Source organism: Callorhinchus milii, unplaced genomic scaffold (genome assembly GCF_018977255.1).
Source record: "Callorhinchus milii isolate IMCB2004 unplaced genomic scaffold, IMCB_Cmil_1.0 Scaffold13, whole genome shotgun sequence".
Classification (NCBI taxonomy): Eukaryota; Metazoa; Chordata; class Chondrichthyes; order Chimaeriformes; family Callorhinchidae; genus Callorhinchus; species Callorhinchus milii.
In genome coordinates this window covers 1,652,894-1,713,841 of record NW_024704754.1, presented here as the reverse complement: position 1 = coordinate 1,713,841, position 60,948 = coordinate 1,652,894, and the positions used below count along the sequence as shown (strand labels likewise).

The window sequence follows — 60,948 nt, the reverse complement described above, 5'->3', positions numbered from 1 at the left end:
GTCTTCTACAAATTCAGCAACCGGTTTGAGAAAGAAAAAAACACACACGAAGTATACACACCCACATTGGCCCCACATTGTACAGTGATCCATCCACTTTTGATTGATTTCAGCAGGAGCGGATACTAGGACTCTTCTTCCCATCTGTTCAGAGATTGAACGTCGAAAACACAAGGCCTGGAAAACTAAAAGCCGTAGTTCACAGAGGCTGATGATCACACGGACTTTCTGAACCATGTCTCGGAAATATTACAACTGATTTTTAATGACTTTTCGCCTTCTGCTTCCTCCTTTTAAAGTGCCATCGCGTCAGCTATTGTTTTTTTTAAAAAATCGTTCACGTATTCCATTTAGCCAATTGGACTAGATCACATCATATCTCTTGATTAGAAAATAAATAGCCAAAGAGTAGGACGGGTAGCTGTCAGGTGAGGTATGATTTGTAATCACGTACGGATGGATTCTTGTGTGTTTCACCTGCAAGGCACTAGTAAATAGTTTCATTATTTCAGCATGAAAAGTACTGGCGCACTGTAAGAGCGTCCAACTTCATCATGAACAAACACCTGCCTTGTACCCAATTCATTCCTGAGATTAACCTTTCAAAAATACCGGAAAGAATATAAAAAAAACCCTGGATTTTTTGATAGGTACAAAAACATCCCCTAAAAAAACACCCTTGATAAGAATGAAGGAAAACATTTCAATCGCCGGGAATCACCAGTTACTACAAGTCCTTCCTCTTGTTGAATTTTTCCAGCACTGTTGCATTTGTATTTTCGAACACCCACTGCTGATTAGCGGATGACGGGTGGCAGATATTCATAAAGATCTTTTTATCAGTTCCACTGGAGTCTAGGCAGCTGTTAGTGACTTGATGGTAGAGAGTCTTATCCTAGAAAAGATAATAACTAGATTAGAAGGCAATAGACAAATCGGTTCAGTATATAATAACACGACGACACAACAACGACAACTTGCATTTATACAGTGGCCTTTTACATGGGGTAATGTCGCAGTTGCTTAACGATGGTGTAGCTCGACGCGGAGCTGGGGAGAAAGGACGCTCAGACGGCCAGAGCCAGCCGGGCGAAGGAATTGGGTTGAGGAGTACAGTGCGAGCAAAGAGATATGTAGGGTCATGGCAAAGGAATTGGGAGAGATACAAGCCATGACCCTACATATCTCTTTGTTTCTGGAGGACTTCAGCTGTTTTTCACGTTTTTCGAAATTTGATCTGGTCGAAATCTGTCCTTAGACTGGCCAAAAAGCAACAGCGTCTAGACACTGAACTCAAAGTTACAATTCCATTCTTGACCTGGATTTGCAGACAGATTTGGAGGGGATCTCGATGACCAATGGTAGAAGCGATTAAGTCTGATCTTGCCTTGGCATCTCGTACCTTTTTATATTGCCATAGCTGGTTGCCCCTCATTCCGTGGCAGTCGTACAGTGAGAGCGGACTGTTGTTGGAAACGGCATCAAAACAAAATTTTCGAGTGTGCAAAGGATCTCCAGGGCGTATATCTTCTCTCCAGCCCAACGTGAATACCTGAGAAACAGAGGTAGCAAAGCTAAAGCAACAATCCGCACGTCACAAGGAATTTCCAGGCAAATAATACATATTTTACATATATATATATGTATAACAATCCTTGCATTTGATACAGCGCCTCATCGCGTCTTCAAGACGAGTCAAAGCGCTTCACAGAATATACAGTAAAGTGAATTGACTATATTTTGTGGGCGAAACTGCCCAAATTGTCTGCCCCTAATTCTTTGCATGTTCCCAAGTGTGATTGACCTCTGGAAGGTTTGGGGGTGGGGGTTGGGGTGGGGGGGGGTGGGAATGAAAAGAAAACCATGCTGAAATAGGAGAATCAGCAGAGACCGTATTAGCTGCTGCACCATAAATCAGTTGAACAAACCCAACTTACTGAGCAACATCGCAGCCACCAGATGGCAGTGGTACATTTGGCATTTCTTCTGCTCGGTGCAGTCTACACATTATACTACGGTTTTCATTTTCTTGTGAAAGCCACAGCCCCGACAGTTCCCAAGGTTTTACTGGAAGTGGGACAAACGAGGCCCCTTTTCACGGCCGCTCGCTAAATTCAAAAGTCCACACGTTAACAGGCTGCCCCCAACAGCCACTCACTCATTCGATGTGAGAACGTACTGGTTCTTGGTTTACGAACTGAAATGGAAAGGAGGCTTTCGGTTTACTCACTTGTTCGTGGGACCAGGCACCATCCGCCCCATCTTTGACACACACTTCCAATCTCAGAGGTGTGCCTGAGGACCCATGTTTACTGTCTATGCACAGACCTGCCCCAACATTGCGGATCTAGGGGAGGGGGAAAAGGTACGTGAATTAAATCGTCTTAACAATGAAAGACGGACTTTCAAGCTGAAGATGATGATAATAATAATAAACCTTACATTTGATATAACGTCTTCGAGACGTCTCAAAGCGCTTCACAGGGTATACTGTAAAGTGTAGTGACTGTATGTTTTGTGGGCAAAGCGCAGCAGCCAATTGCGCACAGCAGCGTCCCCACAGACAGTCGCGGATTGAGTGACCAATTTATTATTATTATTTTTTTTAAGGAATTATTACCCTTATTATTAAGATGGATTGTTCTTTTAATTATAGAGCATTATAAAGACAAAGTTGTGAGTCGACCAACTCCTCTGAATTGCTTTCACCCGTCAGCGTGCTGTTAATTGGCTAAATGCTTGCGCTGCACTGTTGCCTTCACAGCGTTAAGACTTATTGGATTGCACAGTTCTAGACTGAGAGGGCACAAGTGGTGCACGTACAACATCTTACAAACTTACCGTCGACGTTTAAACGAAGAGGATGCTTCAGCCACTTGGAACTGCCTATAACCACCAAAAACGCAACAGAACGTCCTTTACCTGGACATCTCCGGAAGTCCGCATATCACAACAAATGTCCTCAAACTCACCTCTCCCCAGGCACCCGCTGGTGGTTCCACTGGTGGATAGTACTTGGGTAGATCCCATGCAACTTCAGTCATGAACCACTTGAAGTTTTTGCAGTTCAGAGAATTCCTCAGTTCTTTCTGCAGAGTTACATCCCCGGCTGAGATGTGTCTGTACTCTGGCCTCCGCTGATAGAGATACTCGGCATACTCATCCATCCACACCTCGGCCACTCGCTTCAAATTCTGAAACACAAATGCGGTTCGTCTGAATAAAACAAAACCCAAACGTAACTATGGCACGACCTGCATTTTTAAAAGTCAATTTATCTGACAAACACATCGGTGCACACGAGGAACGCTGGCCCAGTTAGACATGCTAGTCCCAGTGTCTTTAAGGATTGAAACCGCACTATGGACACGGGATCTGTTTTACGGGATTCTGATCAACGTTTAAAATATCGCTAAGAATTCACTGTAAGAAGGAACTATATATGCCCTGCATTTGATACAGATATTGTGTCATCGAAACTGTCTCAACGCGCTTTGAAGTATTTTTGTGCCAGACTGCAGTGACTATGCATTTGTAGATGAATGAGGCAACCAATTTGTGGTTGACGCAGCAGTGTCCCGCAAACAGCAGCGTAGTGAACGAGCAACTTAATCTGTGGCACTGTTGGTCGGGACACCAGGAGAAACTCCCTTGTCTTTTTGAATCGTACCGTGGGATCTTTAGTGTCCAAGTAAAACAGGCAGGATTTCACGTTAGCTGAAGGAAGGGACATCTGACAATGCAATGCTCACCCCAAGACTCAGGTTAAATGGCATTTTGCACAGCGGAACAGTACTGTCTGGATGTCCAGAGCTCTTAATGAATGCATTGAACATATTGGGGGCTCAATACAAGAGACAGACAATGTCACGTATCAGCCAAACCAAATTACTTTTGTATTAGCACCTCTTAAATGTCAGGAGGTGTATTTTGATGACTGCGAAATACACCACTCAGCACCCCCGTCCATAGCGACTGACAGAGAGTGAAATCTATAGCTTTCAGTGTCAAAATCTTCCCAATTGCAGCTAACATCTTGGACATTGAGGTCACTCGCCCTCGTCTAGGTCCATTCCACTTCTGAGCTGCTCTCTGCTCACCTCCCTACTACACACCAAAACCGTTGTCCATTTTTCATTACCGGCAGTTTAACTGAAATGTCTCGCTGGAAAGGGCATGACATAAATCAATTTGAAAGCGACCAGCTGAGGAGCTCAATTTCCCTGTTGGCTCGAGTTGGCTTGTATGCTCGTTGGCAACTTGTACGCGATATTGGCAGTTGAAGCAATTTGGCAAAATTTAATTCTGCCAGGCACAATTCAGTCCCATGTAAATGCTACAATCTGTTCTCAGTCCAGAATTGTAACGGGGAAATTGAGGTCACCTCCAATCTGGAACCAGTCAAGCCCACACACTCCCATAATTGGAATTGGATCGTGTGGCGAGCAAGTTCCCCAGGGCCAGATGTCAGTATAAACCTGAGGCCTACTCGTCGCTGATGCACCTTGTTCGAAGAATTAAGTTGGGTGAGTGAGGCTTGTGGATACATATGGGATCTGATGTGTGCTAAAACAGGCAGCATCAGTGGGGAAAACTTTGCTCCAACTGTGTTGGAAGTTTGCGGCTTTAGAGGCAGCAAGAGCTTGACAATCTGGTGATCCAACACAGAGGGTAGGAAAGGCGATGGTGGGACATATGAATAATTGCACACTTGGTGCCGCTTACCGTCAAACCTCACACTTAAATTAGGGCCAGCTCTCTCTATTCAAGTCAAATCAAATCCATATTCCCTAATTCGAATTGATTTCCTTCACTCTGTAAAAAAGATCGTCTCCTCAAAATACACCGTTCCTTTTCATAATTTTTCGCATAATCTAACCGACAACTGTGTTTAAATAAAGGAAATGCGGTATTAAGGGAAACCAACGGCATTCACTAAAATATATTTTCGTACACTTCTTTTTAGGGGATGGCGGGTGGCGGTGGGGTGGTGTCGAGGAAGAGATTTGATGCACAACCCACATTCAGTTTTTGTCAATATGATTAAGACTTGACATTGAACCTCAACGTTTAGAGTTTTATAGCATAAATATATCTCACCCTCTCTCGTTTCGTGTAGCTTCAGGAGAACTCATACTCCTGGTTCAAAGCAAAACGATTTTCCGAGTGTTAATTGCAAACTGACCAGATACAACAACAACAACTTGTACTTATATAGCACCCTCCATACAGGGTAGCGTCTCAGAGCGCTTAACAGTGGCGGAGCCTGACTCCGAGCCGGGGGGGTTGGGTGGCCGTAAGCACGGTCTAAGAGGAAAGTTTTCAGGCGGGACTTGAAAGAGGGGTGAGAGGCGCAAGGCGGAGGGATTGAGGGAGAGTGATTCAGAGTTAAACCATGTGACTGTTACTGTACAGAAGCTCTTTAAAGGCGTGGATTTTCTTCAGAGGGGAAAAAAAAAGGCAGGTTTAGTTACTGCAACAAGAGGGAAGCAACATGGAAGTCTAAGCAGAAAAACACTTACTCTGGGCAAGCCAAGACCATTTGGAACCTTGTAGGGTACATATTTCCTGTAGATATGTCCGACCCTGGAGCAAGGAATGTCTTCCATCCGTCCACCACACATCCAGACCTGCCGTCCCATTCAGAGACATGGAAATGAAGAACAATGTGATTTTGAAATAGCTGAGGTGAAACCTATCAGCACTTTAAGATGTAGCACAATGATAGTATAATCCTTGCATTTAATACAGCTCCTCATCATGTCCTTGAGACGTCTCAAAGCGCTTCACAGGATACATTGGAAAGTGAAATGACTGTATTTTTTTTGTGGGCGAAACACAACAGTCAATTGCGCACAGCAGTGTCCCCACAAACAGTCGTGGGTCGAGTGACCAATTTTTTTCTTTTCTTTCTTTTTGAAGGAAGGGATTATTACCCACAGAAAAGGGAATCCACCAATCGACTAACAATTTACTGCTATGTAAATAGAGGCGTGTGGAATGAGGAAACTTGCCCAAGGTATCGCCCTGCCCGGGAATTGAACCCGGATCCTCACACTTGCGAGGCGAGTGCTCTAACCACTGAGCTACAGGACTCCACTGTATGCTTAAGATCCATAGTATTTCTGGAGTTCTGGGCAAGTTATTTTGAGTTCCTCAAGTTGGAGGTGGATACAATAATTTCCCTGGAGGTAGGAACTGTTTAGGGGTTAAAATGATACGATTACACTGCTGGGCATCAGTGCTGGATTATTACTTACCCTATAGGCAATACAATACAGATACAAAACTCCCCAGTGTTATTCTGCAACAGGGAAAAAGGCAGTAAATCATTTTTTTCTTCTAAAATGAACGCTTGCAAGCTATGGGACTAGGCTTTAAAACACAGTTAAAAAATATATTTTTGGAAAAGAAGTGTTAGAAAAGTTAGAAAAGTGCCTCAGAGAGAATTGTTCAAGAGGTTATCTCAATGACAGACAAGTAAAACCAGAAATAACAGCAGGATTTCTGCAATTTTTACTGTGGGGATACATTCATTTATTAACAAATATCATCCAGGACTTCTATAATAATCATATTTCATCCACAAAATATACATTCAATTCACTTTAGTGTACTTCCTGTGAAGCGCTTTGAGACGTCTCGAAGACGTGATAAGGCGCTGTATCAAATGTAAAGATTATTATTATTATTACTTGCATTTGATATGGTGCCTCATCACATCGTTGAAGCGTCTTAAAGTGAAGACTTTTACTCTGAAGTGTAGCGAGCGTGTTTGTACGTGAATGCGTTCAGCCTACCATTCAATCCCAAATTGTAGCATACAGTACAATGGAGTGTTCATTACTAATGATAAGAGATGGTTGTCTGTGAGTTATGAGGCAAGACTGGAACTCAGCAGATCAGGTCACACTTTAAATCAAATGTGGCAAGAAACAAATGGTCACTGGAATTAAAAACTGGCACAAACACACTTTAATTGAACGGAGCCAGTGGTCCGGGAAGAAGAAAAAAAAGAATGATTTTCATTAAGAGCAAGAGTTTTCCAATTAAGAAGCATTAAAGTGTTAGCCTGGCTCAATTGGTAGTACTCTCTTCTCCACGTTATGCACAAATTGGCGCTATCGAGAAGAGGCTGCGCTGGAATAATCCTAAATATTATGGGTCCAACACCCCGTGTTTGGTAAGTCAGCCGTCGGGCTGTGGTAAGACAAGCTGAGATGTCGGAACCCTCTTGTACTTTGTTAAGAATGTTCTGGTTGGTTTCCGCAGGACCTCTGCGTGCTGGTTACCTTGAAAGATATTTCGTACTGTTCTCCTCCCCAGATTTCTAAACCCGTGTCGTAACCGCCCAACTCCCAGAACCACTTTCTGTCCACGGCGAACAATCCTCCCGCCATCACAGGGGATCTGAAAAGAAAGGAGGGTGAGGGCATTTTAGTTGCAAGTTAAGGCGTTGTGCTGAATAAATGGAAGACACAAAATGGGGATTGAATGCAGTTCGGTGAGAAAACCTGAGATTGATTGTCTCAATCGATTGGATTTGGTAGTTTCACTATAGCCATAATTTCCCAAATGCCAGTTAAGAAATCATGGATGAAGTGCCCTTCTCCCAGTTTTGAAAGGTACAGGCCAAACCATTTATTATTATTAATAATAATAAAAATGCAAGGAAATTATTACAATATTAATAATAACAATACTTGCGCTGTATATATGTGTATATAGATAGCGTCTTATGCCATCGCAATGTTTGAAAGCGCTACACAGGATTTACTGTGAAGTGCTGTAATTGTTTGCTGGCAAAAGTGCAGGCGATTTGCGCACAGCAATGTCCCACAAACAGCCATGAAGTGAATGACCAATTTTATCTGGAGGATGATAGGCCTGGAAATCTGTCCCCGAACTCCACCCCCCCCCCCCCCATCCAACAGGCAGACAGGAGGGACCTTGGTTTATTTCAACAACAACAACAAGCATTTATATACAGCGCCCTTCACGTGGGGTAACGCCCTGGAGCGCTTTCATCTAAAGGCCGGCACCTTCAACAACCCAGTGCTCTCCCATTACTGCACTGAAGTGTCAGCCTCGACTGTGAGTTCAAAGTCCCAATGTGGGGCTTTAACTCACTTCCACTTTTGATTCAGAGGGTACCACCTGAGCCAGGCTGCTAATGAGATAATCCAATACATTCAACTCCTCCTCCAAAAGCACTGAAATTCACCAACTCTTCTGCTGTTCGCTAAACAACCCTGGAATTATCAAGAGCTACTGTTTCAAGAGCTACGTCAATGGAACTGTGGAAAACTGAGGCAAGACAGAAGTTAAAATACAAAACCCACAATCCACTAGACTTTGCAGTGTGAAAGCACTTTGAGATGTTCTCCCGGAATGAAAGTCACTGCATCAAATGCAAGGATTATTAAAAGTGCAATTTGATTGCGTTCAATGTACATTCTACAAGTGTTTAATGGGCAGTGAGCACTCCACTGGGAATATTATTCTCTCAGTCCAATCAATCATTTTTATTCCTCTGCACGTTAAATATCTCATAGGAAGAAGTACCTTTTACTTGTTTAATGTCTGTGTTTGAAACGGGAGATACATTACTTACTGTTCCTGAGCTATCCTGACTCTTGGATTGAAAGTATAAATGGTCAAACTATGTAGATACAAACACAATAATCACGGTTGATATAGCATCTCTCACACATCGGGAGGACGTCTCAAAGCTCTTCACGTTATATACTGCAAAGCTGTATTTTGTAGGTGACCCGCGGGAAAAGGCAGCAAAAGTCCCACAAACAGCCATGAAGTGAATGACCGATTTCACGTGGCCATCATTGGCCGGGACACCGGGGGAAACTGCCTTCTTCAAATAGTGCCGTAGAATTTTTAACATCCACCTGAGAACTAAGTGCTCCGGGACCCTACCCCGTGTGATGGGCGCTATGTAAGTGCAAGTTGTTGTTGTTGTTGTTGTACACCCTGGCCAATATGCTGAGACCCGACAATCGAAACGTGGATAGGAATAGGATAGGATAGGAAATAGGAGCCGTGGATCCCATTAGGCAGCCATGACAAACCACTGGGTATTGGTTCCAGTGACTGAGCTGAGTTGCTTTTAAGTGGATCACATTTTTGGGCCCCATTCAATGCTTTAAGAGTTGAGTCATTTAGGTTTTCTTTGATCGTCATTAAACAACATCTTCATCTCCCCCCCACACCCCCCACCAGGTGCTGAAATCGAACGATTATGGTTTCGCATATCGGACGCCTAATAATAATAATCCTTGCATTTGATACAGCGCCTTATCACGCCTTCGAGACGTGTCAAAGCAAGTCACGGAATACACCGTAGAGTGCGGTGACTGACTGTATGCTTTGTGGGAGAAGCGCGCTTACTCGAAAGGCTCGCTCGGGTCACTTTTCGTCAGCTCTGCTGGAATCGGAATACGTTTGTAGTACATTTCCCAGTCAAATGCTCCTCGCATAGCGTCACCAGCCTGCGTCTCATATCCAAAATGCTCGTTGTCAATCACATCAATCATCGGGCAGACGATAGTCTTGCGGCTCTGAGCAATCCTGTCTGAAAGACGACAGCAAATGACGGATTTTAAAACAAAAAAGTTTGGGTGGAGGTTTGAGGAGAAAGAAAAATATTCTGAAACGAACCTCTTCTGAGAGACAATAATTATCCTTGCATTGGATATAACGCCTTATCACGTCTTCGAGACGTCTCAAAGGATGTCCCTGCCAGCCTCACCCTTATGTTCCAATCAAAGAAGATTTTCGGTTCTCACCAAGTAACGGAGGAAGCCAATTCACGTTCGCCTCGCAATGAGAGTCCAGGAAGGTTATAACGTCTGCCGTTGCGAACGAAGCCCCCAGTAGCCGTGTTCGAATTAAACCTTCCCTCTTCTTCGTGCGCAAAATCCGGACCTTTGGGAATCGGGCCATGTATTCCTCCAACTGCTTCTTCAAATGTTCTAATGGGAGAGAAAAAAGAACAAGTGTTAGTAATGATAAAATAATTTGATATAGCGCTTTTCACATCAGGAGGATGTCTCAAAGTCCAGCGCTTCACCAGATTTACTGCAAATTGTAATGACTGTGTATTTATTTGTCGGGCAATTTGAGCACAGCGACGTCCCACAAACAGCCGTGAAAGTGAACAGTCAATTTTTGAGGGGATTGTTGGCCCCAACACCGGAAGAAACTCCCTTCTCTTTTTAACTTGTTCATTGGCATCTTTTAACGTTCAGCTAAACGAGCAGCCAGATCCTCGGTTTAACGTCTCATCTGAAGAACGGTACCTCTGGCAATGAAGCGTTTCTTCAGCACTGTACTGGAGTATCAGCCCAGCTATGATTTTCCTGCTCCATCTCAATAACCATGTCATATAATGTGGTTTATATGAAACCATCTGTGGTTTCACTTTGTGACCTGAGCAGCTCACACTTATCTAGTTTCTTCACATAATTCATCTATCACTGCAGTTGAGCCTCACATTGCTCCACCACTAGGCCTCTTACCTTGTGTGGTTAAAGCAATTAATATTGCTGACATTTCAGAAACATACTTTCAGTCAGATGTATTCGGATTGCTTAAAATAGACAACACGTTTTTTCTGGCACTCCAAACAGTGCGACACATCTTTAATCTTAAGGTAATAACCCTAAACTCTATTGTACGAATTCAGAACGGCTCGGTTACTGAGACAGAATGCCTCAGAGATTCCTTCTGCAGTTCATCATTTATCAATCCGCGTTGTGTTTGTCAACCGTGGGCAAAAAAAACAGACAGATATTAATTGACATCCCGAAAGTTAAAGATTGCTGCATTTATTTATTTTTTGGTAGGTTTCACAGTGTTCAATAACTCATCTATCAAGTAAATATAAATCAGTTCAGCTAATTGAGTCAGTAAATCATCTTTGTAATATACCTGTGACCTTAAAACTTTGGAATGGAAAAATAGATATGAAACTCCCTTTGCTATTTAAATGCCGCACTTTTCCTTTAAAGGTATGCGGTCCAATTTCTGAGCATTACATGTAGCAAGCTGCCGCGGAACGAATAGCTGGCCAGTAAAAGATATTAACACTTCACTCCCAAAATGCATATGGTAATGTTGGGGTACCCTCTGCCAACAACACAGCAACTCGGAACAAGAATATCCCTTACAAGAAATCTCATACAGCAGTATCTCCTGATCTTAACTCCAACAACGCTGACTCGCTGAAAAAAGACCAAATAATCCCTCCCAAAACAAAACAAGAATAAATTGGTCATTTTCAATCCACGACTGTTTGTGCGGACGCTGCTGTGCGCAATTGGCTGCCGCGTTTCGCCCACAAATATACGGTCAATTCACTTTACAGTCTATTCTATGAAGCGCTTTGAGATGTCGAGAAGATATGAAAAGCGTTATATTAAATGCAAGGATTATTATTATGACAGACAAATACAGAGTCGTCAACTATACTTGGCTGATGCATCTGTAAAGGTGAGCTGTAATAATGAGTGGTTGCTTTTCACTATACGGTGAGAATTTGATGGATTTATTTTTAATGACCTCCTGATAATGGTCAAACTCACTTCTCCCAGGAGAATCTCTTGGAAAATAGCAGTGGGCCACCCAGTCAATAATAGAGAATAAGTGCTTCTCATCAAACATACCTCCCCTACAATCTGCCTCCTTTTAATAGCCGTACCTTGGAATGAAAGGTTTCCATTTCCTGACTGAGAGAGCAAGGATTTAAAATAAACTTAATCAGCTTAATTGTAGCCCGGCATTTCTCAAATTGCTGCACTGACATAAAACTAAGCACTTAAACTGGGTTCTGACCCAAGGCGTTCCATAACTCCCGATACTAACCATTACAGGGCTACATTCTAGTAATTAATGTTCCTTAAAGCCGCATTGTAAAATTGATGTATTTTTGTGCATCTCAAAGGCAGATTGCTGAGTGAGGAGAGGGGACTATGGTTCTTGGGTTCAACTGTACAGCTTGCATGTAATATTTCCAAGCGTGTTCTCCAACCCTATTTTGCAGGATCTGGAATGTAAAAGTCGTGGCTGGACCAGGCACTCAATTCTACTCAACCCAATCATTGGAAAATCAAGCCTTGGGGGAGTGAGGGGGGAGCAGGGAGGCAAAAAGAAATTGGTTGACACCTGTCATACATGTTGATCTTTCTAACACATACAACACGCGGGACAGAGTGAATCACAAGACAATAACATAGTGAGCACTTGAGATGCCTTCATAAAGTTTGAGAGTGAAGGTTTAATAAAGGGAAGGCAACCGAAGGGAATAGGGAAATGGGATCAGGGTGGATGGATGAGTTGTGTTTTGGTGCTGTACAATCTCTATAATTCCATGTAAATTCATTAGCGCACTCCCAAGTTATGTTCTTGCCTTGAAATAAAATCTAAACTTTCCTATTTAATATTATACACAAGGCAGAATTTGTAGCATTTCTTTACCTCTGTTGCCACACATTCCACCATCTAATCTTTGATTCAAACACAAGAGACAAAGTATCATCTAATAATAATAATAATCCTTGTATTTGATATAACGCCCTGTCACATCTTCGAGGCGTCTCAAAGCGCTTCACAAGAATAGAGGCGACTGTTAAAAATCACGTCAGCTTTCAAAAGGGTCTGAAAAGACAATAAGAGGGAAATCTGGCACAATGGAAATAGCGCTCACAAATATTACACAGAAACGGAATTTAAAAATTAAAAATCAAGGTTTTCCATCGCTGCACAGAAGAGAAAACATAGCAACTGAACAAAGATCCCAAAAACATGGGAATGTAAAAATGCCAACGCAATCCAACGAGAACTGAATTGAAAAGCGAGACTTTGTTCCTTCACTTTGTTCTCATTGAGGAGTTAGGAGCACAAAGGTCGGTCGGTCGGTACTGGGAACATTTGCTGCCGTTTGGCGTTATTCGTGTTTATAATAACTAAGAATTTATTATCCACGCTTTGATTGTTTAAACAATTTGCCTCCAGCTTCCTTAAGGTCTCCACCACATTTATAACACTTGGTACGTTCCCAATCCAAACAGAAATTTAATTATTCAGGTGAACATATTGTGCAAAGGCCAGAGCTGCAGAATCAACAGAGCCGAGCTTTGGATCTGTTCTCAGCGACGAAACCAATAGAGAGCTGCAGGAGAGAAGAACCTTTATACCGATGTGTTCAGTGAATGCTGCCCTTCTGCATGTCTTCCCCCCCATCCTGTCCATCACACCATTCAGCCGTTCTGTCCCCGCTCTCTGGAACTCCACTGGAGTCACTCCAATTCACGCTCTGCCCTTGTTCAAAGGCAGGTCTCAAAATGTACCTCTTTGACTGTGGTTTCAGTCATCTTTTCCCTCCTCACCCCCACCCCACCCCACCCTCCACCCCCAGCTCTCCCACCCAAGCTTGGGTGCACTTCCTAGTATTTTTACGTCCTGAAAAGTGCCGTATGAACACATAGTCCTTTCGGGAGCCCTGTAGCTTAGTGGTTAGAGCACTCGACTCGCAAGCGAGCCTGATTGAAACCACCGCTTTGAAGCTGAGTGCAACTAACACGTGTAAGGAGCTGGTGTCCGGATCAATTATTGAGAAACCTCTGTATTACCTGTATTTCAATTCTCCAATTTAGCAACAATTGGCTGAAATTGGCCATTCGGCCCAACTAGTCAGTGCCACTATCAAACAACAAATCAGCCTCCTCACAACCCTCTATTCTCTTCTCCCTCATGAATGTTAAACACTGAAGCACTGCACTTCTAACTGAAAGGAACGGAATGAGGAACAAACAAGAGGGGTAACAAATGGGGATAATTAGAAATATGAAATAATAATAATCCTTGCAATTGATATAGTGCGTCGTCGAGACGTCTCAAAGTGTTTTGCAGTTTATACTGTAAAGTGAATTGACTATATTTTGTGGGTGAAATAATTATACACAGTCATAATGGTTTACAGTGAACTCTGAAATGCTTTGTGGTGTCCTCCCGACTTGAAAGGCACTATATCAAATGTAAGGATTATTATTATCCACAGCTGTCCACCTGGAAGGAATTATAAAAGCTGAGAGCTAACTAAATGAAAGGTACCTTCACACACAGTGCTGTAAAGAATATGGTACGTACAGCTCCAGAAACGCAGAGAGGTAGAATCGACTGAGGTGTTAGGCAGGGAGATAGTTCACTACCTGGCGAACCCTCGGCAGAGAGACAGATCACTACCTTAGTGGTTAGAGAACTCGACTCGCAAGCGAGAGGACCTGGGTTCAATCCCGGGCAGGGCGAAACATTGGGCAAGTTTCCTGACTCCACCCACCTCTGTGCGGAGTGGAAGGTTGGATTGGAAGGTCATTTTCCGGGGGTAATAATCCCTTCAAAAATAAATAAAATAATAATAATTTGGTCACTCAATCCACGACTGTTTGTGGGGACACTGCTCTGCACAATTGGCTGCCGCGTTTCGCCCACAAAATGCACAGTCAATTCACTTTACGGTGTATCCTGTGAAAGGCTTTGAAGCGTCTCGAAGACGTGATGAGGCTCTGTATCAAATGCAACGATTATTATAAAATGCAAATAGAAGGATAATGAAGTCCAGCCACACACTGTTTAAAAAAAAAGTACTAAGATGTATTTAAAGCATTAACCGAGGAAGTATAAAATCCAACGTATTGGACATGAATGAGAAGGGCAGAAAAATCAATCACTCTGGAAGACTATAAAATCAGCCCCGGTCTACACACCTAAAAACATTATTCAAATAGGTTCAGCACTCTGTGGTTCTCTCAACACCACATCAGATTATTAAAAAAATATATATCCTTGTGTTCGATGCATTGCCTTAGCACCTGGGCAAAACATTGCAAAGCGCTTCACGGGATTTTCTATAAAGTGGTTGCGACTGTGTATTTGCAGGCTGTGTGTTTGGTGGAGAATCAGAGAGCTGCGCGTGTGTGTGTGTGAGTAGGAATATGGAAGCTATCCAACTGAGAAATGACGTAATCGATAAACAAGTGCTTAAATGTTCCATTAACCAGGAGACTTCTTTCACGCACTATAAATCACAGCACTGCTAAATGTACGACTGGTCTATTTCCCCCATGAATGATGAGATTGCGGCCCCTTGTTAAGCATTCTCTCCAATAAACCATCTTGGATATTAATACAGCATTTCCCCACCTTCCTCTCATTTTTCAGAGTCTTGGCTCCAAGGCTCGATTTTCCCAGACCATAGAAATAACAAACTCGGAGAAAATGGCACTGGTACGGCAAAGTTCAACGAATTCCACCTTCACCCTAAAGACAGTATCTCCAGCAATCATAGGCACCAAGGGAATGTTATTGTAACACAAACACTAACACTTGTACGAGGCACGGTTAATGGGATCTGTTGTTCCAGGGCTCACAATTACATTAGCAGTCTTCCTCTTTCTCTTCCATCTTCAACTCCCCTTCCTCACCTCTCTCTCTCTCTCTCCCCATCTGTCAGCAACGTCCCACAAACAGCCACGGAGTGAGTGACCAATTTTTATTTTATTTGCGGGTTTGCCGACCAGGATACCAGGAGAAACTCCCTACTCTCTTTTTTACTCACTGGCTCCATCTCACCTTGTTCATATCCACAGAGGATACCTTGTGTGGCTCGGTATGAGCTCCAATCTTGTGCTTGTCCGAATAGACTGTTGGTTGATAAGCTCAGCCCTGTACATCTATAATAAATAATCCTTGCATTTGATATAGCACCTTATCACGTCCTGGAGACGTCTCAAAGCGCTTCACAAGATATATTGTAGATATAAAGTGTAGTGACTGTGTGTTTTGTGGGCAGAACAATTGCGCATTTTTACATCTGCACACATTTACTGAACGCCATATTTAAAGCCCAAACAACATGTTAAAATAATATTTGTTTTGGTCAGCCAGGTCTCTTGACACATGCAAATAACATCGGGTCAATTATTAGCAGCGAAAACGCCCCACCGAGCCCTATTAGTTCAGGTGTACATGACATGCATATTAAACAAGTACAGCATTGTGAAATAAAAGAGAGTGGTACATATCTCAGGTACAGAGTAATGATAATGGAAAATAACAAGGGTTTAATATTAATGGCTTCGAGGAGATTAAAATCTGTCATTGAGAAACCGTCAGTAAAGAATTCACAACCCGCGCAAGCTCAGGCTAGAAAGAAAACAGATCATTTATTAGATGTTTTCTGATTTAGTGCTGACTGTTAAGATTGCGTTCATGGCTGTTAATGAACAGAAATGCTGAAATACAATTACTCTTGCTTCCCCCAATTGAGCAGGAGTCAAGAATTATTTGGGTAACATACTTATGCTGGCGACAATGATAAAGTATGAAATATTTAAATTTAATTCAGTCATTGAACGGGCAAAGTATATCCAGGCAAATGTGCATTCAAAGGAATGACTGGCCACCTAAAGTCTGCACCGGTTTTGAAAGGATAAAATGGGTAAATAATAATAAATAATGTGTTAAAGAGGCTTGTGATTTTTAATGTTTATCTTTCTCTGACACGCGGTGTTTAAATTTGTTTTGGGTTCTGAATAATTGCCTCGCGGAAGCTGTGAAGATAGATGGACACATTCTGATCTGCCATTGGACTGGTTGGAACTATATTGACTTGGGGTGATCAAGGCATTAGCATGTGGAGCTTTGTGGCTCAAAGCTGCATTATACACCGGACAATAGATAGCTGGCAATGAAATAGAGAGATAAAAAGAAAAAAAACGGGGATCTGAAATGAAGGCAGAAACCGATGAAATATATTAAAAAAATTCATGAAAACCAAAAGGCATTGCAGGGTACTTTTTAAGGTTCAAAGAAAACAAGTTAGGTTTCTGCCAGAAAATAGTATCTGGGGATACAGTCCCCAAAATATACAGTCAATTCACTTCATAGTACATTCTGTGAAGCGCTTTGAGATGTCTCGAAAACGTGATAAGGCGCTATATCAAATGCGAGGATTATTTATTATTATTTATCTATCCACCTCAGTCTTAAGGACATGAATGGATCCAGCATCCACAGCCTTTTTGGGGAAAGAGTTCCAGATTTCCACTATCCTTTGGGTGAAAAACTGCCATTTCTGGCCAAAGCCCTGGGATGTGTTGCACAAATTTTAAGCGCTCCAGGAGGCTACCCCCCTCCCCCACCACCGTGAAGGAAGCGATATAAATGCAAGTTGTTGTTATTGTTGTAAAGCTTAAATAGCGTGTTGGTTTATCAATGCCAGCACTTAAGTTACCTTTGTCACTGAAGTCATCGACGAGAACAATCTCCATGATAAGCTCTGGGGGTGAGCGATTAAGGACACTGTGGACAGTGCGGAGCAGAGAGGACCAGCCTTCGTTGTGGAATGGGATTATGATGCTGGTATTTGGAAGCTTCTCCAGGTACAGTTTTTTCTTGCAGCTGTTGATCACACAGACACATCGACGTCAATGGCTATCGTACAATTCCTCAAACTGAAACATCCAAAGCAATCCTGCACACAGGAAAATTACCGTCAATTTACACCTTCCCAGTCCTTCGAATCGATATTGCGCCGTTCACGTCAGAAGGATGTCTCAAAGAGCTTCACAGGGTATATATATATAGATATATATTAGTGCGCTATTGGCTGCCACGTTTCACCCACAAAACACCATCAATCCACTTTACATTATATTCTGTGAAGCGCTTTGAGATGTCTTGAAGATGTGATAAGGCGCGATATCAAATGCAAGGATTATTCTCCTTATTATATTGTAAAGTCTAGTGACTGTGTATTTTGTTGGTGAAATGCGATGGACAATTTTGCCCACAGCAGTGACACCCATAAACAGCCACGAAGTGAACGACCAATTTTATTAATGGGAATTGTTGGCCAGGAAACCGGGAGAGAGAGAGAGAGAGAGAGAGAGAGAGGGGAAAAAAAAAACTCCCTTCTGTTTCAAATAGGGCCATGGAATCTTTTAACGTCCACCTGACCAAACAGATGGGACCTGTTTAATGAAGGACAGCATCTCCAACAAGGCATCACACCCCTGACAGCGTACTGGAGCTTCAGCCTGGAGGTGAGAGTCCTACCGACTGAGCCAGGCTGACACACCATCGCTCTTGCTCTCAGCACTCACCGTCCCTGTACAGGTGACACATTTCAAGCGCCCGAATTGTAAGCGCTCTGTATGAAAAAAAAATACCGTTTTTGCTGTAGCATATTGTGGTGCCTTTAGGGACGGCGAGGAAATGCCGCCTGACAACTCCATGTAGGTTATGCAGGTTAGTTTGTAAACTGTTGGGTAACTTTACGATCGTGCTTGTCCTTGTGCTTGTTACAAAATCGTGGCCGTGGGGGGAAAAACACCATAGATTCAAAGATCGGCGCAAAACAGAATTGTAAATCCCCGAATAAAAATTGGTGTCACACGCATGTTACCAACGCACGTTCCACAGCTGCATCTCAGTCATGTTAACTTTGGATGGTAGGATGTTTTTTTTTAATGAATGAAACGTTAGCAGCTTTTCCTGTAGAGGTGACCAACAAGAACAATAACAGGGTTACATTTGTATAGCGCCTTTCACGTCGGGAGGACGTCCCAAGGCGCTGGACAGAGTACAGCATTTCAGACCCGAGCTCAACCGTAATAATAATAATAATAATCCTTGCATTTGATATAGCACCTCATCACACCTTCGAGGGGTCTCAAAGCGCTTCGCAGAACATACTGTAAAGTGAATTGACTGTATATTTTCGGGGCGAAACACAGCAGCCAATTGCGCGCAGCGGCGTTCCCACAAACAGTCGTGGATTGAGGTTAGCAGAAACAAATCTTAAGAACAGAACTAATAATCCTTGGATTTGATAGATCACATCAGGAGGATGCCTCAAATCACTTCATAGGACTTAATATTATGTGTAGTGATTTATGTATTTTGTAGGTGAAACACACAGCATAATAAAGAGACGTCTCCCTCGACGGAGTAATTGACACGTGAAGTTCCAGAATCGCATGAAACATTTATCCGAAATATGCTTGTTTTATATACACATTGCACCGTCGAGAAAAGCAAGAGATTACGATTGTTTGAGCCCCGTTGTACCACTGACTCGCATTAAAATTTAATTACAAAAAAATTAAAATACATCTTACAGTTTCTTTCAAGCAATTAGCTGACAATCCCACTTCTAAAGCAATCCACTCCGTTGAATGATTGACTTTTAATTTGTGAAATTGACAAGTATATCATGAGAGGAGACACTTCAGCCTTGAAATCCAATTGTAAATGTATTCACTGCTGCATTGCAATGACTTTCAAGTTGTTTGGCGAGGAAATAAATGTGCGTAACGTTCCAATTTTCATATCATTATACTCAAAGAGTTCGACATATTTCATATTTCCTTCTCTGGCGCTTTCAATATTACAATTATGACAGGGACCTTTCAAATGTTGCTACCGAAACATTATTCAAAGCGAATCTCCTCCGGAGCTTCTTATTGTGCAACTCGAGACACAAGATGGCACAATAAAAGGCAACGTCATAAATTGTCAATTTGCAAGTTCAGCAAGACCATTAGGATGCCTGATGGGTCGTTATCGGGACACTGTGTTTCCGAGGGGCGTCTGTCAGGCGCTGGTGTAATCATTCAAAAGCCATCGAAGGAGCAGGCACCCAAGATGTGACACAGGGTCAATACCTCAGGCGCTCGGAAAACCTTCTTCCAATTTAAATTCAGGCGTTTCGCAGATTGGATCAACACGAGTGCCTTTACAGTTCCACTTCCATTACATTCTAGTCTGAATCCTGAACCCTGTAGCAGAGCGAGCATTACCCCCGATTTAAGGGAAGAATCTGAATGTATTCCAAAAATACACGCTTTACTGCATACTGGATTTGAGGTGTTGGCCTGGCTCAGCTGGTAGCACCCTCAGCGTCCGAGTGACAAGCTTGTGGTGTTCAAACCCACACTCCAGGGCTTTGAACTCGCTGGCGAGGCTGACACTCCAATGAATGCTGTTTTGCCGGTTACCAAGTTTCGATTCAGGCGTAACTAATAATCCTGATTGCAATTGGTACGGCGCCTTATCGAGTCTTCGAGACGTCTCAAAGCGCTTCGCAGGATGTACCGCGAAGCGAATCGCCTGTGCATTTTGTGGGCAAAATGCGACAGCCAATTGCGCGCAGCGGCGTTCCCCGCACGCAGTCGTGGATTGAGTGACCAATTTATTATTATTATTATTTTAAATGGGGAGTTTCCGCGAAAATAAAATAATTGATCGTTCACTTCATGGCTGTTTGTGGGACCTTGCTGCGTGCAAATTGGTTGCCACATTCACCTACAAAACACACAGTCTCTGCACTTGAAAGTCAAACTAAAGCATCGTTCAGCACTAACCCCCAATGAAAGGCGATATATAACTTCAAGCTGTTGTTACAAATCCTGTAAAATGCCTTGAGCGGCTGCTTCAAATACAAAGATCAATATTATCAACACCTTTCCAATAAGGAGACTGTGGGGCAGAATGTGATCAAAGTTGTATACTTTATCTTCTGAACGTGACCCCAAAACATTGTTCCAACAGTCGCTTCAGGTTAAAACGAAGCTAACAAGGCATTTCCAATCCTTAACCTGAATTTCTTTGAAACGTCTCGAAGACGCGATAAGGCGCTGTATCAAATGCAAGGATTATTATTATTATTATATAGTATCAGGATTATTTAATGTATCGCCTTATTAATAATTTGTGATTGGGAAAATTAAAAGCCTGCCTACTTTCCCTGTTTTCTACATTTCTTTTTCCTTCCTAACATTAAATATTTTTAAACACTGGCAGATTTCAGGCTTTGCAGCCTAGCGGCTGGACCTTGTCCTGGACTGGTTCAAATCGTACCTCTCGCACCGCCTCCACTTCATCTCCACAAATGGTTTTGTCCTCTAGCCCCCGTACCACCTTGTGCGGCGTTCCTCTGGGATTAATTAATTAATAATTATTATTATTTGTTATTATATGCTCCCTCTTGGTGACATCGTCCGCAGACATGGGGTCAACTTCCACATGTGTGCGGATGACACCCAACTCTACCTCTCTGCCTCCACCCTCGACTCCAGGATCACTGCTGTCCTGACTGAATATCTGTCAGACATCAAGTCCTGGATGAGAGCGAACTTTCTACAGTTGAGCGTCAACAAGACGGAGGATCTCCTGATTGGCTCCCGTCAGCGCCTCCTCACCTCAGACGCTGACAGCGTCACCATCCATGGCTGTACACTCCCCCTCACTGAGCCAGTCCAGAACCTTGGGGCTTTGTTTGACCCTCAACTTCCTTTCTACCCCACATCCGTGCCATGACCCCCTCTGCCTTCCCCCACCTCCGCAACATCACCCGGCTCCGCCATTGTCTCACGCCGCAGGCTGCCGAGACCCTCATACACACATTTATAACATCCAGACTTGACTACGCAAACTCCCTGCTTGTCGGCCTTCCCGACGACTCCCTCCATAGGCTGCAGATCATCCAGGACTCTGCAGCCCGTGTCCACTCCCGCACCGGGCTCTGTGCCTATCACCCCCATCCTCGCCCAACTCCACTGGCTTCCCCTCACACAGGGGATTCAGTTCAAGATCCTCGTCTTCACCTTCAAAGACCTCCATGGTCTTGCTCCCCACTAGCTCTGCGACCTCCTAACCCCCTACCAACCTGCACGCTCCAGCCAGCTTCACAGGCCCTGCCTCTCCCGCCCCACCATTGGTGGGCGGGCCTTCTGCCACTCTGCCCGAAGCCTCGGGAACTCCATCCCACAGTCCCTCTGCCTCGGCCCCTCCCTTGCCTCCTTCAAGACACATCTCAAGACCATGCTCTTCGCCTGTGCTTTTGATCGCCCCGCTTCCCCCTCCTGCCCTGCACCCTCCCCGATCCCGACCCCCAGGTCGGGTCCAAAACTCTGACTGTCCAGGGCCGTGGGACGTCCTCCCGACGTGAAAGGCGCTTTACACGTAATTTTGTTGCTGGTCTCGTTGCTGCTCAAAACTGGTTTTGCGATATCTTTTCAGTGCTTGCAGATTCTGCACGCTTAAAGAATTTCCATTTGATCAGCATTCACAACTTCTGTAGCCATGTCAAGTGTTCAGATTTCATTAAAAAAGACTCTTGTCAAACATTTCGGCTTTGTTACAACACAGATCGTCATAAAATCCTACGATAATCTGGGCCTTTGGAGAATTCACATCAACTCAAGTGAAAAAAGGTCTCTCGCAGTCAGATTGCACATCAATAATAAATGACTTATCTCTGAGGCAAATGAACTGCAGATGATTATATTAATAGCTTCGTTCAAGGTCACCTAATTTTCATGGCAGATCAGGCGGATCCTAAGGAATCCAAGAAGTGAATCTTGAATAAAATAAAATCTACTGAGTGATGAGAAACAATAGTTTCTTTCAAAACCTTAGGCAGGTTTCCTTACTCCACACGCCTCGGTTTACCTCGCAGGAAGTAGGAACCCGGTTATTAGTCAATTGCTAAATCGTTTTCAGGGAGTAATAATGCCTCAAAGACAAAAAAAAAATGCGGTCACTCAATCCGCGACTGTTTGTGGGACGCTGCTGTGCACCATTGACTGTCGGGTTTCGGCCACAAAATACACAGTCAATCCATTTTACAATATATTCTGTGAAGCGCTTTGAGACGCATCAAAGCCGTGATAAGCCACTATTGGCCTTTAGGCTTAGCCTCTACTCCAAAATCAAGAGGCAGTTTTCCTCGTGAACTCTCTCCCCCAAAAGGCTGTGGATGCTGAATCCATTGAAATTTTCAAGACTGAGGTGGACAGATATTTGTTAGGTCAGGATATCAAAGGATGTGGGGCAAGGGCAGAACAGGCTCAAGGGGCTGAATGGCCTACTCCTGTTCCTATGTAAAATATGTGTCTGTGCTCACTTGCAGCGTTATCTGAAGACGGTGGAAAAATTAATTATGATGACCCTCCTTTAAACATTTACACTCAGCCTTCGTTTTATAATTAGAATTGAGCTCACTTATCTATTCAATGACAATGGTACTTCAAAACCTTTCCCGGCGCACTGAAGTGGGAGAATTTAACACAGCCTATGAAACTCACTGGACACAGATCAGTAGATTAAGTATCCTTTTTCCCTAATTATCATATAAAGGCGTTAAATTAAATCGAAGACATTACTTTTATCCCAGGAATAAATTCATTTCCAAGGTTCAATGGAAACCTGTTGGCACCGGAGTTGTTAATATCTGGCGATGCTTGAAATTTGATCATTTGGCTGAAATGTTTAAAAACAAACTGCATCTATTTTATATTAATACACTGAGGCATAAGAGTTCTCACTAAATCGACATAGTCTGCGTGAGGGCAGGTCTATTTTGCTGTTGAATGACTTGCCTAGTGAATAGAGATTTGGTTAGAAAAACTAATTTCATGACAGGCAGCCCAGGAGTGCAATGTTGCTTAGATAGCTCTCAATCACATTCCCTTTTGTGCGTTACTGCAATCACAAAAGAAAGCAGCAGTTGATACCTCTGGCGGCAATCATGAATTTAATGTACGCAAACGGTGCTGATAGAACTGGGGCAAAGGCGAGTTTAATTTTGGTGTCAGACAGGAACATAAGTGAATGGGGGAACAACAACAGAAATTGCACACGAAAAGAAAACAGGACGTGGAAATGACAGAATAAAGATACAGAGCGGGAAAGAAAAAACAAAAAACGGGCAAAGTGAAAAAATGAGAATGACAAGCAAGTGAAAAACACGAATCACCTTTTCCCTCCCCAATCTTGGGGTCCACCTGTCAAATTCGGTCACTTAAGTGCGGCAATACTCAAAATTCCTATAAATTATCAAAGACACAAGAGCACATTTCGCTCGAAGCTTTTACGCTTGAACAGAATGACTCTGTAAGAATAACGGACAGATGTCATTCCATTTGGCAGCTACTTAGCCCTTTCCCTCCTTAAGGGGAATAGTTTGCTTTCAATGAATTCAGCTGACGGCGAGGACTGTTAGGGAAAACATGCACAATATGCAAGCAGCAGAGACTTATGATGGCACTTTCCAACAGAACACACCCGAGAGACGAGGAAAAATGGTGGCACAGCCACAGGAGAGACGGGCAACGTAAGCTGCAGAAGTAGGCAAGTGGCTGCTACAAACCATACAATCCACTTTGATTCCTGATACTTCCCAAATACTATTGGTTTGTAACAAATTTTTACAAGGTTTTTTTTTCAATAATGGGAATTGTCTTTACATTAAGAGCTTTATTCAAACCCTCAAACCCTGACGCTTTGAGCACTCGCTTCGCAAGCAAGAGGACCCGGGCAGTGCGAAACCTTGGGCAAGTGTCCATACTCCACACGCCTCTAATTTATGTAACAGTAAGTAGGAACCAGGTCGATTGGCGGTTGGCTTTCTGAGGGTAATAATCCCTCCAAAAACAAAGACAAACCAGACGAATTTGGTCACTTCAATCCACGACTGTTTGTGGGGACGCTGCTGTGCGCGATTGGCTGCCGCGTTTCTCCCACAAAATACACGGACAATCCGCTTTACGGTGTGTCCTGTGAAGTGCTTTGCGATGTGTCAAATGACAAACGTTTCTAAATCTCCAGCAACTGAGAAAAAGGGTACATTTTAGGGTTCGAGTGTAGTTAACTCCTTCCACAACGTAGACTTATGTAGCTCCATTCACATATTCTTTACAGAACACGTGGGAGATGGTGAGAGTAGGAGGAAGATAACTGAGGTGTCAGCGATTGGGATGTTTTTTTTTAAAAGAAGGCTTTTGAAAGGAGGGGGTGGGGGGGGGGAAAGGTGGAGGGGTGTAGAGAGAGAGAGTTCCAGAGCGTAGAGGTAAGGTTGTAGAATTCTCCAATGCAAATGAATCACAGCTTATAACTCATATCACTAACACTCCTTGGGATGGTTGACAGGTATTTTTACACAGGACTGATTTCTTCACTTATGGAATATAATATGCATATAAATACACAAATAATATCTCTGTTGCAGGGTGGAAGGAAACTGCTTCACTCACTTTGGGTGTCGGATATCAGGGAGGCTCCGATTTAAGGAAATCTTTTCGCTGACCACGATATTGAAACCATTTTCCCTGTACGCTTGATCAGCTTGATCTTCGGGAGTCATTGGGAAAGGCTTGCCCTGTTCTCCATTTCCTAAGAGAATAACACAAACCACACAAGGCCATTACGGGGAGGAAGACTGTGAAAGTCTCCCCATTTCTCCTGCGTTCCTTCCATCAAAATTTCATTCAGTAACTGACACCGTACCCGTTACCGTAGCTTTCAGTCCGGAGAGAAGATGTCTCAAAGGGGATCTTTGAGGTGTGTGAAATTTTAAAACAGGATTGAAAATGGAAGCTCCGATCTATATACTATAGGATGCTCGAAGACAGTAGCGCAAGAGGACACAGGTTTAGAGTTGTAAAGGGGCCCATTTCAGGACAGACACCAGGTAGTTTTATCTTTACTCAGAGAGTAATTTCACCCACAAAACATACACTCAATTTGTTTTACAGTATATCCTGTGAAGCGCTTTGTGATGTCTAGAAGATGTAATAAGGCTCTGTATCAAAGGCAAGGATCGCTAATTAATGACTGGAACAGGTTGCCAGGAAGGGTGGTTGAGCCCAGGATGGTAGACTCATTTATATAAAAAAATACTTAATGCCTGTGAAGGGAGGACGATAACAACAACAACAAAAACCTGCACTTATATAGCGCCCATCACGCCGGATCGCAGAGCACTTAACAGTAGCGGAGCCTGATTCCTGGTGACTCTGGAAAGCCTGGCAATGGGTATTGAGATCTAACGGACCGAACGGCTTCTTCTTTGAGAACTATAGGAAAATGAACAGTTGAACAGTTTTTTTTTAAATCAGTTAATTTATCAAACTCAGCAAACGAGAGCTAGAACTCAAGCCTTCGACTCACAAACACAAACCTAATTTTGTTGCATCCCTCCTGATCGTCTCATAATCGTGCCAATCTTTCTTCTTCACTCCATCTCCGCCCAAATTGTTCTCTTTCCTTGGCCTGATTGGTAGACCCTGGTTAAAAGGAGAAAAATCTTGGTATTGGACTTGCACTACAGTTAGCCAGAAAGGTACAGTTGTGTGCAAATGGCGCCTGGATTTAACCCACAAAATACAGTCAATCCATTTCACAATATATTCTGTGAAGCGATTTGAGACGTCTCAAGGACGTGATAAGGCGCTATGTCAAATGCAAGGATTATTTGATGATGATGATGATAAGAACGTGGTATTTCAAAGGAAAGGGCAAAATAATAAGACATAGCCACCCTGTTGTCAGCATTTTCACTTGCATTGCATCAGAGACTTAACCCAGCAAAAAAAAAACACAGCTCAAAAGAGATTAATTCTGTCTCTGCAAAATTCGCTGATTTTAGCCAAATCAGCGTATGGGGCAATCCAACACAACTTTACTGCCCTTAGGCTAAGGAGAGAAGCAACGTCTCAGCCAGGGTTTGTGGTCCTGATTGATATCCATTGATCCCTGCCATAAAATCTGGGTACGTGAGTGGAGAATACTAAACATCAGAACGAATTCCAAAAGCAATCCAAGTCATAACCTATTTAACTTGTAGATAAGGGAAGAAAGCTGTGGGACCCATAAACCTGAAAGTTGGCCATTTTCAAGCCGGCTACGTAATACAAGTATTAAATTCTCAGTATTGCCTTCACAAAGGATGCACATCGAACTCTCAATTAATCCCACGTGAAATTGAAGGAGGGGCATACATCAGTTGCTGGCAGCCTAACAGTGGGATCTCTGTGTTAAAATGCAATATTTTCCATTAGTTCCAATGTTAATCAGTCACGGAGCTAGATCTGCAATTGCAACCTGGCGACAATTACAATGCTTCTCACAGACTGGGGAGGAGAATGCAATGATCAGACAGGAGACCATTTATAATATTATTAATAATCTTTGAATTTGATACAGCGCCTGATCACGCCTTTGAGACGTCTCAAAGCGCTTCGCAGGATATACCGTAAAGTGAACTGGATGTAAATCTTGTGGGCACTGCTCTGGAACCTGTTTATGAAAAGAACATTCATCGATCATCCATCCACACCCAGCAAACACAACTCCTTGTTGATAAGCACGCCTTTATCGGATTTAATTAAATACCTAACCAAAGATAAACTATTCGAGTACGTCACTCGTGCAATTCTGGATTTTAAGGCGTGCTTTAACGATTGCTATAGTTTCCCAGAGATATACATCATTGAGAAACATTAAGTTATGAAGTTTGACAAAGAACCCAAAGTGAAACTTTCCAAACAAAATGTTCAAACTGTTGCTGTGCAACAGAACATTTTTTGCTTCCACCATCTCCCTTGGGAGCCTGGTCCATACGTTCATTGAAGTAGTGTTTCTGCAGATGACCTTCTTCTGAATTTACCCCCCACCCACTTCAATCGCAGGCCGTCTCCTCTGGTTCTACTGTTTAGTACAAGATAAATCATCTTATCATGGTCCACGTAATCTAGTCCCTTCAGAAACTTAAAGACCTCAATCATATCACCCCTCAACCTTTCCTTCTCCCGAGTGAATACACCCAGTTTGTCTTGTAGTCCAGTTTTCCATCCCCTAAATCATTCTGGTTGCTCTTCTCTGTATTCTCTCAATTGCTACATAATCCTTTTTATATTGCAGACCAGAACTGCACACAGTATTCCAAGTGTGGTCGCACCTTTTAATTGCCTCCAGCTCCATTTAGTAATTGTTACTTGTTCCTGAACACCGCACCTTTTAAATAGGACCGGATATGATGTGATGCAATATTGTATGAATGGTCAAAGGGATGAAAATTGTCAGTCAAATTGTTGGAAAAGGATTCTTTTGGGTGGGGAAAAAACTGCAGCCTATTGATCGAATGCGAGTCACTAGCCTCTGGAATGCCTCGATGAACTGACAATAACAGTCTGGTCCATCGAGACAAATCAATCTCCCAGAGGTAACCAACCCAGAAGTTGAGTTGCATTCTGTTCTGTGGGCTATTAGCATCAACACGCTTCACTATGTCACAATCAATGAGTAAAGGCACCGTTAACCTCAAAGAACCATAGAGCATTTACAGCACAGAAGGAGCCTTTTGTACCATCTTATCTGATCTAGTCCTAACTCCCTTCCTGCGACGAGTAACCGTAGACATTTACATTTACAGAAGGCATCCGTTCATTTGGCCCATTGTGTCTGTGCTGGCCATTTAAAGAGCCATCATTTCAGTCCCATTTATCTGTCCCAAATCCCTGTAGTTTTCCCCTATTTAGATATCAAGCTCGCGTCCCCCGCCTCCCTCACCCCACCATTGGCGGGCGGGCCTTCCATCACTCTGCCCTCACCCTCTGGAACTCCGTCCCACAGTCCCTCTGCCTCACCTCCTCCCTCAGCACTTTCAAGACCGCGTCTCAAGTCCCTCCTCTTCGACCGTGCTTTCGATCTCCTTGCTTCCCCCCCACCCTCCCCCAGGGCCCGTAACTCTGTCTGTCCAGCGTCTTATACTTTGCGGAATTAGGTAAGCGAGGTGTGTCCCTGTCGGGAAAAGGAGAGAGAGAGCCCGTTCCGTTCCAACAATCTATCTCTGGGATTTCCATGTGTAAGTGGGATTCTCAGTTTGGTTTGGATACTCTTAATAATAATAATAATCCTTGCATTTGATATAGCGCTTTTCACGTTGGGAGGACGTCCCAAAGCGCTTCACAGAACACACTGTAAAGTGAATTGACTGTATATTTATGGGCGAATGCGGCAGCCAATTGTGCACAGCAGCGTCCCACATACAGTCTTGGATCGAGCAACCAAACATTTTATTTTGAAGGAATTATTACCCCCAGAAAAGCATTGTCCAGCTCGCTCGAGACTGCGGTCAGTCCACCTAAGTTTGTCGTTGTGAACCGTTGCCCCTGGTGAAGTTCTCATGTGCCGTCTGCTTGTGTGAAAGCCACGTGATAAAATGCTTCAAGATCATTAGTGACATCCAACTGTTTTTTGTATCAGATGCACCTCCACAGGAACCCTTATCAGCGCAGCAGTACTCATACATAGCATTACCATCACCAAAGCACAACACACATCAACACAGAATGAAACCAGACAGTGACGCACAAATCAAAGAAAATAACCGAAGCAGCGAGTTAGATCAGTAACCGTTGGCACGCGCACGGTTTGCTTCATCTTTGTGCAATGCAGTTTTACATTCGGCTCAGCTTGTGCTCCCACGGTAAGGTTAGCACGCACTATTAGGTGAGGGCTGACAACAGCTTAAACGGCCACATCCCCGCCCTAGCCCCCCTCCCGCCCTAGCCCCCCTCCCGCCCTAGCCCCACTCCCGCCCTAGTCCCCCTCCCGCCCTAGCCCCCCTCCCGCCCTAGCCCCCCTCCCGCCCTAGCCCCCCTCCCGCCCTAGCCCCACTCCCGCCCTAGCCCCATCCCCACTCTAGCTTTCTTCCACACGGTCACAACATCAACCATCATTGTATAGTGATGTGACGTGCTTTGTCCCGTCAGTAATGACAGGTCTGGGAAGACTCCACGCGTCATAATAATCCTTACATTTGTCACAGCTCCTGATCACGCCGGAAGGACGTCTCAAAGCGCCTCGCAGGATTTACCGTGAAATGGAGTAACTCGGGAGGCAAAGCAGATCAATTATGCACAGCAGGGTCCCATAAACAGCCGTGGAGCGAGGGACCAATCTTATTTGGGCGACTGTTAGCCAGAAGACCAGGAGAGAGAAACTCCCTTCTCTTTTTGATTAGCGGCGCGGGATCTTTAACGTCCACCTGAACAGGTACAAACGGGACCTCGGTTTATAATCTCACCCGCAGGACAACACCTCTGACAATGCAACACTCCCCTCCCTACCCATCCACAGCGCTGCATAGTCCATGTGAATTCAAGTCCCGACTTGATTTGAACCCACAACCTTCTGACTCAGAGGCAAGAGGTTCTACCACAAAACCAAGCTGACACATTGCACATAATATTCCCACAACCTTCCGACTGCAGCGAAAGTGCCACTAAGTGAGTAGTCATTCACTTTGTGGCTATTTGTGGGACGTCGCTGTGAGAATATTAACTCACATGTTCACTTTCAAAATGCACAGCCACTCCACTTTACAGGAAATTCTGTGAAGCACTTCGAGATATTCTCCTGACGTGAGAGCTGCAAAATTAAATCAGGGAGTATTGTTATTATTATTTAAACCCTTAAGAATCTTGTTTCATTTCTGGTATTTTGCAGTGCAGAACCGTTTGTTCAAACCCCATTAACTGGTTCAATATTCACAGAATCCTAAATATACCCTCATTAGTATGTGTTGTTGAGCACCAACTAAATTGCCTGTTTATAATGAGTGAGCATTACAAAATAACTTACAACTTCCACAACGGTCACCCTCGTTTCCGACGCATTATATAAAAACTAGAATATGTTTAAAAAGGCCGCATTCGCTATTTCCTCCGAGTGTCATGAAAGCATTCAGTCCCACTGAGGTTTAGAGTACTCTAAATAGGTGAGAAATTGACAGCGTCAATGACACTTAATAGCTGTGCGTTGAGCAAAGGATATGATGGATGAGCATTGAGCATAGGAGAGATTTGGAGCAGAAATCTCATTAATGTGTTATGGCCGTTGGTCCAGTCGCAAAAATCATCTTTGCTTAATTCTAGCTCAGATTTGTATTTAAATTTTTTTAAAAAGAATATCTATAGATATCGAGACTTCCTCCTGACATGAAAGATATACAAATGCATCACATGTATATCTAAAATGATGATATAATCCTGGCATTTGATACAGCTCCTTGTCGCGTCGTTGAGACGTCTCGAAGCGCTTCACAGAATATACTGTGAAGTGCGGTGACTGTATATTGTGCGGGCGAAACGCGGCAGCCAATCGCGCACAGCAGCGTTCCCCACACAAACAGTCGCGGATTGATTTTTTTGAAATTCTGATAATTGTACATGAAACATCAACCCAATTAACGTTGGCTTTCAACTTAACTTGTTAGATTTGATCGTGCTTGAAATTTCTCTCAGGAGTGTCCTGTCCAACAATCCCCCAGACATCTAAAATTCGATAGGGTGGGACATCCATCGATAGGGTGTGGGAGTCCTGTAGCTCAGTGGTTAGAGCATTCGCTTTGCAAGCGAGAGACCTGGGTTCGATTCCCGGCAGGGCGAAACCTTGGGCAAGTCTCCTTACTCCATACGCCTAATAATAATCCCTCAAAAAATAAAAAAAATTGGTCATTTCAATCCACTGTTTGTGGGGACGCTGCTGTGCGCAATTGACTGCCGCGTTTCGCCCACAAATATACAGTCAATGCACTTTACAGTCCTATGAAGCGCTTTGAGACGTCCAGAAGATCTGAAAGGCGCTATATCAAATGCAAGGATTATTATTATTATTGCTGTGAGACATCGCTGTGAGCAAATTGGCCGACATGTTCACTTCCAAAATCCACAGCGGCTCCGCTTTGTAGTAAATTCTGTGAAGCGCTTTGAGACATTCTCCCGACGTGAGAGGTGCAAAAATCAAATGAAGGATTATTGTTATTAAGATCACTCGCCAAATTCACGGCAGGAATGGTTTCTGAAGTTTTCCCATCACAGCTTAATACCACGTAGAGAGAGAAACGTGTGCCCGCCCACTCTGACTTTAGAGAGCGCACAACACTGTTTTAAGGGAAAAACACACACACACCACTACCTTCTCTCGGACACACACACACACAGCACAAGATTACTCATCACAGGTCACCTTCTTAAATCACAATTCTGAATTCAAAACAAGCTCAGTGCAGCTACACATGGATTACTTATTTCCCCTAAAGGCAACATTAGAAAATTAGTAATTGACACTCAGATTCCTTAACAGGACACATGCAAATATATTGTAATGAGTGGAAACATGGAACATAGAAGTAGGAGGAGGCCATTCAGCCCCTCAAGCCTGTTCCGCCATTCTATAAGACCATGGCTGATCTGTACCTCGACTCCAATTACCCGCCCTTGCCCCACATACATCCCTCGGTACCCTGCGGTAACAAATATCTATCCAGTCTCAAGTCTTGAAAATGTGAATGGATTCAGCATCCACAGCCTTTTGGGGGAGAGAGTTCCAGATTTCCACTACTCTTTAGAGTGAAAAACTGGCTCCTGATTTCACTCCTAAATGGCCTGGCTCTAATTTCAAGACCATGACCCCCCCCCCCACCCCCTTATTCTGGATTCCCCACCCAGCGGAAACAGTTTCTCTGTGTCTACCTTATCGAATCCCTTTATTATTTTGAAAACCTCAATCAGGATTGGGCAGAGCGAACAGGAGTGAAAATTATTTCTCCTGCCACTTTCTCACGAGCTGCCCATGTGTTTTCCCGATGAGCTTTCTGAATCACCCTGGGACTTCCATTTTATTAAATGATCCCCACAAGGAAATGATGGTAGAAATGGGCGGCACTCTGAGCTGTGCGTAGAAGTGTGAATGGAATTCGAGTCGGGGCACTCCCTCCTCATTTATCCTTGCCCACAAAAAACACAGTCACTTCACTATACTTAGTGTATTCTGTGAAACGCTTTGGGACGTCCTCTTGACGCAAAGGGGGCTATAGCCTATGTAACGATTTATTATTAATCATTATAATAATAACCCTTGCATTTGATATAGTGTCCTTCGAGACGTCTCAAAGAGCTTCACAGAATATACTGTAAAGTGAATTGACTGTATACATATTTTGTGAGCGAAACCTGGCAGCCAATTGCGCACAGCAGAGTCCCCACAAACACTTGTTGATTGAGCGACCAATTTATTATTTTTTTAAGAGGATTATTTTTATTATAATTATCAATATTATTATTATCCTTGCCCTCAGTTGACAATTCCGCCACGAGCAAACTAACCAACCCTACGTTCTTCTGAAAAGTCTACAAATATTGAGCAAAGCCCTTGAAAAAAAAACCTATTATTGTGCCTGGAACGTATTTCCAAATGTACAGATACGTGTTCACATGATGACTGTTATATCGGATTCTCAAGCAGCCGCAGCCTGTGGGAGTTAAACTGACAATGATTGAAGCCTGGAATCTAAAGGGGATAGATTCACTTGAAAGTTTAAGTAAACTGTCTCTCAATCAATAGCAGGATCCGAATCCAATACAGTATTTCAATCTGGCAGTGCCTGCCATTCTACTTGGCTGAACTTTTAATTGAAACGAGCAGGAGTATGGAAATCCTCAAGAACCTCTTTTAATTACATCCTGATCCCAATTAACCTCACTCGAACTGTCTCCCAGCCACCGATGTGATTCACTGGAGCCAGACTTGCCCATTGTTTTAAAATTTAAGTTAAAACCCTAATTTCAATACTCGGAGAAAGGAAGATAAAGCACGTTGGAGTCATCAACAAAAAAAATTCGGTTGAAAAAATTAAGTATTCATTCGTGCGGGGTATTATTTTAATTTTTTTCTAAGCTGGTAATTTTTTTTTTAAAGCTCCTTTAAACTTTCTCTATACCTCTCGCTGTTCAAAACTCAAACTCTCGCAGCCTCTCACAATCTTATTCAGGATGAACTCCATTTCAGCTTTGCTGCCAACATAACCCCCAATGCCGCTAATCCTACGACATTCATATTGGAAGCTTCTAATTATCGTTCATTTTTTTTAAGTGTGCCCTATTTATGAACTTAAATTATCCTTAAATATATATTTATTAATATTCATAATAATCCTTGCATTTTCTAGAGTGCCTGTTCACGGCACTGAAATGTCTCAAAGTGGTTGATAAGATTTACTGTGAAGTTGCATTTGCAGTTGATTTGCAGCCAATTTGTCCACAGCAAAGTCCCACAAACAGCCGTGAAGTGAATGAATTGCTGATGCTGTATCTGGAGGATTGTTGGTCAGGACATTGTGAGAAACATGCTTCACTTTTCAAATAACATCATGGGATCACTAACATCCACCCGAACAGGCAAACAGTTTACAGCCTTTGCGATGCCCTTGGGAGTCGTCTCAATGACGTAATAAGGCACTCTAGTCAAACACAAGGATTATTATCATTATCTCCATTTGCCCACAAACCCACGGTCGTTGCACTTTCCAATATATTCTGTGAAACGCTTGGAGTCATTCTCCCAACTTGAAAGCCTCCAGACCAAATGTGAGGATTATTATTATCTGAAAGATGACACATCCAACAATGCAGCACTTTCTGGCACTGCACTAGTGTCAGCTGAGCCGATAAACTCAAAGTCCCATTGTGGAGCTTGAACCTACAACCGTCTGATTCAGAGGTGAGAGTTCCAAAAACCTTTCCAGGCTGATATACATCTAGATATGAACTGCTGCTCGAATGGGTTAAGGTTATGTATATGAGCCTTGCACCGCAAAATAGCTTGCCTAGAAAAATAATAGTGATATGAATGCAGATTAAGAATAATAATTTGGGCACTCTAATCCACGACTGTTTGTGGGACGCTGCTGTGCGCAATTGGCTGCCGCATTTCGCCCACAAAAATATACAGTCAAGTCACTTTACAGTGTATTCTGTGAAGCTCATTGAGACAACTCCACGACGTGATAAGGCGCGATGGCAAATGCAAGGATTATTATGATTATGTTTTGTGCCTGGACTGGAGATTCAGCTTTAAATGTTATTCCTTTTATAGATCAGTGTCATTGTCCCTGATGCTGTTATACAATCAATTACTCGCAAGATAGTGATGGTTGTTCTGTTTGAACAGAGGATAGAAAAAAATACTAATCTGCTTCATTTGAAAACAAACAAGAAAGATCGCTCTGGGGAAAGGAAGCACTGAGATTATACCCAGCACGGCAGCACATACGGCAAGACAATCTCAGCCACAGATTACATCCTGCCTGTCGCAGATGCAATTGAAGTCACGTTGATGCGTAGACACAGACCTTCACCACGTGGCACTAAATTCATCCCTTCTGCAGCTGCAAAATAATCCCCAGTTTCTAATCTACAACCTATCGTTCGGCCTCTCTTGGGTCCAACAGGAGAAAATGCTCCATTCGTCTCAAATTCAGATTTCAATCCATCGTGGGGCATATTGTTTAGAGAATCGAACGCAGTTGTATTTAAAGCAGCAGAGGAGTGTTGTCGACATAAGGAGCTGCCACAAAACCCCAATCCAACGCACATCCTGTCATCAAAGGACAAGTGCTTTGGACACACTGAATAAACCTACCTACTGTGCAGTGGTCTGGTCAGTTAGGTAGAAGGCAAGAAGAGTCAATATTGGGTGTAATGATATAAAGAATAATAATCCTTGCATTTGATATAGCGCCTTATCAGGTCTTCGAGACGTCTCAAAGGGCTTCACAGAATATACTGTGAAGTGAATTGACTGTATATTTGTGGGCGAAACGCGGCAGCCAATTGCGCACAGCAGCGTCCCCACAAACAGCCGTGGATTGAAGCTACCTTTTTTTTAACATTTTGTACACTTAGTTCCTCTGTACTTATACCTGTATATAGGCATATATGCAATGCATGATTTGGTACAGCAACATACATAAATAGTAGACTGCATTGCTCATGAATAATAGTAAAAGAGTCAATTGCTTGAAAATTATATGAAATGGGAGTCTGGCTGAATAGGCTTTTAGATGAAATAGGTTTTCCTTTGAATCCAGAAAGCACATTACGACTGTGTAAATGCAGCAAAAGTAAAGGATGAGAATTGGAAGGAATCATCGAAACACAAAGGAGTGAGGTTGAATTTCATGCAGTTTTTGGAGAGTCCCAGCGGATCACATAGAAAACACACACCCACACACAGCGCACACCCACACACAGTACACACCTCCGCACCCACACGCATACACACCCTTATTTTCTCTAAGATGAGTGACTACTCCTGTAGTTAGACCTAAAGAATTGCTGCACAAAAGAACCAAGGTCCATCCAGTTCACCTTCCACCATCCTGGCAGTTGCTTGACATGTCATTTCCCAAACTATATACTATATCCCCAGATGTCATTTCCTAAAAAAAAATCTATCTAATTTGCCTTTTTATATTTAAAAATATTTCTCAAAAATGTGTTCAATAGAGTAGCTTCTGGACTGCAAGTTAGTAGCGTTTCACTGATGATAATAATAGTCCTTGCATTTGCTATAGCGCCTTATCATGGCTTCGCGACGTCTCAAAGCGCTTCACAGAATATACTGTAAAGTGAATTGCCTGTGTATGCTGTGGGCGAAACTTGGCAGCCAATTGCACACAGCAGCGTCTTACAAAGAGTTGGAAAATAAAAAGGTCTTATTCTTTCTACTGCAAAGAATTTTTTTTAATAAAGTGTGTTACAGCAAGGTTTGAGGCGCATTGAAGTTATTCATTTGATGGGTTGGGGATAAAAGTGCATGGATTGTTACACTGCAGCTCTGATTAGCTGTTGATACACTATATTAACGGCAGCCTACAGGGAGCTCATTGATCCTTCGTCAGACTATCGAAGGCTAAACGTAGGATAATAGAATGTTTTTGCTCCTAACTGAGAGGCGAGCACTGAGCGCCACGGGGATACACGTTTGTTAAAATGACTGACGCAGGGCATGTTGCCTGGTGTACTTGCTATTGATTGTAGAATGTGGCACCACTGTGGAGACTGATTTACAGACAAAAAGTGGACTTAACATGGAGCTACAGTATATCAGGCCCAATCAATGTCCCCCTTGTCTGCCACTCCCAGCTCAGGGGAACACCTTGGGATGTCCTCCTGACATGAAAGGCTCTACATAACTGTCAATTTATAGTGTGAATCAACGACAACAACTCCTCCTCTTCGACTGCACCTTCAGCTACCCTCCTACCTGAGTTCAATTCCAGGCAGAGGGCGAAACCTTGGGCAAGTTTCCTTACTCCACACAGAGCCTAATAATAATCCCTCCAAAACCAAAAACAATAATAAAATTGGTCATTTTCAATCCATGACTGTTTGTGGGACATTGCTGTGCGCAATTGGCTGCCGCGTTCGCCCACAAATATACAGTCAATTCCCTTTACAGTGTGTTCTGTGAAGCGCTTTGGGACGTCCTCCCGACGTGAAAAGCGCTATATCAAATGCAAGGATTATTATTATTATTATTATTATTACCCCCTACCCGCCCTGTCCTCCACCCTCCCCTGGAGCCAACCCCCTCTGCTTGGGTCTAAATCCCTGAACTGTCCAGCGCTTTGGGACGTCCTCCCGACATCAAAGGCGCCGTGGTAAATGTAATGTGCTGTTGTTGACGAATTATATCGTACGTGAAGCTCTTCCGAGATATTTAATGAGACCACCCAGCACATCCCATCTGTTTTTTTGTCGAGTTTGGAGGGGAAGGCGTTGTTGACAGTAGAAATGGCTGTGCCGCGCTGAGTGTGAAATGCCAGGGTTATTTTATCCGTCAGTCGGAAAATTATAAGACCATAAAAGAACGTGTAAAACAAACCCGGAAGCCTGCCACTAGGCGGCAGAGTTACTGCAATACAATACCACCTGCATTTAACAGGCGAACGTAAGAACAGAGGGAGAGAGCAGTGAAAGTGCTTAGATTTATAAACCATAGAACAATTTGGACTAAACCGAGTGCAGCCTAGTAGACCGCGAGCAGACACAGCGAATCAGTCTCTCGCCTCGCGCTCCATCCCACTCCCTCTCAAAACCGCTCGTTACTCCCCTCCTCAGAAAAACCACCCTCGATCGTTGCAAACTCTCCGGACCATTTCCAACTTGCACTTGCTTCTTTGCTAAAGTCCTGGACTGAGGTGTTGCCAACCAACTTCTCTCGCACGTCTCCCTCCACTCCCAACTCGAGCCCCTCCAGTTTCGCTCCCGCGCTGCCCGCAGCAGAGACAGCGCTGGTGAAAATCACAAATGGCATCCTCTCTCTCTCTCTCTCTCTCTCTCCACGTTTGTCCTGAATTCTCTTTTAGACCCGTGAGTGGCTCTATTGATGTCCCTGGATCCATCAACAGAGAATCGACCTTATAATAGTCACAACGCAACACGAAGCACGAAAGGGGCAGAATTGCCCTCGTTGAGCGTGGGGAGAATTGCCGTTCTAACCGTCTCGAAAATCTTTGTGCCCAACTCCTTAAAATAAGTGGCAGCAAGAGTTAAACTTTAAAGAATTATAATATTCGGTTAAACTGAAAACGCATATTCCCAGAAAGCAAACAATTACTCTACAACTGAAACCACTTATAATAATAATAATTTGGTCACTCTAAACCACTAATAATAATAATTTGGTCACTCAATCCACAAATGTTTGCGGGACACTGCCGTCTGCAATTGGCTGCCGCATTTCACCCACAAAATATACAGTCAACTCGCTTTACAGTATTTTTTGCAAAGCGTTTTTAAACCTTTCGAAGATTAAAAAAGGCACTGTGTTAAATGCAAAGGTTATTATTATTGTTGTCCCAGCGTGAACATTGTCGTAAAACAACTCGGTAAATGTCAAAACAAAAAACTATCAATATTATATGAAGAAAGTCACACACACACACAGAGAGAAAATCGATTTCCACAATATATTACCAGAACGGCAGCATATATTACTCAGCTGGACACAGTCTGCTCCTCTGCCCAGCTCCAGCCCTCTCACAATGAGCAAACCACACACTGCTGCGTTACCATTGCTGTCATTGCTGAGTTAGACTATTCACAGCAACGATAATAATAATAATAATAATAATCCTTGCATTTGAAATCGCGCCTCATCGCGTCTTTTCGAGACGTCTCAAAGCGCTTCACAGCATGCACTGTAAAGTGGATTGATTCTGCATTTTGTGGGTGAAACACAACAGTTAATTGCACACAGCAGTGTCCCGCAAGCAGGCACGGATTGAATGACCAATTTTCTTTTGGAAGAGGTTATTACTCTCAGCCAAGCGACGAACAAAGGAATTTCTCGTACTCCTCGGTAAACGGCAGCACAGGGAGTAAGGAAACTTGCCCAAGGATTTGCCCCGTCCTGGGAATCAAACCCACACGGTCCTCTCGCTTGCGGGGCGACGACTCTAACCACTTTGCCACGAGACTTCACCTACGTTACAGGCACTAATGCAAACTATTCCACTTCAGAAAATGGAAAAGAAAACAGCACTGCACATCCGCATTCAGTCATTTGACCATGAAATGGCATTCAGCCAGGGAGACAGAACAGATGGTCAGTTAACTGACAGGATGAAGTCAATATTTACCCATAAATTGGTGCTGGACTTCTTTAAGCAGGTAACTAGCCCGGTAGATGAGGACCGACCAGTGACAGACAGAATTAAATACAAATCAAATTTACTTCAATTTTTTGGAAGGTACTTTGATAGAATGCGTGCCAGGCAGGGTAATGCTCAGGGGCGTGAAGGGCGGATTAGCAAGCCAGATAAAATAAACAGGTTTGGACTGCAACGGGAAGCAGAAGAAAGTAAACAGAAAGGTTCCACCGGGGAACAAAGATCTGTTCTCGGTTGCAGGATGTTTGTACGTTTACAACAGTAAGACACAATATCCACGGTAACCAAAAAGTTGTGATGCCATTACAATGTCTAATAAGTCTTAAGGAAATGGTGATATTTTTGTTTAGGTAATAAGGTAGATATCACGGCATGTTGGTCCTTATATATATATATATATATACGCGCACACACCCTGTTAATCCCACGTAGCTATGAGAACAGGTGAATAGAACACATTGATGCATTCACAGATACATAAAAAGCAAACCAGTTGCAAAAGACCCAGAAGCTCTTTGAATCCACTTAGAAAGTGGCTTCTCCCATTTCCACCTCCGCCCAATGTTAACCCCACAAACCACCACCCCACCGCCCCCCAACCCCCACCCCACACCCCCACGGAGGCGAAACATTTTGAAATTTGAAGAAAAAAAAAGTCGATCAGGAAAATTCCTCCCCAACTCCTGAAGACAACTGATCGAGTTCCAAGTCCACAGGTCAAATTCTCGCTCGCTCACAGGTCGACCCCGTATATAGGTGACCAAAAAGTCTTATTTTTCAGCTGCCCTATCTATCTAAAAAACAATTCATTAAGACCCACTAGACATTGTCATGGTATCCTGACTTTTTGGTCACCCTGTATAAAGAAGATTAAAAAAAAAGCATGAAAATGTGGATCAGTTAAGTAAACAAGACACCTGTCAAGAGGGAAAGGCACTGAATTTTGTTATAAATATTACAAACCAAAATGAAATGCGTAGAATATTCGGCTCGATCTTGAGGAAATGTGACTATATATTAAACTGTTGCCTCATGTTTCGCCCACAAAATACACAGATAATCCGCTTTACAATATATCCTGCGCAGCGCTTTAAGGTGTCTCAACGGGTGATAAGGCGCTATATCGAAAGGAATTATTATTATCATCATCACTGGTGAGGCCACATTTGGAATATTGGGTGTTGTTCTGGTGACCAGACCGACAGCACTGAAGCAAAAGAATAATTCTGGGATTTACGCTGCTTTGCGGAACGGAACAAGAATTAGGAATGTGATTGAGAAAGGCAGGATCCAGGTCTTTATAAACCAACAATAACTGGCATTTACACAGCGCCCCTCACGCAGAGTGGGGTCCCAGAGCGCAAGGAGGTGGAGGAGGAGCACGATGCCAAGCGGGGTGTGTGGGGGGTGGGAGGGGACTGTGGGCACGGTCGAAGAGGAAGGTGCGACCTGAAGATGGGGAGGGAGGGGGCAAAGCGGAGGGAGTGTACCAGAGTTTCGGGGCAAAGTGGCTGAAAGCGTGGCCACTGATGGTGGAACGGAGGGAACGGAGGGCACGGGGGACATGCAGGAGCCAGCCGAGCGGAGGCAGCGGGGAGTGGGCCGGGGGGGTAAGCAGGTCGAAGAGATAGGGATGGGGCCAGGACAGGACATCAAGGGATTTCAAAAAAGGGTGTCGAAGATCTTGCAATCGATCCGTTCGGCTGCAAATGAAATGTGAGACACGAAGATATGGACAAGACATAGACCACAAGATTTTAATGGGAGGATAGAGGGTGTAAACTAAAAACCCTCCATCTGAGGGGAGGAGGGGGGAGAGGGGGGGTACAGAGAGAGGGGGGGTACAGAGAGAGGGGGTACAGAGAGAGGGGGGGTACAGAGAGAGAGGGGGGTACAGAGGGAGAGAGAGGGGGTACAGAGAGAGAGGGGGGTACAGAGAGAGAGGGGGTACAGAGAGAGGGGGGGGTACGAGGGGAGAGGGGGGTACAGAGAGGGGGCAGGAGAGAGGGCGGGAGACAGAGAGGGGGGGAAGACGGAAGGGGGGGAGACAGAGAGAAAGGGGGAAGAGAGAAAGGGGGAAGAGAGAGCGAGAGAGGGGGGAAGAGAGAGGGGGAGAGAGAGGGGAAGAGGGAGAGGGGGGAGAGAGAAAGGGGAAGAGAGAGCGAGAGAGGGGGAAGAGAGAAAGGGGAAGAGAGAAATGGAAAGAGAGGGAGGGGGAAGAGAGAAATGGAAAGAGAGGGAGAGGGGGGAAAGAGAGAAAGGGGAAGAGAGAGAGAGGGGGGGGAAGAGAGAAAGGGGAAGAGAGAGAGGGGGGGAGAGAGAAAGGGGAAGAGAGAGAGAGGGGGGGAAGAGAAAGGGGAAGAGAGAGAGAGGGGGGGAAGAGAGAAAGGGGAGAGAGAGAGAGGGGGGGAAGAGAGAAAGGGGAAGAGAGAGGGGGGAGAGAGGGGTGTGGGGGGAGAGAGGGGGGAGAGAGAGAGAGAGGGGGGATTCAGAGAAGGGGGACAGAGACAGAGGGGAGACAGAGAGGGGGGACAGAGACAGAGAGGGGGGGAGACAGAGAGGGGGGGGGAGAGAGAAAGGGGGAAGAGAGAGGAGGGAAGAGAGAGCGAGAGAGGGGGGAAGAGGGTGAGAGGAGGGAAGAGAGAAAGGGGAAGGGGGGACAGAGAGGGGGGAAGAGAGCGGGAGAGAGAGAAAGCGGGGTGGGGGGGGGAGAGGGGGTATACACGGCAGTGGGGGGTGAGCTGTGTCTCGGAGTGACTGACCTGTACGGGTCCGGTGGGGCTGTCTAACTGCTTCTCTCGGTACAGAGACCAGAGCCCCACGTTGGGCAGAAAGACCAGTGCGAGAATAACCAAACCCACAGCCTGGAGGAGCCGCTTCTGCCTCCGTCTCATAGTCCTGTCTGTGTCTGTGTGTGTGTGTGTGTGTGTCTGTGTGTGTGTCTGTCTGTGTGTGTGTGTGTCTGTCTGTGTGTGTCTGTGTCTGTCTGTGTGTGTGTGTCTGTCTCTGTGTGTGTGTGTCTGTCTCTGTGTGTGTGTGTCTGTCTCTCTCTCTGTGTTTCTGTGTCTGTGTCTCTATCTGTGTTTCTGTGTCTGTGTCTCTATCTGTGTTTCTGTGTCTGTGTCTCTCTCTATGTTTCTGTGTCTCTCTCTATGTTTCTGTGTCTCTCTCTGTGTTTCTGTGTGTGTCTCTGTGTTTCTGTGTGTGTCTCTCTCTCTCTCTCTCTCTGTGGGTGTGTGTGTCTGTGTCTGTCTCTCTCTCTGTGTGTCTGTGTCTCTCTCTCTCTGTGTGTGTGTGTGTGTCTCTCTCTGTCTCTGTGGGTGTGTGTCTGTGTGTGTGTGTGTGTGTCTGTATCTCTCTGTGTGTCTCTCTCTCTGTGTGTCTGTGTGTGGGGGGGGGGGTGTCCCTGTGTGTGTCTCTCTGTGTGTGGGTGTGTCTGTGTCCCTGTGTGGGGGGGGTGTCTGTGTGTCTGTGTGTGTGGGTGTGTCTGTGTGTGGGTGTGTGTCTGTGTCCCTGTGTGTGTGGGTGTGTGTGTGGGTGTGTGTGACCCCTCAGCCGCCGGTGCGGTGGTTGAGGGATGAAGTGGACACTTTGTAACGATGTTCTTTCTCTCCGGTTACAATGTTACAACTTTCTTCCTGCGGTTCCCGACGGCGACTACAGCTTCCGCCCGAGCGCTCCCACTGCCCCCGCGGGGGGGGGGGGGGGGTCGCTACAGGAGAGCCACCGGACTGATCCATTCCCCCCCAACCCCCCCCCCCACACACTGTGCTCTCTTCCCCACACTCTTGTTTTGGTTTAACCCCCTCCTCCCCCCCCCCCACCCTGGGCTGGACCCCCCCCCTCCCCCCACACTGTGACACTCCCCCCCCCCCCACAGCGGGAAGTGAGTTGGTCCAACCAACGCGGATCGCGGCGGCGGCACTGAGAGAGAGAGAGAGAGAGAGCGGCTGTGGGTCGGGGATGAGCCGCGGCTTCTCCGCTGTTACTGTCCCCCAATCGGTGCGAAACCAGTAGAGAGGGGGGGGCTGGGGGGGGGGGGAGAGAGGGGGGAGGCTGGGGAGAGAGGGGGGCTGGGGGGGAGAGAGGGGGGGCTGGGGGGGAGAGAGGGGGGGCTGGGGGGGGAGAGAGAGTGGGGGGGCTGGGGGGGAGAGAGTGGGGGGCTGGGGGGGGAGAGAGTGGGGGGGCTGGGGGGGAGAGAGGGGGGGCTGGGGGGGGAGAGAGGGGGGGCTGGGGGGGGAGAGGGTAGGGGGGGAGAGAGGGGGGAGGCTGGGGGGGGGAGAGAGGGTAGGGGGGAGGCTGGGGGGGGGCTGGGGGGGAGAGAGGGGGGAGGCTGGGGGGGGGAGAGAGGGTAGTGGGGGGAGAGTGTGTATATATATCTAATTGTGTATATGTATGTGTGTGTGAGAAAGTGTATATACTGTGGTGTATGTGCGTGTGTTGAGTGTGTGTATGTGTGAGTGTGTGTGTGAGAGATTGTATATTCATATATATATATATGTGTGTGTGTGTCCAAGAGAGAGAGTGTGTGTATGTGTGTGTGTGTGTCATGTTAACACGATCAATGTTGACATGAATCAGTCAATCAATCAATCAATAAATCAATCCATCGATCGATCAATCTCAGCCCCAGTCAAACAGCCTTCACAAACCAGCAAAGTCGATCACTGCAACTGAACCTCACTCCATCAGCGATGAATGTCTGTGTTCGGAGCAGAACAGCTTCACATTAACATTCAAACCAACATTTCATTGAAAGTCTCTTAATTAGGGGGTGTGGGGGGGGACTAGACAAGTGTTGATGGGGCTCCACTGGAAATATCCGAATAAATCAATATATATATATAATATACATACAAACATAATTGTTTACCAACCCTTAGACAGATGAATGCTGTTTAATTTTATTCCCTTTAAGCAGATCGAGCAAAAGGGAACAAACACGTCGATCCTATTCTGCCCCCAATCGTGTATTAATTGACTGTTATGCCAAGGGCGGTTCGCTCTGAAATTCTAACAGGGAAGTAATTGGCATTATTCCGGGTAAATCGCCCCTCCTCCCGGTGCGCCAAAACAAAAAGGATATTATTTTAGATGTCGATTTTTGTTTCGCAAATTATAAATGCAAAGCACTTGTGTTGAGAGGCAGCACTTTTTTTTTTTGGACGTGTGGGCAGACAGGATGGACTGTGTTGAAAGGCATCCATCCCAGCCCTGCGGTGGTGTGTGTGTGTGTGTGAGTGTGTGAGTGAGAGAGTGGGCACATCAGTCACGTCCTTCTGATTGTTTATTGACTTTGCTTTTGCCCTCTGTCTCTCTCCCTCCCTCCCTCCCTCCCTCCTCCCTCTCTCCACACTGTGTCTGTCTGCCATCCCTGCACTTACACACACAAACACCCCACAGGAGCCTCACTGGCACCAGTGTGAGCTGACTTGGTGTTGCATTCCCCCCCCCCCACCCCCCCCTCTGGATTTCCCCCCCCAATCGACAAACAACCAGGTTCCTGCTGGGGTTAACACATGTACAGAGGAAGGAAACTTGCCCAACATTTCGCCCTGCAAACCCGAGTCCTCTGGCTTATGAGCTGCAGGACTCCGCTCAAAGTCCCCTTTCCCTGCCCCGACCCCACCCCAATCCAACCCACAAATACATCACAACTCGCACTTACACAGGTGTGAACCTGGCTCCGTTGGTAGCACTTCCGTCACTGAGTCGGAAGGTTTGTGGGTTGAAGTCCTATGTCAGGACTTTGAATTAATTTAGTCTTATTCCGACGCTTTGATCCGGCGCTGCCTTGTTAGAGGTGCCGTTCTCCAGATGAGATGGTAGTCAGAGGTCCCACCTGCCTGTTCAGGTGGATGGTAAACATCCCATGGGGCTATTCGAGAAGGGAAAGGAGTTTCTCTCTTCCCGGTGTCCCTGGCCAACAATCCCCCAAGTCAAACTGGTCGCTCGTTTCATGCTGTGGGATATTGCTGTGTGCAAATTGGCTGCTGCACTCGCCTGCAAAATACACAAACCGTACTGTATATGTTACTGGATCAATAGTGACAACAGCCCCATCGATTTAGGAAGTATCCTGTAGCTCAGTGGTTAGAGCACTCGCTTTGCAAGTGAGAGACCTGAGTTCAATTCCAGGCAGAGGGCGAAACCTTGGGCAAGTTTCCTTACTCCACACAGAGCCTAATAATAATCCCTCCAAAACCCAAAAAAATAATAAATTGGTCATTTTCAATCCACGACTGTTTGTGGGACATTGCTGTGCGCAATTGGCTGCCGCGTTCGCCCACAAATATACAGTCAATTCACTTTACAGTGTGTTCTGTGAAGCGCTTTGGGACGTCCTCCCGACGTGAAAAGCGCTATATCAAATGCAAGGATTATTATTATTATTATCATCGGAGTCGTTCACACAAGCGACCCCTAGGCAAACGCAATTGTTCCTGAGGACATTGTTCATTAAGACAAAGTGAAACATTCACAAAAGATATTGCAAAGCTCAGACAGTACTGTATTTCCCTGTCATGTAAAACAACCTTGTGGAAACCAACAACAAAGTTTCTGCACCTCAGTAAGCTGACAGAAGGCGTCTGCGTAATAATAATAATAATGATGATCCTTGCCCTTGGCAAGGCTTCCTTTCACATCAGAAGGATGTCTCCAGAGGTGCTACACAAAGAGTTGGCTGAGCATCTGAGATGAGATGGGGAGGGGAAGCTGAGGGGGTCTGCGGGGAGTGGGGGAGACAAGCGAAACCTGTCTTAAAAAAAACGTGTCTGAAGACGGGTTTTGAACTCAGAGAAGCAGGGGGGCCAAGCAGGTCATGGACTGACTCCCCCAAAAGGACTCAGGGTTTGTCGGTAAAATGGGGGGTTAAAAGGATCAATGGATATTTTTCTTAAAAAGTAACTTCTTATCAATATGAAAGAAACAACAAAATTACATTTGTGTAGAGCCTTCCACGTCGTGAGGACGTCCCAAGGCCCCGGGACAAAAGAAGACAAAAATCTAAAGAGATAAAAGAATCTTTGTGGGGAATTCAATTTTAATAATCTATCGATTAAATCATTTACAATGGAATTAATCTATTGATTACATCTTGTGCAATGGATATAATAAAGACACACACATGAGGGATGAGAAGGAGAATAACAAGCTCACAAATTACTCCAAAAACGGAGACCAATGTGCCAAACCTTTTTTTTTTGCTACTTTCCAAATGAAAACGGTTTTGAGATTAATAACTCGAGCAAAAGAAGCCTCAGCGCACGTTTGTTGCGAACCTATACTTCAACCCTGATAACATTTCATCACATATTCTTTTATTTTGTTGAGTGTCAGCCTGTTGCAGTCGGTAGCTCTCTCGCCTCTTGAGTCCGAAGCTTGTGGGTTCAAGCCCCACTCTGACTTTAAGCTTACAGTCCAGCCTGACGCCCCAATATATTTTGTGCTCGAAAGGAGGTTAGGTTTGAATGATGCAAAAATCCAGGTACATTTTCTAGATACGTTTCGTTCATTATTTGGGGGTTTATGGGCTGTATGTGTCTATAACCTTCCTCTCTCGGAGACAAACCGGGGTTGAGATCTACAATCGCAAGGCTGTGGAAGGAATGGTTTGGGGGGCCAACTGCCTCATTTACCTTCCATGATTGTTGTGTAATAATCCCTTTAAAAAAAATGGTCATTAATCCATGACTGTTTGTGGGGCTGTTTGTGCAATTGGCTGCCACGTTTCGCCCACAAAATCATACAGTCAATTCACTTTACAGTATATTCGGTGAAGCGCTTTGAAACATCTAAAAGATGTGATGAGGTGTTATATCAAATGCAAAGATTATTATTGTTATACTAGATAGAGTTACCTGGTTTTGACCATAATTATTGCTGGACAGTTATTATCCAATCTGGAAAAATCCAATTTTTACTTCTTCCACTTAAGTATTAAAACATTACTGTGTCCCTGAAGCAAAATCTTTTATTCAACAGCACATTGGTCGTGTTGCGTGGAGGGAGTGTACGCAGCTGTGCTTACTATCCAGAGGGATGCTTGTTAGCACTATGAAATCATGCATCTCGTCATGAGTTCAGTTTTATATTTTAAGTGGAATAATAAAACATTATGCAGTATGCATTTCTATATTTATATAAAATAATAGAAATAAAATTGGTCGTTCGCTTCCCGGCTGTTTGTGGGACATTGCTGTGTGCAAATTGGCTGCTGTGTTTGCTTACAAAATGTACAGTCACTCCACATTACAGTGTATTCTGTGAAGCACTGAGAGATGCCCTCCTGACATGAAAGAGGCTATGTTAAAAGTAAGGATTATTATTATTATTGTTATTATTATTCTGTTAACATGATATATTCATTGAACTCTGTGATTCCTATTCCAACTTGTAAATCCTAGCTTTACAAACTCACATTTTTTTCTTTCTGGAATGTATTCCTTATCTCCGAGCCTTTGAATAGGTTTCATTCACGAGATTATCAGCGGTCATAAAATAGTAAAGAAATGACATATTCATTTTTTTTATAGAGCGCCTTTCACGTTGGGAGAACGTCCCAAAGCCCGGAACAGTCAGATGTCGGGGCCCGAGCATGGGGGGGGGGGGGGGTTAGGGGTGAGGGAAGGCAGAGAGGTGGGTACTAATAAATTGGTCACTTCAACCCACGGCTGTTTGTGGGGACGCTGCTGTGCGCAATCGGCTGCCGAGTTTCGCCCACAAAATATGCAGTCAATTCACTTTACAGTATATCCTGTGAAGCGCTTTGAGACGTCTTGAAGGCGTGATAAGGCGCTGTATCAAATGCAAGGATTATTATTATATATTATCATATGTAAGTTCCAGTTCTTGGCTGACGCTCCAGTGCAGTACTGGGAGAGCATTGCATTATCAGAGGTGTCGTCTTTCACACGACCAGAGGCAGAATGGAAAATGAAGTAGTGGAGAGGTTACATTTCACTAACCATCGGAGACAATATGACCTCCACCTCCAACTCCCGGCTCAGGCTCCCGGCTTGTCTTTGTAAAGTGATTTGAGATGTTCTGCCTACATGAAAGGCGCTGTTTAAGTGAAAACTATTCCTGTTGTAATGTAACCTTCACAGCCGGTGAAACTGAATGTGACATTACAGATACTGAAAGCCATTTTAATCTTTAGTGGTGAATGGATTGAATGTTACACAAACACTCCAATTATACAGCAGAGCAAAAAAAAATGCTGCAATACAAAGCACATCTGAATGTGGCATTTTAGATATCAATAGGGCATTCCAACCCTTACAATGGTAAATGGATTGAAATTGTCCACTTCTGTATGTTAAATAAATTGGCTTTACATAATAATAATAATAATAATAATAATAATCCTTGCATTTGATATTGAAGCAACATCTGACTGTCTGGCCGCTGAAGAAATACATTTCCTCACTTGTTTGAAATTTGGAGCACACAATTGAACACAAATTCACAACGCTAGATTCATGCTGGAATCACTCGGACTTAGCACGTAAACTCTCAGTAAACTATGGATATATGCGGTTCGGGGAATATTTTTCGTGGAGCCCTGTAGACTATGGGTTAGAGCACTCGCCTCGCAAGCGAGAGGACCTAAGTTCAATTCCCAGGCAGGGCAAAACATTGGGCAAGTTTCCTTACTCCACGTACCTCTGTTTACCTAGCAGTACGCAAGAACCTGGTTGTTAGTTGATTGGCAGATTGCTTTTCCCTGGGTAATAACCCCTTTTAAAAAGTTAATTAAAAATAATAATAATTTGGTCACTCGCTCCACGACTGTTTGTGGGGACGCTGCTGTGCGCAATTGGCTGCCGCGTTTCGCCCACAAAATATACAGTGAATTCATTTCACAGTATATTCTGTGAAGCGTTTTGAGACGTCTCGAAGACGCGATAAGGCGCTGTATCAAATGCAAGGATTTTTTTTTGGCGAAGCGATAGAAAAATTACATTTTACTTTTGGCTAGTATTTTCACTTCCTGCATGGAGTCCTGTAGCTCAGTGGTTAGAGCGCTCGCCTTGCAAGCGAGACACCTGGGTTCAATTCCAGGCAGGTCAGGGCCAAACCTTTGACAAGTTTCCTTACTCCACACAGAGCCTAATAATAATCCCTCCAAAACCCAAAACAATAATAAATTGGTCATTTTCAATCTACGACTGTTTGTGGGACATTGCTGTGCGCAATTGGCTGCCGCGTTCGCCCACAAATATACAGTCAATTCACTTTACAGTGTGTTCTGTGAAGCGCTTTGGGACGTCCTCCCGACGTGAAAAGCGCTATATCAAATGCAAGGATTATTATTATTGCTTTCCTGACCCAGATACCATCTATCATTTACACAGACAAATGGATTTGTGCCAGGGTTAGATGAGACTGAATATGCCACTCCATTAAAGCGAGGAACACTAATGGTAGAGATTTTCATATACTTTACCTTTGATGTCACTGGGCCATTCAGATTAATTAAGTGAATGTGCTCATTCATACCTAATTGCTGCAGCATTAGCACTATGATCTTACTGAGTTCTGCAATTTAACAATTATTTTCCCAATGCATTAAGATTTGAAAAGTAAGAAAATGGAGAATTATTACTCTTTGTGCACAAATCCGAATTTCAGCATTTATTGTGAGTGCATCAATCAAGCAATCAAAATAATAATCCTTGCATTTGATATAGCGCCTTATTACACCATGGAAACATCTGAAAGTGCTTCACAGGGTTTCCAAAACATGTACTGACAATGAATTTGGATGTAAGTATAAGATTGATCATCTTGCACAGAACATTCTATAAAAAGCACATTTACAATACTTTTTTCTTTACAATCTAAGTCTCTTTTGTCTGGAATAAGCCAAGCTAAAAGAAAACCCAACTTCAATTTCTCTGCATCTTGAAGAATAATATGAAAACGTTATAACGATCTGTGCATTCAGAGAGACTTCAAAACAGTCTGAAAATAACCGATTGTCCCAGGTGACAAATTGTGCATAAATTAGAAAGCGTCTGCGAAATAACACAAACTAAAAGCCCACAGAGTGTATTTCCCGACTCATCAAGTTAACGATATTAAATTATAATAATAATAATAATCCTTGCATTTGATAACGTGCTTTTCGCATCTTCTCGACGTCTCAAAGCGCTTCACAGAATATGCTGTAAAGTGAATTGACCGTCTATGTAGAATAGATTTCTCAAGTGCTCAGGACACAAAGTCAGGAAAGGTTCAGACATAATAATCCCTTTGGCTCATTTTATCTCAAACTTCCAGAGCACAAAGCCAACTGACCTGACAAATACTTTGAGATGTTCACAAAATAACGAGAGGTCAGATGAAGATCCTGCTTCCAGGATACCCATCATCGCATCAAACGACTCTTAAATGAGTCCATCGGCCTGGCCTCAACCAGCCTCGCTGATAATCTCCAACACTAGTAGCTCTTGTCAAAAAGTTAGTAAGATTGACACGATACAACAGCTTTAGCTTCAACAAAGGGCCTAATGCCTCCGGTTCCCTTACCTGTAAAAAAAATTGTCTATCGTCCCTCTCCGCTGGTCCGTGGGTTCATAATAGCTACGTTCTTCTTTTCTAATCTTGGACACAATCTTTACCACATTCCCCTGCTGGGCGTTTACATCTATAGAGCCAATGCCCTCTTTTACCCATCCAATGGTGCCAACCCAACTACTTTGTTCTGCCTTTCCCTGCTGTTGGCCTGATGCCCTACGCAAGGGGAAACTGTTTAATCTTGTAGCTACCTTCTCCACACTTCCAACCGTCAGCTTACCATAGCAGCCTGTATCCAGTTTGTAGCCTGCACACCAGCTCTCCTCGCGTCTCAGAGGTATGTTTGCCAAACTAAAAGCTCTCATTTCCACACCATTGCACTTTGGTTTCTCAGTAAAGTTACTGAAGAAAAAGGAGAAAAATCCAGCGGTCTTGGGTCACGTACGTTCCATTGGGCACAAGACAAAAACTGTACAAATCTCTTGCGACTCCTAACAGCTGTCACAGAGAGGAACTTCATTTCAAACGCCCACTTATAATTTAGTAGCAACTCTGGCTGTCATCTTATTGAGAGATGTTTTTTAAAGGTTGATTCCTGTCGACAAGAGAAGACTGGGGGGAATTATCCCAGGATTAAATTCCCAAGGGGAGTGAAATTGTTNAAAACAAATACATATATATACAAAAGCACAGTTGAATTAGGCATCTGGTGAACATGCCATGAGATGAGAAGCTATATTTACACCAATTAACATTGGATTCTGAAACAGCTAATTCATATTCTGACGTTTCTTTAAATCTAATGATAGACATGAAGGTTCCCATAGAAGATACTGATGATAAGAACTCATTGCACCAAGACAACATTTTAGAACAATCTGTTGTGTTTCTGAATAATTGGGACCAGAGGGATCCAGACAGTGGAGTAATTGACAGGTGGAAAAAACTAAGTACATTGAATGAACATCTTATAGCAGCAGAAATAATTATGATTTTCAGCATGCTTCAATTTCCCAATCTTTGGTTGATCGAGAACACTAAGGAAGGTGCTTTGAATAACTTATTGTCTGTGCTTCCTGTATAACACTGTTTGTTGCAGAGTGAGTTCCCAGTGATAATAATAATCCTTGCATTTGATACAGCGCCTTATCCTCACCCTTGTCTTCAAATCCCTCCACTCCTCTGCTCCCCCCGACCTCTCCGACCTCCTCTCTCCTCAAAACAGTGCCCGTTGCCTTCGTTCCTCCGGGTCTGGCCTCCTCCTCGTCCCCCGAGTCCTCCGCTCCACGCTCGGCGGCCGTGCCTTCAGTTACTACACCCCAAGGCTCTGGATCTCCCTTCCTCACTCCCTTCGCCTCGCCCCCTCTCTTCCTATTTTCAGGTCTCGGCTGAAGACCTTTCTTTTCGACTGCACCTTTGATCACCTTCCCCCCCCCTCCCCCCGGCTCCCCCCCACTCCCCCCTGGCTCGGCCCCAGAATCCATTACTGTGAAACGCTCTGAGACGCCGTCCGGCGTGGAGGGCGTTATATACATCCAAGTTGTTTATGTTGTTGTCTTATCGCATTGTTGAGACGTCTCAAACCCCTTCACAGAATATACTGTAAAGCGAATTGACTGTATATTTTGTGGGTGAAACACGGCAGCCGGTTGCGCACAGCAGGATCCTGCAAACAGTCATGGATTGAGTGATCAGATTATTATTATTATTTATTTTTTAAAGGGATTATTACCCCCGGAAAAGCGATCCGACACAGATCTAACAACCAGGTTCCTACTAACTGCTGGGTAAACAGAGGTGTGTGTGTGGAGTAAGGAAATTTGCCTAAGGTTTCGCCCTGTCCGGGAATCGAACCTGGGTTGTCTCGCTTGCATTGGAATCTGCCAGTTCTGTGCATGATGAGTTGTGGCAGTGCTATTCTGGGCTGCACATCCTCTCAGCTCAAAGATAATCAAAGATAATCTGGTACTCCTCTGATGCAGTTCTGTTATCATTGCTTACTAAAGCTGCAGAGAACCTGGACTTCTCGACAATATGGTTGTGCAATAATAAACCCTTACATTATTATTACAATGTACAGTATATTCTGTGAAGCGCTTTCACATCTCAATAACAACGACAAATTACATTTGCACAGCGCCTTTCATGTCAGGAAGACGTCCCAAGGCGCTGGACAGTCAGGGATCCACACCTTAGCTGGTGGTTGGCATCAGGAGGGGTGGATGGCAGGGAGGGTAGGGTAATAAATCATTATTACTGTATTTGACATAGAACCTTCCCCCCACTGTGAAGTGCACATATGTGAGGTGGACTTGGAAGCTGAACTCCTGCTCCTTATTATTAATAATAACAATTATAATCCTTGAATTTGATATAGTGCCATATCACATCATAGAAACATCTCCAAATGCTTCACAGGATATATTGTAAAGTGCAGTAACTGTGTATTTTGTAGGTGAATGTGGCAACCAATTTGCACAGCATACATCAATGTCCCACGATCAGCCGTGGAGTGAGTGACCAATTTTATTTGGCGAATAATTGGGTAGGAGAGTGGGAGAATCTCCACTCTTTTCAAATGGTGTTGTGAGATTTTTAACATCCACCTGAACAGGCAGACAGGATTTTGGTTTAATGTCTCATTCGAAGGATAACACCTCGGACAGCATTGCAATCCCCCAGGACTGAATTGGAGTTAACATTAACATAATCTCAGCAAATGAACAGATGGTTCTGTTAGTCGAGGTAACAGAGATCATCAACAGCAGGAAAAAAAAATGCAGAACACGAGTCGGAAAGAAATACAAGGAAAACTAAAATATAAAATTTACATTTGTAAAGTGCTTTCATGTTGGGAGGATGTCCCAAGGTGGGAGAGTCAGGGATTTGGACCTGAGCGGAGGGGTTCAGGGGGAGGAGAAGGGCGGGTTGGGATCAAGGAGAGGTGGCGGGTGGGGAGGGTAGGAGGGTGGCTGAAGGCACGGTCACAGAGGAGGGTATTGAGGCGGGCCTTGAAGGAGGCAAGGGAGGGAGCAAAAGAAAGGGATAGTGGGATGGAGTTCCAAAGGGTGGGGACAGAGAGGCTGAAGGCCCGACCACTGACGGTGGGGCAGTCCGGGCGGGGGACGTGGACCAGGTCGGAGCCTGCTGAGTGGAGGGAGTGGACAGCTTGATAAGGGCAGTGATGTAAGAAACACGTTTGGACACCGCCTGAGGCAGCAAACCACAGCTCTGGTGATGCTGTGCAGAGAGTGAACAATTTGGACGAGGTGTAATTGATGCTGACACGGCAGATCATCTCCTAATTTGTCATATAGATCATATATTATTTGCTTATTAAAATAATACCTCCGAAAGCCTTTGGGTGTCTGACAAATCAATAAAGCAAATGATTCATCTGTACATCCTGAGGGGATGTGTTGTACCTGTTTTACTGATTACCCAGATCCCTTTGAATTCAGCCAAAGAGTCAGCCAGCCACTATTTTACACTCTGCTTCAACTTACTCCACTGCAAAATTAACTGAGGTGGATGGCAAAGACTTCGAAACCAAGGTTTTTGTTACAAGAAACGTGCTTGGATTGAGGGAACCAACAAATGCAAATGGCATTGGTGCACAAAGAGAATTCTGTGCCTGATAACAGTTGTTCCAGTTGATATAGTGCCTTATCACATCAATGAGACATCGCAAAGTCCTTCAAAGGATCTACTTGTAAGGTGCAATGATTGAGGAATTCATATTCCCTTCCACCCCACCACCAACCTTCTGACTCAGAGGTGAGAATACTATCAGTTGAGCCGGGCTGTGGAAGTAAGATAAATAATAATTTGGTCACTCAATCCACGACTGTTTGTGAGACTCTGCTGCCCGCAATTGGCTGTCGCATTTCGCCCACAAAATATACAGTCAATCCACTTGACATTACATCCGGTGAAGTGATTTGAGGCGTCTCAACGACCTGGTAAGGCACTACATCAAAAACAAGGTATATTATTGTCTTGAACCTAGAAGTGGAGTCCTGTAGCTCAGTGGTTAGAGCACTCGCTTTGCAAGCGAGAGACCTGAGTTCAATTCCAGGCAGAGGGCGAAACCTTGGGCAAGTTTCCTTACTCCACACAGAGCCTAATAATAATCCCTCCAAAACCAAAAACAATAATAAATTGGTCATTTTCAATCCACGACTGTCTGTGGGACATTGCTGTGCGCAATTGGCTGCCGCGTTCGCCCACAAATATACAGTCAATTCACTTTACAATTTATTCTGTGAAGCGCTTTGAGACGTCGAGAAGACATGAAAAGCGCTATATCAAATGCGAGGATGATGGTTATGATAAGAAAGTATTTTGTTTGAGAAGGGAATTAAACAAGACAAAAAGTGAAGTAAACACATTGCTCATAATTTGTTTCAAAAAAAATTCAAAACGCACCACTGCATTTTATATGCTAAGATATTCTTTTTCTAGACTTTAATAATTTAGTGAATTTAAATTGCTCAGTTTTATCATCCCACTTTGCCTAATTCCACATCACACATCCATATTGAGAACATCACTTTTATGCCTTTGCATCATTAAATATAATAATAACCTTTGCATTCGAAAATATGTTTCAGCTAAGGGATGGATGCCAAGTGCTTGAGTTGCCATAATAGTGGAAGATTGACGAACAGAAAATAACATACATCAAAGAATCGAAGGATTTGGTTTCTCACCCCTGAATTATTATATGGCACAGTGCCAGAGTTTTATTTGAATTCTTCATTGATCGTGAAAGCACAATTTGCAGCCAGAATGAAAACTCCCAAGTTTCCAGTCATGATTTTGACAACACAGAATTTGCCAAAAAGCTTTCCGATTTCCCCGTATTTCAAACGTCTCACAGTTTCGCACTGATTAACAGGTCTTTAAAATAACAATAATGATCCTTGCATTTGATGTAGCGCCTTATCACGTCATTGAGACGTCTCAAAGCACTTAAATACCAATTTGCACAATTAATCAACTTCAGGGGAAATCAAAAGAAAGTAGAAGGAATCTATTCCAAGGCAACTTACTTGGCTATTTGCCAAAACGGCAGCTCCATACTTATAGTTCTGCTGCATCTTTGTGTTTTTTTGTGAGTCTCAGCAACATTCTGTACATTTGATTAAAACCTAAGCTGATGGGCTGCCCTGTCAATACCACACAAAGCAACACTGTGGGGCTTCTCAGGATTCCAGTTGTATCAGGTAATGAGGTGAAAAATGGGATGGCAAATAATGGATTCAATACGATCATTAGGTTTCATTTTGTCTGTCTCACCACAATAACTGTTGAACTTTTTCTCTGTCAACAACAACCTATAATAATAATGACAATAATAATAATAATCCTTATCACGTCTTCGAGACGCCTCAAAGCGCTTCGCAGAATATACCGTAAAGTGAATTGACTGTATATTTTGGGGGCGAAACCCGGCAGCCAATTGCGCACAGCAGCGTCCCCACAAACAGCAGTGGACTGAGTGACCAAATTATTATTATTATTACTGTTATTTTAAAAGGAATTATTACCCATGCGATGGATTGATCACAGAGTTACAGAAAACCTTCCAGCACCTCGGGCATTAAGGCCATTCTTTTTGATACGAGCTTAGACATCGAGTGTTGATTAAAAAATGTAGAACTCACAGCTTATGGTTCGTACCCCAGAATTGCTTGTCTGTTGATTTATTTTCTCCCCCACAAGACGATGATTTATGTAGATGAGAAGCACGACCATCCCAGGCCTGTCACTGGGAAACAGCTGAGGGGCCCTCTGCAGGGCTTGGGTGAAATGTTTGCAGCTGCTTTCTTGTCTGGAGTGAAGTGCTGCCAATGTGATTGCGTTCCCCATGGCGAGCGCTATGCAAACTGCTTAACCTCAACGGGGCGAGCGAGACACAGGGAAGTCACAAAAACCTACATCAACCATATGGATACAGTTTGGGTTTGCACAGCAGAGATCCGGGGGAGACAGTTAATTACCGTTAAGGCACAGTGTTAACTCCGTAGTTGGTGTTTCTTTCCTCCTGCTCTTTGAGTACATTTTTCACCACCACGAGAAGGGATATGAAGACATATGGACATTTCATAACGCGGGTAGCGTAGTGGTTAGTGCGCTCGTCCTGCAAGCGAGAGGACCCGGGTTCGACTCCGGGGCAGGGCGAAACCTCAGGCAACTTTCTAGAAGATCCTGGCTAATCTACAACTCAACTGCAATAACAATTACCTGCCTTTGCCCTATTACCCCTTGATATATCCTGACCTATTGAACATCTCCACCTCAGTCTTGAAAGTCAGCTGCAGATGCCATTGCCACCCCTATGCTATAATTGCCAAAGGATATCAACTAAAATCTCCAGAATATTCAGACATCCCATATCTCCACTGTTCAATCTGGCTTCTCTCTACTGATACTATCTGTCCTCCCAATCACTGCAGCACACAAGTGATTAGTTGCCACGGGGTATGTATTCATCTCAGCCCGCTCCAATCTTTGCATCCTTCAGTCATTTTCCCCAACAGGCCTTCCTTCAGTTCTTTTTGGAATCAATTAATACTGCATCAACTGCTTTTGTTGGAAGGCTGTTCTTGTGCTCTTTCGGGGGAAGGAAATCTCTACCCTCACTCGAGGCTTATTCACTTGAAATCTCCATTCTGTGGTTTTGCATTCAGGATTCAAGTCAAACATGTCCATCATTTATGTGTGGCTCTCTGTATTTTAAAGATAACAATAAGCCTTGTATTCATAATACTGCTTTTCGTATTAGGACATCTCAAAGCATTTACAGGATTTCATGTGAAGTGTAGTAACACCGTATTTTGTGTTTAAGCATCGTGTCACCTCTTAATCTTCTTTTCTCGTGTTGAACTTTTAAATCCTGATTGCTAAAAAAATATTGTGGATTCTAAGAGCCAATTCTCCTCCATCTCCCACCCTTTGGAACTTCATCCATCAAGACCCTCCTCTTCGACCACGCTTTGTGTAAATCTACAAGGCCGATTCAAAGCAGAGGATTGCCCAAGATGACACAATGGGCCAAATGGTCTTCTTCTGCGCTGTAAAATTCCGAGATGTTGACTTTTACGTTCAGAGAAATTCTATTTTTCAGTTCCCGGTGCAATTCGTTGTGTTTTCTAGGCAAACATGGCAGTTTAGTGCTTTCGAAAGTACCCCTATTGCAAACTGTGCAAATATTTACTCCAAAACATAGAACATGTCAAATAATAGCGACAATAGTGCACGATACCTTAATGTTTGACTTGATGTTGAAAATATGAGCAACACTCTTGAATAGCAATGTCTAATTATAGAGTTTAAAATGTATGCTCTTTGAAATACAGCAGGAACGCTGTAATTTTTCGTTATATTCAGGCAAGATTAAGATCTCGGTGATGAGAGGAAAACATCAAATATCAGATAAAATAACATTAATTACGAATATTATTCTTGCCAATGTCTAGAACTAACTTCTTAGTCGTTCAGACTTTATCTTTCAAAGATTAATGACTTTGTGAACACAAAAATTATTTCGCTGGCTCTCTCCCAGAGATGAAAAGCAAAAGTTTAAGTACATATTGCTGTGAAGCTTACATCAATTCACACATTAATAAGTGGAAGGATTTGACCAGATAGGCAACAGATGACAAAATAAGACGTGATATGATCGAGAATAACTGAAAATTGACTTTCTCTTCTTCTCATGTATTTGTGTTAACATATAAAGAGAAATGTAGAAGCCCTCATTACAGAGCTGACCCAGTTCATTTCTTTGACGCTTTGCACTTTGAGAGAATATGGACTTCGAGAGATCAAAATTCTCATCCTCACCTTCAAAGCCCTCCGTGGCCTTGCCCCCTCCTACCTTTCCGATCTGCTAACCCCTTAATCCACCTGTCCACTCCCTCAGCTCAGCAGATCCATGTCCCCTACCCAGGCCCGCCCCACCATTGGCGGTCGAGCCTTCAACCTCTCTGCCCCCACCCTCTGGAACTCCATTCCACATTCCCTTGGCTTCACTCCCTCCCTTCGCCTCCTTCAGGGCCACAACTCAAGACCTTCCTCTTCGACCGTGCCTTTGGCCACCCTCCTACCCTCTCTGCCCTCCACCCTCCCTGATCCATAATCCCCCCCACCCCCACCGATCAGGTCCCAATCATTTGCTGTTCAACGCCTTGTAACTTTGTAATTTTGTATTGTATTGTATATCTCAAAGCACCTCACAGGGTATAACATAAAGAGTCCACTCGCCTTGCCCTCCACCCCCTTTTAATCCCAACCTCCAGCACGGGTGCAAACACTTGACTGTCCAGCGCTTTGGGACATCCTCCCGATGTGCAAGGCAGTAGATAAATGCCATTTTTTGATGTAATAGCTATCTTATATTTATCTTAATATCCATGGCAATGATGTCCCCTTCTAGCCAATGGATGACTGTCGCTAATAATAATACTTGCATTTGATATAGCGCCTTATCACATCTTCGAGACGTCTCAGAGTGCTTCACAGAATATACTCGAGAGTGAATTAACTGTGTATTTTGTGGGTGAAGCACGGCAGCCAACTGCTCACAGCAGCGTCCCCACTAACAGTCGTGGATTGAGTGACCAAATTATTATTTTGTAAAGTTGGAAACATTTTAATGGCACCCAAAAGGACAACATGAAGGTTTCAGTCTTGTGTCCGCACATTGAGTGGAGACCATCTCTGAATCCATTCTGATCTCTATAATACAATATAACCATGGTACAAATGCAAACTAAAGTGGAAACATTTGAAAACTGTCAGTTTATACTAGATGACAACTTAATAAGGTGGCAAGGGGAATGAGTTTTATGCTATTTGATTGATTTGCATCCCAAAATACATTGTAATGCCTACATTAAATTCCTCACTGTTAGACATTCAAATAAGTCTACATGACAAAAGATTCTGCCAGCAAACGGGAGTGTCATTTATTTTTCTTGTATTTTATTGGACAAATTAGCTGGAGTGCATGATCTGAAATGAATGTCACCTTGCCTTCAATTGGCTTTTTATTTGATTCAACAGTTCTTTTAATAAGTCCAACAGTGTCACACAGCAAAAGATTGAAACTGAACACCATGAATATTGAAGCTGTCCACCTACATTCTGTTGTGTAATTATTCTCAAAACTACTCTTGCAGGAAGCAGGTTTTTTTTTAATCTCGAGTGTGCAGAAATGGTGTAATTGACAGTCAGGCGTTTAACTAGAAAGCTTGGACATGTGTCTACATTTGATGATGGTAATAATGGTGTGATTTTGTCAGGGGACTATTTTTACCCTCGGCATCTTGACTTCAGAAATAATAGCAGCTCTCCTTCCAGCGCAGAAACGTTGCAATGCGTTGGCTCCTCTCTGCCCCCAATCTTTGGAACTCCATCCCACATTCACTTCGCCTCCCTCCCTCTTTCCCGGCACGTCTCAAGACCCTCCTCTTCGACCGTGCTTTCAGCCACCCTCCTATCCCTTCTCCCCGCCCTCCACCCTCCCTGATCCCAACTCCCCTCCCACTCCTTCTTGGGTCCAAATCCCTGGGATGTCCTCCCAACGTGAAAGGCGCTATACAAATTTAATTCTTTTAACGTATTGGATTTGTAAAAGCTGGAAGGATTGTGGAAGGTCATCCGATAATTATCAACTCACATACTGCATCCCCCTTCCCCTCCCACCCCCCCCCCCCCCCCCCACACACACACACTGCTCCCCCTGCCTACATTGCCGCAAGATCAAATCCAACTTGAACTCATGCAGAATTTTAAAACTGGAATCAGAGAAAGGCACCAAATTTCATTCAACTCAGTCAGGGTATTGCCATTTACTGACCTTCGAACTTAAATGTACAGATCATCACTGCTTATGTTGACTGATAGACACTGTGCGGACCTTAACTCTGCGAGAACAGCAGCTTGATATGAGGCTGTAAGGGGACATTTGATGGTTTACAAATTCCCCTCTGACCCGTTTTATCAACTTGTTTCAACTGGTTCACAGGATGGCG

The 60,948-nt window shown here is 44.0% G+C and overlaps 1 protein-coding gene and 1 non-coding gene across 2 annotated transcripts; one reads left to right on the top strand and one right to left on the bottom strand.

The window, feature by feature from the left end:
* Positions 1 to 290: 290 nt before the first annotated feature.
* LOC103183707 (polypeptide N-acetylgalactosaminyltransferase 10) lies at positions 291 to 42,316 on the bottom strand. The gene is made up of 12 exons (XM_007901333.2): positions 42,142 to 42,316; positions 26,039 to 26,144; positions 25,113 to 25,251; positions 17,309 to 17,475; positions 9,804 to 9,989; positions 9,406 to 9,589; positions 7,293 to 7,410; positions 5,523 to 5,630; positions 2,973 to 3,194; positions 2,231 to 2,347; positions 1,403 to 1,552; positions 291 to 895 (listed from the first exon to the last, which is right to left on the bottom strand). Exons 1-12 carry the CDS (start codon positions 42,271 to 42,273, stop codon positions 728 to 730), a joined length of 1,797 nt encoding a protein of 598 aa, XP_007899524.2. The 5' UTR covers positions 42,274 to 42,316; the 3' UTR covers positions 291 to 727.
* trnaa-ugc lies at positions 31,239 to 31,310 on the top strand. The gene has a single exon. It is a non-coding gene; the product is annotated as a tRNA-Ala (tRNA).
* Positions 42,317 to 60,948: the final 18,632 nt, after the last annotated feature.

Bases quoted from the DNA above. Each gene is read 5' to 3' on its own strand.
- LOC103183707 (XM_007901333.2), bottom strand. From the start codon at position 42,273: ATGAGACGGAGGCAGAAGCGGCTCCTCCAGGCTGTGGGTTTGGTTATT. The intron at 9,990-17,308 runs GTAACTTAAGTG...CTCTCCCATTAG, and splicing joins CGATGACTTCAGTGACAAAG to AACATTTGAAGAAGCAGTTG. The intron at 7,411-9,405 runs GTAAGCGCGCTT...CTTTCTTTTCAG, and splicing joins GACCCGAGCGAGCCTTTCGA to ATCCCCTGTGATGGCGGGAG.